The sequence below is a fragment of the Durio zibethinus genome, chromosome 12 (assembly GCF_047325235.1).
Source record: "Durio zibethinus cultivar Kanyao isolate XHJ-2024 chromosome 12, ASM4732523v1, whole genome shotgun sequence".
NCBI classification, from domain to species: domain Eukaryota; kingdom Viridiplantae; phylum Streptophyta; class Magnoliopsida; order Malvales; family Malvaceae; genus Durio; species Durio zibethinus.
Window position 1 is genome coordinate 3063594 of NC_143173.1, and position 51986 is coordinate 3115579.

Below are 51986 nucleotides of genomic sequence, written 5' to 3' on the forward strand. Positions count from 1 at the left end.
ATTTTGTTTATAGAATTAGGATTTCTACATAAATAAATACCTACTAATACAATTAAATTTGTTTGGAAGGCTAGTGTTTTACAATTTTCATAATATTGCTAAATCAAATGATAAAAGAGGAAAATCTTTTTTATTTACTTCAAGTAACCTTCATAGGAATTTCAATTGACTCCATTCCAACCACATCAATAAACTTTTGGATACCATTCCAACTCAAGTTTAAAGAAAGAGGTATGTGATAAGGTAACAAGCTCGATTTGTAATAACAAAATTAAAACTCAAACTATAATAAAACAATTTACTATCGACTAAAGAATATGCAAGATATGATGAGATATAACCACTTCATAAAGAAAAGGTTTTTTCCTCAACATGATGTTGTAAGAAATACTATTGACTTTTATGGCATTGTCTTTTATTGATGAGTTCCTATTTTAAATTGCATTTTCTTCTAAAAGCCCCAAACATATGGCGTAGGAAACTGTATTTTGTGCCCGTGGCATATGTTATTGGAAAGGAAACGATGGACATTTCCAAGTATTAGATATATGAGAATTGTGAACCACTACAATTTCACAATTATATTATGCAATTTCACAAAATTATCTAATGTTAGTTTCTCTAAAAAAATGTATTATAATAAAGAAATGTACTATAATAAAGATTATTATCCTTAGTCTCTTTATGCGACCTATAGTAAGAGTTACTAATTGGCAACTTATCTGTTACTAATTCAATATTCTTGGTCCTTGAAAAAAGAAATAATCTTGAAATATGAAAGTAACATAGATTACGAGTAGATTGTTATTAGTCTTATGAGAGAAGATCAAGATAATGACATTGGTAAGAAATAAGTTCACACTAAGTGAATCACGTCACATGATCTTAAACTGAACTTTGTTTTATTCATATTTTAACCTTTTTCATAGTCTCCAAAGAATTCAATGTTGGACATTTGATATATTACACCAAAAACGTCACAAAAATGATTTCTAAATGTGGATTTGGTGAGGTATTTAAGGCTTCTATTGTTGGATCCTATGGTGATATAATTCATATGCTGGCCATTAAAAAGTCTTATAACTTATCACAAGAAAGCATGAAACAGTGGTAGGTAAAACACTTCCAAACTAAATAAAAAATGCTAGTTATACTAGTACTTCTCTTATAGCTTTGTAAAAACTTGGGATCAATCTAAACCACTAGTGAAAGTTGTTATCTTTTTTTTTTTTTTTTCATTTTTGATTGGAAAAAAATAAATAAAATAAAATAAAATAAGCCCTTGAATCTTAACTTGACATATCAATTATATTTAATTAATTGAAAAGAAAGTAGATTGATTTTTGAAAATAATTAAAGAGTTTAGATTTTTTATACTTGCTTGGATTTTAATATTAGAGTTTCAATATCTATATTTTTTAGATGCATTTGGACAAATTTATTTAGATTTAAAAAGAGAGAAGATATTTTTGAGAACTTTTAAATGTATTTCATATTTTTCTCTTTACACTTAAATTTTTTATTATAAAAATATCCCAAATAACATTACAGCTTTTGGCAATTTATCTTTTAACCCTTTTTATTTTTAGCTTTAGGAAATGCATATTTGGAAAGTTTATAGACGGTCTACAAATGCATATCCAAAAAGTTTTATTGTCTTCCAAATATGTATTTTCAAAAAGTAAAAAAAGCTTCGAAAATTAATATCCAAAAAGTACTTTCCATATATAAATTTTTTAGAAATGCAAATTTGGAAGATTTGTAAACTTCAATTTCTAAACCCTAAACATTATAACTAAACCTTAAACCATTTTGTTAAATGCAAAATTGTTAAATTGTTGAATTATTTTGAATGAATTAATTGAATACTTAATATTTTATCACAAACAAGAGATACATGGATGAATTACATGTATCCATTGTATGAAGAAAACATATATGCTTAACATGTACAAATATAATACCTTGTACAAATATAAAAAAAAAATGTTTAATATTTCAGCCACACATAAACTATGTACAAATATATATGCCATACATACAAAAACTTAAATCTACTAGTCCTCTTCCCTCTTGTTTCTTAAATAAACATGTTAAGGTGGAGATTGAGCTAGAGTGGAGGTTGAGCTGCCGGAATTGGTGTTGCTGTGGGTGAAAAGTGAATAAGCACTAGCAGTACTACTGCTGAAAGTGGTGTTGAAGATGGTGGTTGTATAAATGCTAGGGATGGGGAGTGAGGCAATGTTGGAGGTCAATGTTAAGGTGATATAGTTGGTCTAGATTAACTACTACTAGTTCCAGTTGATGACTTAGATGATATGGCATATGCTTTAATAACTATTTCCCTTAATACATTGACTTTTTAATCTAATCTATCAGACAAAGCATCATGGGTAACAGACAATGCTGTCAAGCTCGAGTAGAAAATATTAACAAGATAATTAATATCAAAAACAAATTTTAACTAATATTACATTAACAATAAATAATAAAATTAATACTTTCAGTATCACTTATAATTGACTAGTTGAGATTGAAATCTAAATCTACATTCTTGATTTTAAATATGTCAATATAAAATTAATATATACCAAGTATTATAATTTGATGAACACTTGTTCGTTGTCTAATATCGTCACTCTCTACGCTCAACAAATAGGACATACATTTCCTATCTCTTCTAACACTGATTCCAAAAGTTGTAGGCACCATCATACGTGTGTAGGATGAATCTCGATCGACACGAGATTGTTTGTAAGGGGTTGAAAGAATGGTTTGTAAAAAATCAAACTGTCATTGAATTTTCTTCGAATGCGATGGCTTACTTGCACTTCATTTACACAGAAAAAAAGAAAAAGTAGTGAGTTACCGAGTTAGAGGAAATGCATTTTTTGTTGCGAAAGATCAGTTCTTTTTCCAAGTGTTTACAGATAAGAGCGAGTTAATGACACTTAAAAATTCTGTCTAAAAATTCTTTAATTATTTTTATTTAAAAAATAAGATATTTAATTATTAAAATTAAAAAGTTACGACTTGATTTGAGGAAACTCTCAAATCACTTTCATAAAAAAAAATTCTGTTATTTCAAATATAAATAATTTAAATTAAAAAGTTGGAGATCAAATTCAGCATGTAAATATATAATTGATTTTCGTTCATTCATTTTTTCTCAGGGTCACGTTACCAACACCGAAAGCTACTACAGTCGTATAAGCGAGCCACCTATTTTTCGAAGTCACATTGAGAAAAGAGTTTCTTTTACTTTTCCTTGTCGTCTTCAATGGAATTAAAAAGCAAAAGCCAAGAACCTTTCTTAACCCAAAACCCTTAGAAAACCATGAATGACAACGACGATCGGATAGCAATGGAAGGGCAATGTCAGCCTTTAAAAAATCCCGAATCTCTTCAAACTTTAACTTCAGGTCATCTCTCTTCTTCGCTTTCCTCACTTTCTTCCTCTTCTCTAACCCTCCCGTCCAATCAAGACTTTCATTTCTTTAACAATTTCGACGATTTCAAGCTGCCCGTCGATCAAATCGCTAAAACATCGGATTCTTTGCTCGAATCCATCGGCTCATCGGCTAAAATCTGGGGCCACAACAAGGCGATCATTTTCCCTAACAACATTGAAAGTATAGCCCATGTTGAAGCTTATGATTGGCTTGCTAATACCAACGACGAAATCTTGGAAAGAGTCGACGTTTCTATGGACGAATATCAAAAGAGTCGAAAGAAAGAAGAGGAAACGATCGGGTCGGATCCTGACAATAGTGGGTTTCAGTTGGTTTACGGGAAGAAAAAGAAGAAAGTTAATGGTGGGTTAATGAGTGACTCGGTCGGTGACTCAGTGAGCGGGAAGGAAGGTGGGTCTTCCAGTTCTTCTACTGGAGTGAAGGTGAAGAAAGGGGCGTTGGCTGCGGGGACGACGGGTAAAGCTAAGGTGCCATTTCATATACCAACGATACGGAAGCCGCAGGAAGAGTATAGGATACTTGTGAATAATTCCAATCAGCCTTTTGAACATGTTTGGTTGCAGAGGAGTGAGGATGGGCAGCGTTTTGTTCATCCACTGGTTGGTTTTTTCTTGTTAATTCTATCTTTTCTAAAGTTTTTTTTTTTTGTTGGTATTAGTGAATTTTGTACGTCATAGTTGTTTTGTATATGCTTTCATAATATTTCTGTTTTTGTTTCGATAACTCATATAGGATATGTTTTAATAATATTTTTGTTTGTTTGGATAGCTTGACGTATATTTAGGAGTTTTGGTGCTTGTCAGCAGGATTAGAAAAGTTTGACACAAATGAAATGCTTTTATTGGCATTACTAGGGCATAGGTTTGATGCTTTTATTCGCTTTTGTGTGGTAATAGTTTTGTATGTTTGCTGGGGCATGAATTTCTGCACAAGAAGTAGCAAGAATGATTAAAATAGTTATTTGAACGTTTTCATAGCTCAGAAATGATACCGATGGAGACAAGAAAGATGAATAAGGAGAATATAATTGTCTTGTAAAGTTTTCCTGAGTTTAGGTACCTTGAATGGCTAAAAAAGAAAAAAGAATTTCAGTAAAAAGATCATTTACGTGTATTATTAATGATGTGCATTACTTTGTAGGAAGGCATTCTTTTAATCAAGGTCAGCTTTCTTAGTTCTTTATTGGTGCATACGTTGATGTTACTAATAGTAAGTAGAATATTGGAAGGTTACAATTGTTTTTGAGAATGTTATTATGTTCTTAAGATCTACCTTATTAACTATTTAGATATGGATGTGATAAAATTTTCAATTTTATTCTTTTTGTTATATCATAGTATCTCACACACATCAAACTGTTTTCAGGAATAGCTTCTAAATAGTTGGCTGTTTTATCACCTGTAAATTTGTGGTGCTTTCCAAAATAAGAGAAAAAAACACTCTTGTTACTCTTTTTTACAGGAGAGGCTCTCTGTTATGGATTTTGTGGATAAAGATGTAGCACATATTGAGCCTGTAAAACCCCCCTCAATTGAGTCTACCTCATTCAAGCTGGTGGAGGAAGTAAAAGATTTGAAGGAGTTAGCATCTAAATTACGCAGTGTGAACGAATTTGCGGTAAAAATCTGAGAAATTTTAATATGAATTTATATGATAATGCTTGTTCTGCTGTAAATGCATGGTCCATAAGATATAGAACGAAGTGTGTGCCTGGTCTGAAGAAAGGTGTATGTATCTCTAGGATCAGGGCTACCAGTTTGACTGGACTTTGTATGCCAAAAAAGGATTATTTTTCTTTATTCTCGTAAAAGTTGACACCTTTGCATTTATTTTAATTTCTGTTTAATTATTCTCAGGTTGATTTGGAGCATAACCAATATCGATCTTTTCAAGGTTTGACTTGCTTGATGCAAATTTCTACCAGAACTGAGGATTTTATTGTAGATACTTTGAAGCTTCGAATTCATGTTGGCCCATATCTTAGGGAAGCATTCAAGGATCCCACCAAGAAAAAGGTTGGTCTCTCTGAAAGCTGCAATTTTTTTTGGGCCTAATGCCTTGCTTGATATCTCTAATTCAAATAGGTTATGCATGGAGCAGACCGGGATATTGTGTGGCTTCAACGGGACTTTGGCATATATTTGTGCAGTCTCTTTGACACCGGACAGGTTTTACACTGTTAACCCACTACTTGTATGAACATGAGGTTTTAATTTGAGAATTCTTGGTTTTGTTGGAGTATTTAAGAATTTAAGTATTATGTGGCACCATGTTAACTTTTTTGTATGAAATTATTTGCTAGGGTTAATTAGCATGCGATATTAAATGAGGGGAAATTCGTATCTAAGACTATGCATGACAACTCTGTGCTTGTGGTTTAGATTATTGAACTAACTTGACCAGTTTTATGGATGATTATGAGGAGGCTAATCTCATTGGAACTCATTGAAGAAGTTGAAATATGTTATAGCTTTGGAAGTGTTTCCATGTACTGAAGATTTGTAGAGCCTAATTACCATATGCTAAGTGCTATTGTCTTGATTGGAAATGCTTCGACTTAGTTTTGAGTGCAATTAGAATATATATGAATTGATTGTTTTGAATTTGAATTTAAAATTTGTGTTGGATTTCTAGCAATATTTTGACTTATGCTTTTGCGTGGTTCTCAGGCCTCAAAGGTCTTGAAATTGGAAAGAAAAAGTTTGGAGTATCTTCTGCATCATTTTTGTGGAGTTACTGCCAACAAGGAGTAGGTCTTTAATTAAATTCATTTGATCTTCTTCGTCTTCTTCTTTATGCTTGCCACTTCTCTCCTCTTACTTCATCATCTGTTCTACCTTCCTTAAGGTTGATTAGTCTACTTTTTGCAGATACCAGAATGCAGATTGGAGATTGCGTCCTCTTCCTGATGAAATGCTCAGGTAACATTGCTTTTGGGACCTGTATCTTTTGTCTTCTCTGTTTAACCCTCATTTACCCTCTCTCTCTCTCTCTCTCTCTCTAATTAAACAATGTCTAATTGCTGCACTTTGCGTTGTTAATGATTGATTGCTATTGACCATTTTGTTGAGAAAGAGAGAAATTAAAGTAACTGCTTCACCTTTAAATTTGAAAGTCTAGTTTTAGGTAACAAACTTTTGTTCATTTTTAGGTTTGCCTATAAAGTTTTCTCTCTTGAACAATTTTATGCAAAGCGTGACATCTTTATTCTTTCTTGTGCTCAAAGTAGTGCTTGTAGTCAAGACTTAACCGATCAAACTTATTCTTTCTTTATTCTTTTGTGTGCTCAAACATATCAGAGAAACAATCAATCAGGAAGTTGTAAATAGTAGTTAGTTTCAACTTTTTCATCAATATTAATTTAAAACACTTGGCTTTTTATTTATGATTGTAGTTTTGATACTAAGATATTATTTTCTCTCTAAGCTTGTAGAAAATTTCAAGGATCTGTGATTGGAAATATTGAAGAGGAAACTATCGTTGTTTTATTTCAACTAATTGTTTCTTTCTATTATTTTTTATGACAGATATGCTAGAGAAGACACACACTATTTGCTGTACATTTATGATCTAATGAGAATTAAATTGTTATCAATGCCTAAGGAATCTGAACATTGTGATGCTCCTTTGATAGAGGTATGATGCTATAAATCATAATTCACAGCATTTTCTAGGTTGGCTCTGGCATATTTTATAATAGTACTGACCCTTCTAGAGAAAAAGAGGCTAAGAGATTTCAATAGTCTTATTTCCTAGTTTCATGTTACATTCATGTAAGACTTGTGTTCCTTTCCATATTCCTCTGGCTTCTGACATTCTATTTTGTTCAAGCATCAATACATAATCTACAGCTGAGTCTATGTATTGAAAATTTGTGTTGATCAAATGTGCCATATGAATGTAATCCGATTCTTTAGGATACCATGCTTTGATTTTCTTAAGAAAAATGATGAGTATATATGTTATTTATTGAATTTTTTTCAAAATTGGCCTTTCTCACTCTTTCGGTCTTCTCCTTTTAAAATAAATTTACATGGATGTATTAATTTGTGAACTTTGTTGCTTTCTGCTATTTATCGTTGACTGCTATCTTACTAGCAAAGGTTTTCTTGCTAGCAGGTCTACAAGCGAAGTTCTGATGTATGCATGCAACTGTATGAGAAAGAACTGCTGACGGAGAATTCATATCTCCATATATACGGGTTTGTTACTTGCTCAGGCTACATAGTGCATCTTTGCATGGATGTTTAAATGTCTTATGTAAACTTGATCTAACTAATGACCTTTATTCTGCTATGTGATATAGGTTGCAGGGGATTGGTTTCAATGCTGAGCAGCTAGCAATTGTTGCTGTAAGTTTTAGTTGTTTTCATTCATATCTACATGGCCCTTAGTTTTAAAATAACATATTGATTGGTTGGTAAACCACAAGAAATGTCCAATTTCAATTCAAATACATGTATTTAATGTGCAAAAGCCTTAGTAGCAAAAATAGATGAATGGTACCATTTCCTTGGCTTATATGTCTCACTTAAATGGTTTATAGGGGCTTTGTGAATGGCGAGACATTATTGGCCGTGCAGAGGATGAAAGTACTGGTTACGTGTTGCCAAACAAAACGCTTCTTGAAATCGGTAGGAATGTTTCAAGTTTTTATCAATTTCTGGCATATTTCTTGCTTTTTTTTCTACTACTTTTGGTATATTTACTCAAGTTCTTAGTTTTCTTACTGGTAAAAGCCAAGCAGATGCCTGTAACTGCTAGCAAACTGCGTCGATTGTTGAAATCTAAACACCCATATGTGGAGCAAAATCTTGGTGCAGTTGTTAGCATCATCAGGCATTCTATGCCAAATGCTGTTGCATTTGAAGCTGCTGCTCAACAACTGAGAATGGGTAATGTGCAAAATGTAAGACTCATTATACTGATTTGATAATCCTGAATCCTGTTGCATTGTTGATGTATTTTGATAATATGTTGTATTTTTGTTATTATCTCATTTGTCTTTCAGTCCTCAAATGGGTTGTCATCATTGTCTAGAAATAAAAGATAGCATTGTGAGTTGTAGTAGGCTGTTTTGTGTGACATAAATAACAAAGGCAGCCAAGTCAACTCATAATGGCCATCGTGCAATTATCTTTTAAAACTATTAAAGTGAAGAATCTGCCGATTAATGGGTTAATTTATATGAAATCTTTTATCAGATTGAATAGGCATTAGAAACTCTATGTTAGTTGCAAGAAAGGGTTGAAAGAATGATGATTTTATACCTTTCTATGTGCTGCTTCCTCATTAGTGTTTGTTTCGATGAACTTACAATCGGTTGAAAAAATGTTAAATTTTATAATTACTGTTTGTTGAGATGACTAAGATTTCTAGTTTCTACTCTGCAGGCATCAGAAGAACATGTAGCAGTTGCTGAGGGAGCTAAAGTCTTATCTTGCGAGACTCCTACAGACTTGAAAATTGCAAATGATAGAACAGAAATCATAGACGATGGCATGGGGGGACCTGATAGGATAACTGCCCAACCTGCTTCTCCACGACATAAACAGGAATCGATAAAGATTGGAAGCAATATTGCTGGACTTGACACAGACAAACAACAAAAAAGATTCCCTTTCAAGCCAGATGTGAATGGCATCTCAATGTCTGGGAGCGAAAGTCTTGCCATCTCAGAGCAGAGTGGAGAAGTGAATGCTTGCACAGTTTCACCTTCAGCAAAGATTGTAAGTTGTTAATGCTTTCATGGATTCATGGTAGTCTATTTTTTGATGACTAGCAGCTGGCTAAAATATCTGTTCCCATAGGCTACTGGAGCAACTGTTCAGGTTCTAAAGAAACCAAGCTGTGGCTTTGGGGCACTTCTAGGGAATGCTGCCACAAAGAAGAAATTTGATATTGATAAAAAGGTGAGCCAAGTTATTCAATATTCAGTTAAAATTTTTGTCCATTGCATATTTTTGAAAGGTTGATCTCTTTTGCTCTCTCTCTCTCTCTATATATATGCTGGCTTTTGATTTTTGTGACTGTGAAACTTGTGAAAAAGCTCAGTTGCAGTCCATGCACATAGTTTTCACAGTCACATAAGTAGGGATGGCAATGGGACGGGTTTATGCTCACCTCTACTTGACATTGGGTTATTATTTTGATACTCTATCAGATGTGATTCAACCCGACTCATATATGTAGAATTTGCATCCAACTCGATCTGGAATTAATTCAATGATTTTCATTTAGTTTAATGTTAAAAAATTTGCCCATTCGCACTGATCCCGATTTAAAAAAAAAAATCACTCTTATCAGATTGGTATGTGTCGGAATCTGTCGGATACAAGATGTTTTGTCATCTCTATTTACATTCTTGTATCATTGCAATTATTTATAGTTTTCATTCCTTTGTCAGTTTCTATGGGAATTAATTCCTTGCTAACTTGTTCGTTGTGATCCAGGGGAAGGAAGAGAGTAAGTTGGAGCAGAACAGATCTTCAGTGAATCTTCCATTTCACTCATTTTTGGGTACAGAGCTGGAATCAAAACCTGAAATGACAGAGCCAACTAGAGTGCTAGAAGAAGTTTCACAGCCTGAAGAACCTCCTGCTGTGGTAGCTACTGAGTCGACCTTCGAAAATATTATAATGTTGGAAGACAATTCAAACAAATATGAATCATTTGATGCGAGGGGTAGCTCAGAAATAACTGATATACCCAGCGAGGAGAGTTCCATGGCACCTTTCTCTGAAACAAATGAAGAAGATGAGACCATGTCCCTATCCGATTTATCCACAAGTTTCCAACAGTGCTTCCAGGCTATCAATCAAAACAGAAAAGCGGTTAAAGTCAAGAAATCAAAAGAACCGAGTGGTCTTATGGGAACAAAGCCATTTGATTATGAAGCAGCCAGGAAAGAGGTTGGATTTGGAGATGTTGTAGAGGAAGAATCAGGAAGCTTAGCGAAGTCTTCAGGTAAGAATAAAAGTTCAGCCAGTGGCCGACTGCAAATATACGATGGGGGTAACCAATTTCCTCGCGGTAGACGACGACAAACTTTTCCGTCGTCTGGGAATAGAACTGCAACCTTCTCCAATGATAAATCATAATCCTGTAAGACAAATCGCATTTAGCTGTTGAAAGAAAGAAGGAATCATAGAGATTATATATTTGCACCAAATATATACATAGAGAGAGAGAGAGAGAGAGAGAGAGATCATATATTATATTTAAAAATATATTTTAAAAGTTGGTTAATTAGACAGATTATTAATTTTAAAAATTAAAAATTAATAGAATTAATTGATTAAATCGATATATTTAATTGATTAATATCAAATTTGAATGAATTGAATAGATTATTTGATCCAATTTAATCAATCGAAATCGATTTATGCCAGTATTGTATCATTATTAGTTTTATGTTCAGTATAATATTTTTGCTCTTTTTATGTTTTTATTTTTATTTTCATGAATAAAAAAATTTTGACGAAAACTTTTAAAAGAACAGGAAAGAGCAAATGGGGGAATTGAAATTTCCTTGTATGCATTGCCAGCTTCACAACTTCTGTTCCAAGCAACTAGGCCCATAGAAGGTGGGTGCAGTCTTTAATGACGTGGCAGTACATGATAGGCTGAATGACGTGTTCTTGATCTCACAGCTGTTGCCTGTCAAAACAAATTCAAAACCGCAATTTAGTTTAAAAAAAAAATCATCTTCCATCTTTCTCGTTGTGGCTCTGGCACTCTGCGTTCATTTCTAGAAGAAACACAAGGAAACGCTTTGTTTGGAATTAAGCATGGCAGCGATTGAAGGAGGAGGGACATTATCGGAAGTCTATCAAAGCGCAAGAAAGGTACTTCTTCGAGCAAGGGATGGGATCGAACGCTTAGAGAGGCTCGAGAGCTCCGTCTCCGGCGGTGGAGGACTCGACTCTCCTGAACTCTCTTTCGCCGTCAAAAAAGATATCTCTCAGATCCGCTCCCTTTGCGCCGATATGGATCGCCTCTGGCGTTCCGTCGCCGCCAAATCGCAACGCGATCTCTGGAAAAGGTATCATCATCAAAACGCCTTCTCAAACTCAATGACATTTTTCACTAGTTTCAGAAAAATTAGGGTTCATAATAAGTTGCCAAGGTTGCAAAATTCTTGTAGTTAATTTATGCAAATCCTTCATTAGGTATTAAATATCAATAATTATCTTTAGTTAGTCAATTTGATTCAATGTTGTTACTTTTGATTATATTCATCTTCAATCTTCGAAAGATAAAGGGATTTCGGTTGAGGCCTTTGATAAAGGATAATGTTTGATCATTTATTTTCTTGAAATCTTTCTTATGGAAATGACTTATTGTGCCTGATTGTTTCAATGAATTAATCATTAATAAAATCCTGAAATTTACGTTTTTGAGTGCCTTAGCTTAAGTTTTATAGGGATTATGATGTTTGTACAACGTATATTTATCACCATTTATCCTTGAGAAATTATGCAGAGGAGGTGGGAGGGGGCACGTTTAGAATGTCAAATTCTCAATTATCCATACTAAAAGATTGATGTTTGTGAGAAGCCTGGTAATTAAGTGTGGTTTTCTTAGGGATGGTTCAGTCAATGGTTTGGATTCTGGGTGACTTTGAGCAAATTTCAATAAGACCGAATGGTATGCAATTAATACTAAGCTTGATAAATTGCAATAGTGTAGAGGGCAGCTTTGCAGTTTCACTAGAAGTTAAATTTCATACTTCATAGACTCAAATATCAAATAGTAGGTTGTGAGCAAAATAAAGCGTCTGAAAGAGAGCAACTCATGGAAAACTTTGCGTTGTAAAATCAAAGCAACACGTAAATTTTTAGAAGGAAAACTATTTTAAGCTCAAGACTTGATTGACACAAGCTTCTTTATGGGCAGTCAACTGCTCTATGTCAGATTGTCAATTATTTGAGTTACAATCAAAGCAGCACATAAATTTTTAGAAGGAAAACTATTTTAAGCTCAAGACTTGATTGACACAAGCTTCTTTATGGGCAGTCAACTGCTCTATGTCAGATTGTCAATTATTTGAGTTTAACAAAAAACTTTTGCTTAGTTGTATGCCTACTGGATTAGATTGTTTCTTTAAGGGTTATGAAGTGTGCGAGTGCTCTTTTTTTGCTTTGGTGAAACTTTGAACAAGTTAGAGCTGTTTTGATGATTTTCAGTTACCATGCCTCTTGGTGTTATTATAACTCAATATCCACATTAGTTTGATGGTGTTACATCTTGAGACTATTTATATTTTGCAAACAGAAAAGTGGAACAAGTGGCTGAAGAGGCTGACTCTTTGAAAGATAGTCTGGACAAGTATTCTATGAGGAATCAGAGACGAATGTTGGAAGCAAAAGAGAGAGCTGAATTGCTTGGAAGAGCTGTGTGTAAATCTTTTCTTTTGTTGTTTCTCTGTTTTTTGACAATTTTGTTAGTGTGCTATATCATTCTTTTAAGGGAATGGAGCTTATTTTAGTTTGCGATGAATTCATTTTATTATTTTTTTTTAGAATGGTGAGTCAGCACATGTCTTGAGAATTTTCGATGAGGAAGCACAAGCAATGCAATCAGTTCGAAACTCGTCAAGGATGTTACAAGAATCTTTTGCAACAGGAACAGCCATCCTTTCCAAATATGCAGAACAAAGAGAACGCCTCAAGGTATAAACACTGAGGTCCTTTGCTGGCACATTTGTAGTTAAATGGTTAAATGAAAATTTAACAAATGGAGTTAGTTAATTTCACAGCAGATTTACCAGTTTTATTATAGGTTAATTTACTCACAATTGATCTTATATTGGTAGTGGTTCTTGGTAACTTGGGTTTCTTTTCTCTGCCACCCTTAATTACAAACTGTCATAACTCGTAAGGAAGTACTACTTCTATTAGTGTTATTGTGGTCTGGATTAGTTATTGGCTGCTGTATTAGCTTTTTATATATAGCTGAGCGCACAAGTTTATATTCAGAAGTATCTGTTGTTTATCGAGTAACATAAAGAGAATTCCTCTACTGGTGATATAACTAAAGTGATTGCTCATAAAATGTTGTTAGCTAAAACTATATGCTTGAAATGTGAAAATGGTGGTTGCTGATGCGTTGATGTTATTGTGACCACTGTTAGCTGTACATTAAGTTTTTTAACCAACTTCTTGTTGTTGTTCAGAGAGCACAACGAAAGGCTTTGGATGTACTTAACACAGTGGGGCTCTCCAACTCTGTCTTGAGGCTTATCGAGAGGAGGAACCGTGTTGATACATGGATCAAATATGTGGGGATGGTTTTGACAGTCATCATTTTATATTTCTTCTGGAAGTGGACCCGCTGACTCGCATTCGCTTCTTCCCTACATAGTACAAACACATTTGTTTTCTGGATCTCTTATCATGTTAAGAAGGCAAAATAATACAAGTTTGGACGTGAAGAGCTTTGATAAGAACAGATGACAAAAAGGACTTTGCCATTTCAAACTTGCATCGAACAGGGAGTTGTTGGTTCTTACAATTTGTACACGCCTAAAAGACGAGTTATGAATATGTGAAAAGAGTTCGTAGAATAGATGACCAAAGTTATTACAGCTTGCTTGGTCACTTTGTATGGATGCTTGATATGACTCAGGATTGTATATTGTTAACTTTTAGCAAAAAGTTCATATGAATTTGACAAAATTAGAAAAAAAAAACGTGTTTAATGTTATATGATAATTTTTGTGTTTTTAAAGTGTATGATACAATATGAAATTTTTTGATGCCGAGTGTGGATAAGTTTAATCTGGTGATGCATAGGCGGCCAAATAAAATTGGTAGAAATTGAGGTAAGTTGGTAAACCGATTCCTAATCGGATTGTTAACGTTGTTGGAGACTGAATTCATTTCATTGCAAGCAGGCAGGAAGGTAGGCAGGCACAACCTCAAGTTAGAGATCGCAACTAGCCACATTCAAAGGAAAATGACCCAATCAGACCTTTTATTTAATAAAAGCCATTCACAAATTTAACATTCTCATTTGTTTTAAGCTGTCAACAATCTTAGAAAGACGAGTTTCTCCTTTTCATCCAATGTCTACTTTTGCTTAGGACTCCTCTCCTTGTTTTGAAGATGATGAACCGACAAACTTTTTCTTTTCTTATATGATTTGGCTAAAATATAATGTGATGGTACGATATAAAAATGATACAAAAAACGATATAATAATAATAAATTTTAAAATTTTAATAAAAAATATATATTTGATAAAATAAAAAATATATATTTAATTTTTTATATCGATACAAATTATAATATGTAATTTTTATATAAAATATAATATAAATAAATGAATTATCCATATTTTATATAAAATAAATATATAAATTATCAGCGTTTACATATGAATCTCTAAAGAAAACATTTATCTCCGATATGAATGTTAAGAGTAAATTTCAAGTTGGCATGGAAAGAGACAATTGCTTACTCCTAAAGAGATCTTCAAGGAACGAGAATAATTAAGCCATGATCTTCTATTGAAATAGGACTGATTGCTGCTGCAAACATGGGAAAAGTGACAAGAATTATCATAAAGGAATCAAATGCCGAGACTATCCTTGCCATATACAATTTTATATGCAAAAACCTAGGGTACCCTTGACATTTTGACCTCTAGGAGGGTCAGGATTTGGGGTCCAAATCCGTGGCAATGATGAAGTCTCTTTTGGATTACTAAAGAAAATTCAATCTCCCATCAAAATCTTCAACCAATAAACTTTCAATCATAATGGATTCGAAGTTTTGAAAATTTTCTAGAAAAATAATTCAGCAATGAAAGTGGAAGGCAAAAAAAGGAAGGAAAAGGACATTGTTTAGAGGAATCCCCACAAACCTTTTGCGTATCTCAAATCTATGGTGAGCTTTTGTTACTTGATTTTATATATTTTATAACTTTAATAAGTGGGTCTTGATTTCTTTTAGAAAGTTCCCCTATTGAAATTTGCTTTTCCCTGTTGGGTACCACTGCTTTTGCTGGTAAGTGTCTGCTTTTCCTGCAGCACGAACTAATGCCAGCAAAACAATTATGCAAAGAAATTTATGAAACCATCAGATTTCTAAATTTATAGAAAACTATCTGCATTGAGAAATATCATGAGAGAAACAATTTGGGTTTAAAGGCACAAAGTACAGTACAAAGAATAGGGAGATGAGATGAAAGTATCGAGAGACAGTCTGGCTGGCATGACAAGGGAACATGCATGTTTGAGTTTCAAGACAATATGTCGACAATTTGACGTCACCAAATTGGCAAAAAAATAAATTACCCTTTTGTTTTTGGTCATAAATAAAATTATGTTCTTCATTATTCGTTATCATTACTCTAGGCTTCAGTTTGCAATCAAATTTATGACAAGTGAGGTTCAAGCCAGATTTATGTTGAAACCTGTTTTTTTCTTGGATGCTTTTTGCGTATGTATGAAGACTGGAGACTGTGGGGATGTTGAAACTTCATACTTCATTAATAAGTTGACTACCAACTTGTTGAGCTTTCCCTAAAATTTACTTCAGGTAACAATTAATCCACAACTACTTTCATCTTGAAGCCAAACATGTTTTTCCTACATTACATATTGAGACCATTTTTCCTGGTCTTATGAGTCATCAATTTCAGTAAAGACAAGAGTTGGTACTAAATCATAAATCATTAATAAAGACCATTTTCTTTTTTATATAGTTTTTCATGTATATACCAACAAAAGAAAATCAAGAATAATAAATGGGTTAGTATAGTTGTCAAATTTCACCTCTTGGTGTCTTCCAAGAAGAAATAATACTACTAGTGTCACGGGTCGAGACTCAAGCTCCGAACCCGCGCGGCTCCGGGACCCGGGCATTCACCCTTCCGGCGTCCCAGATCAGCCTTCCGCCACGGTTCACACCCTTGTGAGGTATTGTCCGCTCTGGCCCCCTTGGCCTCACGGTTTTGTCCTACAAAAGGCGCCTCACAAGACGGAGATGGTGTGAACCTTTTTATACCCCAGTGACCTTCCTATTATGTTCGATGTGGGATTCAGGACTCCCCCTTGGATCCGTGACACTAGTACTAAGCTAAAACTGGTGACAGTGTCACCACACCAGTCATAAAATAATGAAACAACCTGAATTTCAAATGAGAAGCTTACTATTGAACTATTGAAGTTAAATGCAAGTGGTACAAGGCCTAGAAGCAAAGCAAAGAGAAAGAATAAAAGAATAAAAAGAAAAGGCGCCGAAGGTAACAGACAAACATGGAAGCGGAGTCACAGCTCAAAGTAGACAGGACCATAGAGCGAAAGCTTACATTACAGTCTGTACTAATGTGCCTTCACATGTTTTTGTTTATAACATAAACTTGTCAATCCATTATTTATCCAAATCTGACAACTAAAAAGCTGTGAGCATGGCAACCTGAATTATGGGGAATAAAGGGTTCTTCTGTCTTCTATAGGAATTCTTTTTTTTTCTTTTGCTTTTTCAACTCCAGCTATAGCTTCTCTTTAAGACCTTCTTAAGGGAAAAAGAAAAGAAAGAACAGTGACAAAGTTATAGAAAGAGAAAGAAACTTGTTTGTGAGTTCCTTTTTTTTTTTTTCTTGAGAAGGAAAATCTGAAATGTCGCTTTGTGGGATTTACATGTCAGCTTTGGTGTTAAATATTTGGCTGTTAAAAGCTTCTTTGAACCCGTGTCACTTGTTTGTCTTGGCTTGCATCACCAACAAACTGACACTGGTTTTGGAAAAAGGTTTTCTCCTGCTATCAGTAGGATGTAAAGTTCCCTGAGTGATGATAAGTTGTTAGGGTTTTGTTGTTGTTGTAGTGTGTGGTCAAAAAGAGTTTGAGGACAGTTCTGAAAAGCAAAAAGAAACAAACTGAAGTGGGTTTTTGGTTGGGGTGTTTGTGTGGTGAACAGTTGAAGTGTGAAATGCAAGGGAAATTTCATAATCTTTGGTTTAAGTTACTTTGAGAAGTTATCTTCTATATTGGGGAGAACTTTCTTTTAGAGATTTTGCCAGGAAGTTTCTTCATTTTGAAGTGACAAATATTGATTCTTAAGTTTGTCTTTGTGACTAGTTAGAAGTCTCAAGTGCTCTCCAGCAAGAAATTCCTGCTCCAAATTTATCTGCATCTACCTTTTGAGGAACGTTAAGAAGAACCAAATGCTGTTTCACAGGGCACACCAGTTGAGCTGGGGTCTGTTCAATCTGTTCTCTCAAGAGGTAAGCTTTATATAATCTTTGAAACAAGTTATGGTACTGAGAACACTCTGTTAAAAATTTGTTATACAAAAATAAATGCAGTCAAAACTTCATGTAAGCGTTAGGCCAATAGAAATAAACTCTCTTTAATTTTGTTTGAGTGCCTCTTTGGTGCTGAATATCTCTACTTAACGGATAATTTTGTGCTAAATTTTAAAATCTCAGTTTTCTACCTATTTGAGCTTTTTCTTATCCCAATGTTATTATTATGGTAATCTTTGCAGAGCTTCCTTAATGTGATCTTGGAAATGTGAGCTTCAGTGATTGATAGTACAAACTACAACACCCTTTTTGCTGTTTCTGCAAATGTGGACAGAATATTGCAAGATTGGTAACCATTTTTAGTTGGTTGTGTCACTGCAACTTATGTTCATTTTCTAGTCCTTCAAAACTGCTAAGTTGCTTTTCCCCTAATGCTGGTTCTGTATATGCTTCCAATGGCGAAAAAATTAAAGCACCAGGCATTGCTAGTTCTTGCCATAATATTGCTTTTAATCAATCACTCAGAGCAACTACAATCCTCCCAGACTCGTAAACTTTTAAGGCTTCGACTGCTTTTGAATTATCCAGATATTTTAAGTAGCTGGAATAGCACCACAGATTTCTGCAACACTGAACCTACATCCCAAGTAACCGTTGTATGCTATGAAGAAAGCATAACTCAGCTGCTTATAATTGGAAAAAAAGGAACTCCTGTGCTACCTAGAAACTTTTCCATGCATTCCTTTGTCAAAACACTTGTTAAGATTCCAGACTTGAAAGTCCTTACATTGGTTTCTCTTGGTTTATGGGGACCATTGCCTGGTAAAATTGCAGGTTTATCCTCATTGGAAATACTTAACATGAGTTCAAATTTACTATATGGAACCATCCCTCATGAGCTTTCATCTGTTACTAGCCTTCAAACACTCATTCTTGATGATAACATGTTCTCTGGTCGGCTACCTGAATGGCTAGGTTCATTTCCAATTCTGACTGTTCTGAGTTTGAGGAAGAATTTGTTCAATGGCTCTTTGCCTGGTTCTTTTAGCAGTTTGGAGAATCTTAGAGTTCTTGCACTTTCACATAACCACTTCTATGGAGAAGTGCCTGATTTTAGCAGTTTGACAAATCTTCAAGAGCTTGATCTGGAAGATAATGCTTTTGGACCTCAGTTTCCTCAGCTTGGCAACAAGTTGGTTCGCCTTGTGTTGGGAAAGAACAGTTTTAGGTCTGGCATTCCTTCTGAATTGAGCTCCTATTACCAAATTCAATGGCTGGACTTGTCATCCAACAGATTTCTTGGGCCATTTCCTCCATCATTGTTATCCCTACCTTCCATAACTTGTTTGAATATTGCAGACAACGAACTCACTGGGATGCTTTTTGAAAATACCTCTTGCAATGTAGAACTTAAATTTGCAGATTTATCCTCAAATCGTTTGACTGGACACTTGCCAAGCTGTTTTTCAGATTCTAACGATAGAGTTTTCGTGTATGGTCAAAATTGCCTGGAAACTGGAAAGGAAAACCAACATCCTCTTTCCTTCTGTCAAAATGAAGCCTTAGCTGTGGGAATCTTACCTCATCATAAGAAGACCGAACCTTCTAAAGTAGCTCTTGCCTTCGGCATAACAGGAGGAATTCTTGGTGGAATAGTACTTCTTGGTCTCATTTTCTTATTTGTTAGGAGGTTGAATGCAAATAAGACAAGCAATAAACCTACAACAAGATTGATTGCAGAGAAAGCATCAACTCGGTACGCGTCAAAGTTACTATCTGATTCAAGTAAGACTCCTCTCTGTCTCTCTTTCTCTAGTTACAAACAATGACTCCAAATAGACTTGATTGACAATGAAATTTTTATCCAGGCAACCCAAATAGTTTGGTCATAAGAACTAAGAAGACTTACCCAGGTTCAAGTTCAACTATCAAAGTTTAATGAACAACTCTCCTGTTGAATATGTAATTGTCAGATTCCACAACCCTACGATCATGTCATTTGTTGGTTAGGACAAATGCACAAAGAACAAAGAAAAAAAAATCAATAAATATAAAATCAATGTGTCCTACCATAGCTTTCATTACTTGCATATATGATCATATGATTTTTGGCTACTTGAAGGGTATATATCTCAAACAATCAACCTGGCAGCACCGGGACTTCCAGCTTATCGAACCTTTTCATTAGAAGAACTTGAGAATGCAACAAACAACTTTGACACAAATGCTTTCATGGGTGAAGGTTCTCAAGGGCAGGTACGTGATGTGGTTAACATATAACTTATATTTTTGCCTTGCAGCAGTAGATTTTACTCCCATTATTTTCTCCAAATATGAGCTTCTTGAAGTTCTATTTCACAGCCATTATAGGTTTTCTTACTATGCTTCCTCTCATAACAGACTTTTTCTGTCTGGTTGACTCCATTTAACTCATTTTCAAGCTTCTGTTTTCTGAACTAAAATTCGTTTAAATGGCCTTTTTCTTTTATTTCTTGCTTTTTTGATCAACCCTTTTGCTTTTGTTTTGGAACTTTGTTAGAATACAAAACCAATTGCTGGGTTATTGACCACTAGTTTAATGAACTCAATTAAAAGTTGAATGATTCTCTGATTCTTTAACACAATTTGTCTAAACTGGTGGTCTGATTTTCAAATCCTAGAAGCCTTGTCATTGGTAAAACTAATTCCAACAATTTGCAACAGCATAATGTGCTTTCATGGATATTGTTCAAAGCATTTAATAGTTTTACTGACCATTTTTTTCTATTATCTACATCCAAAATGAGGGAAAATTTTCCTTTGTAAAATCTTTTAACACATTGCTTTTATGATTTCAGATGTATAGAGGTCGGCTGAAAGATGGCACCTTTGTGGCCATTAGATGCCTAAAAATGAAGAAAAGCCACAGCACTCAAAGCTTTCTGCACCATGTAGGCCTGATTTCTAAATTGAGATACGGCCATTTAGTCAGTGCTCTTGGGCACTGCTTTGAGTGCTACTTGGATGATTCAAGTGTCAGAAGAATATTTCTCATATTTGAATACATACCAAATGGCACTCTAAGAAGCTGGATATCTGGTAATTCTGAAGATAATCTATTTAAAATTTTTCTGGACAGATGATTGTGAGGCCATGCTATTTGCACCCTTCATTTCTGCATCTTAGGGTGACCAGACACATGAATTATCCATTTTGTTTATTCTTTGACTGGAAGAATTATTTTGTTCACCGTTTGATAATTCGAGTGGATCATTTAAAAGTATGGAATGAAAAAAAAAAATGTTTAGCTTACGTATGAAAACGAGTGACTGCTTTGTTCAGTTTGTTTTGCTGTTGTTCATCAACAAGACAACAGCATCCAATCTGTTTCATGTTATATATAGAGACATAAACCTGTCCTCCATCCTGACAGACCTGATTGTTTATTTTATTATCTATAGTTTGGATGGTTTGGTATCTTTGACATTCTGGTTGGCAGAAGGACATGCCAGACGATCACTTTCATGGGCACGACGCATATCAGCCGCAATAGGGATAGCTAAGGGCATCCAATTTTTGCACACAGGGATCGTGCCTGGTTTGTACACAAATAATCTGAAAATAACAGATATTTTGATGGACCAGAACCTTGTTGCAAAAATTAGCAGTTACAACCTGCCCTTATTTGCAGAAAGTGCAGGAAAGGTATGAACACTGAAGAACAATTTTTTTTCTTTTAATTGCAACAAATATTTTCATTCTGTAGGGACTTTTTTCTTCCTGGAAGGTGTAAGATAATATTTAGCACTCCTCATTCTTGCAGGTAGGTCATGCGACTTCTGCTCTACCTAAGGATCCAAACAATAGTACAAGGTTTGTAATGACTTATGGATGATACTGAAGTTATACAGTTATAGTTGGAACCGATATTGTTAATCTAAGATGTCTGTGATGCTTTTATCTGTATATGGCTTGTTTGAAGGTAAAATTCATGTAAACAAGATCCATGATGTTTAGTTGTATGAGAAGTAAGGAGTTCCATTGATCTGAACTTCTTATTTTTCATGCAGTCATTCATCTTGTGAAATGGCTATTATATTCCCTCCCTCAAAGTTCATCCCTACTGAGTTCAATAATGAGAGAATCTAAAATATGATGTTTCATTAAACTATTACCTTTGGTTTTTGTTCCTTGACAGGGTGAGTTATGGTGATAAGGTTGATGTCTATGATTTTGGAGTGATTTTACTAGAAATGATTCTGGGGACGCCATTAAAATCCAGGAGTGAAGTGCAAAGTCTTAAAAGTCAGGTAAATCGTAGCCTTACTCTGTTATGATTGTGAGTTCCAAGTCTCATTCCCATTTTCTTTCATTTCTCATAAAAAAAAAAGAAAAGAAATTATTCTGATAGCTGCTTCCTATAAAAAGAAAGTTGTGTTACCTTTCCAGACTGTACAAAGAAACTCACAAATCCTTAATTGATTATCCTTTAACCCTGTGAAGTTACAAGCAACCGTAGCAACAGATGAAGCAACTAGAAGAAGCATAGCCGATCCAGCAGTTCAGGCATCTTGCTCGGATCAGTCACTAAAGACAATGATGGAAATTTGCAACAGATGTCTGCTAGAGGACCCTTCTGAGAGACCTTCTGTTGAGGATGTTCTGTGGAACTTGCAATTTGCTGCTCAAGTTCAGGACGCATTGCGGGTAGATTCCCATAGCAGTGAAGGATCTCCAGGTTCTCCTTCCCAACCCCCACACTTTCGTGTTTCCTTCCATTAGCAACAACTTTCAGGTATTTCTACTTCTCATCAAAGTTGTTGTCAGGTTGTGGAACTTGTTAGTTGCATTGATTTAAAGCGTGAATGTGAACTCAGAGCTTAGCTCATATAGCCACTCTTAAAATGTAACATTCGACAGATTTGAGATTTGAATCTCAATACTTACAATCCCTTCCTCTATCTCTAAGCTGTAGCCACCATTTTACCAAAAAAAATTTTTAAAAAAAAGTCAATGTGAACAGTAATCTCTAATTATCAGAGTTAGCAATCCAGTTAATTTGAAAAGTTGGAAATTTCAGAACCAAATTGTCTGTACCAGTTTTCAGAGAATTTTTTTTTTCTTGATAATTCACAATTACACTTACTGTCTGAACAACAAAAAGGAATTGCTGCAAGGCCCTTATTATGTTGCGCTCTTTGTTCATAGTTTTTATGTGTTTATTTGGATCCAGGTTTCCTAAATTAATGTTTTTTTTTTTAATTGATTCAAGTCTATAACTTATGAATGATACTGCGAACAATTGCAGTAAGAAGCGACAACGACCTTTCTTTAACCTCAATTCTTTCATATTTATTTAAAAAAAAAAAAAAAAAAAACTAAAAGCAAGAAATGGACCGAAAGAGAAAAAGAATGATAGATCTGATTGTGGGTAGGAAAAAAAAAAAAAAAAGAAAGAAAGCAAAGAAGATGAAAAATGAAAAAAAATAAAAATCTACTCCTACTTAACCTTTGGCCTTTGTATTTTTTTCCTCAACCCAAAAGATTTGTTGTATAAAACTGAAAGGGTTCATGCGGAAGAGAAGTCATTAAAAGAAAGGCTCCAATCTCTACAACTTTCATTTTATAGATTTTTTATTCCCCCTTTTTTTTTAATTTTAAAAGTTTAATTGATTATAATTTAAAGATTAATTGATTTAATTTTATCATATGACTAAATTTTATTCAATTAAAAATTTAATTGAATCAAAATAAAAAATTAAAAGTTAATTGATTGCAATAAAATATTATAAAATTAAATAATTATTGAATTTGTGCTCGAAATTTTTTTTCCTTTGTTGACAGAAAAACCATTTTGTTGTGAGTTTCTTAGTACAGGGATCAATATATTATTTTTTATAATTTAGGAATCAAAACGATATTCAACTAAAATTTTAAAGAATCCACTCTTAATATTATATATTCATAAAATATTATTTTTAAATAAATTATATTTTAATTATATATAAATCTAATATTTTATTACATTAGCATTTTAAATGAAAATATTAAATAATAATATTATTAATATATAAATGTAAAATTAAATAAACAATAAAATATATACCTCAAGACAAATCAAAACAAAATATCCCAAAACCCATAACCATTTTTATCAGATCCGAATAAAAATTCATCGAGTTCGAATTGTTTTGCAATCAACCTTTGACTGAGATAGTTATTGTCAGAGTTTTGTATTAGATGCAGAGAGCGGTTTAGACTCTAAACACAGTGCTTGGTATTCACAAAGAGAAGCAAAATAACCAGCAAATCCGACTAGATTCAAGCAAAACAGGAGTTCCTAGCAGCCATTCCCATTCATATTGTTTGAATATCTTACTGATTCAATTACAATGAAAAGCCCCTCCAATTTGGTCTCTGAGAGCAAGCATTCTCCTGCCTTGGACATTAGCGCTAGAAAGATACTCATATACAGATGCTACAAAGAGAAATTGACTGTTACATTACAGAAAAGACGAGGAAAGAATAGGATTCAACATCAAGAAACCAGCAAAAACAGAGAATGTATAAGAGGCAGGAATCAAATCATTCAAAGAAATCATCACCGAACAAAGCACACGAAAACAGTCGATAGTATTCCACTCCCCAACAAGATCTTTGGGGAATGGTCTTCAAGTTTGCTAGCACCAGCACCAGCATCGCCACCAGAATTCGTTATTTTCAAACACTGCACTCAGTCAGCAGTCCAACTCTGCTCCACGATTTCACGCACTCTTCGGTTGTACTCCCGCTTATTCTCACTAAACATGCGAGCAGCTTCAGAGTTTGCTGGAGAGTTTGGGTTTGGATCACAAAGTAGAGACTGGCACAAGCACAACAATGTAATTAGCATGTTTAATATGCTTTAATTGAGAACCTTGGAATCACATTTCCTCAACTTTTGAGCAAAGCAAACTAAGTTAATCAAACTGCACAATAATAATTAACAAGAAAAACCATACATACACAACAAAGTCCTGATTAGAGACCACTTTTCAAAATGCTTGCTTTATGTTAATCAGAACAGTACCACTTAATCACAATTTTCAAAGCAATTCCTATCAAATGCAATGATTTAATAACTGCTCATAGGATGAAGTTGTGAGGATCAACAAGCATCTTACATCTCTTCACCCACCATAAAAAGGATTAAACTTGATCATAGTGCACATGACGCCAACAGTTATTCAGCCACATGTGCAAAGACTTATGCTGACTGCCTACTGACAAGAATGTCAAACCATGTTTAAAAGAAGTACAAGAATGAAATGTGCCTGCTCTAATGTACCAAAAAGATGAACAAGAACAAGACAAAAAGGCTTGCAATATTTAAGTTTCTTTTCTTCAAGTGGAAGCTTTTGCCTTGTTTAGAATGTAGGTCCAGATATGCAGTCTAAGCAAGATGAAGGGGATGGGGATGAACTGAATGTGCTAGAGAATCTGGAGGACTGTGAAATAAGCTAATAAAGTTTTCAAACTCATGGCTTTAACAAGACTAAAAACCTCATCTCACGACCAGGATGGATGATCCTTGACAACAGCTCAACAATCAGCACAAGTTCTCAGAAAGTAACAGCTTTGAGATACTTCATTCAGAGACATGGGCTAGCCTCCTTTACACAAATTCTAGCCAACTATTCCCATGTTTTTCTGTGCAATAAATAAATAAGATGCCAGAGATACGAGGGGTATTCATCAACTAAGGGAAGAGATGAAAAAGAGAAATATGAAATGCAAGAAGTCAGTAAATTCTGAAAAGGGGCCATGAAGGAAGGATATGTAGGTTTTTCCCATGTTTAGTCAAAGACTATGCAAATAACATAGGCTCCTGCAAAATGGATCTAATTCTTTAGTTCTTGTTTCTCTGATATTCAAGTTCCTTCTAGAAAACTCTCTTCTACAGATATACTTTACGTTTTAAAAGAATTGGACTTGTTTGATGTTTTATGTCTCATTGTTAACTGTTTTTGGTGCTTTCTTGTATACTTCCCTTCAATGTGAATGTGTAACAGAGAGGCACCCTTTTACAACATTATGAATTATTACTTTCATTTATAAGAAAATGATGGAGAGTTGACAGAACAAAAGCTCGGGCCATAGTTCCTGCAACCTCTTCCTCAATTATCTAGTAAAAAGGTGGTGAACAAGTGCATCCACTGGCATCATCAAAATTTTTTAAATATATAAAAGGCTACAACAAAAATCTGCCACTAAGGCCAGGTAGATCAGTCACTCTTTTGTTTTATTGAGCTTGTTAAGTGATACTCCAGGTCAAACAGAATTGTCAGTGATTACACGATCTAGTACTACTAGCATCTTACCACCTTTACTCCATGTAATAAAGACAGGAAATTTTCACATATAAAGGGAGAAACCCTCCATCCCTCAATTTTGTTCCACCATGCATGACATGCATAAGCACTTCGTTAAAGAACCAAGACATTCTTACCTATGAAAAGAAATTTTACAGACATTATTACCTATGAAAAGAAATTTGACAATAACAACTTATTGACTTTTCTTCATGGACAAAAAGGAGAAATAGACAAAAGTTAAAGGTAGAGGAATATGACAGCCTGTCCATTCCCAAAATTGGCCTACAATTCAATTATGGTACATAGACCTACAGCCTGCATAGGCAGAATTATATCTCTACCACACATGCATCCTCCTGCACTGCAGTTTATATTGCATTATCCTCACAACCACTCTAGTTCTGTCAAAAGGCTTTAGTTTATTAAAGTTTGATATATCAAGCTTCCACAGTTCAATTATTTTCAGGGAGTCAAATCTTTGGCTTAATAAACATTTTACGTTTCTCATGTGCCTAGGTTGTGAATGAATCTCTTTGTATGTATTATATGTCACATCTTTCCTTATTATCTTTTTTCGTTTGTTATTAAATGCAAACACTGATTGGCCAAAAAGAAAAAAAACATAAACACTAAGACAGACACACAGCAATAGCCAAATGACTTACGCAGTAAATATTAATATTAATAACTGAAAATTTCTCGATTAAGGTTTCTCAGATTGATATACTTTAAGAAGCTAATTGCAATCACCAAAATATCAATGAAAAGTATGCTCATCGCATTGATAGTTGTGATAGACTCAACTTAAGCAAAGGCCTCATACTTTGTTGCAGGAAAACAGATAGCAAAGAGGAACAACCACTCATGCAAAAACATAGATAACTCAAAAAGTTTGAATTTGAAATCAACAAAGTGCAAGCACCATGGTTTAGGGGAAGCCATTGATGAGAAACAATTTCTTCAGAAAGAAAATAAAAACGCATAGAATGCTGCACCTGGATAGAGGTGAGTATAGCTGCAACATCATATATAGGACTCCACTGATTTTGCAAAATATCAAGACAAATACTCCCATCTGCATAGACTGATCAAGACATGACAGATTATTAGATGGCAAAAGACATAAACAGACCCATTTTGCACATAAGGCCACAAAAAAAAAAAAATCAATGAACAAAATCTTGTACATACTATTTGGATGAAACATTCGTGAGACGAACCGGACAGTTGGAGGCTTATTTGGATAATCCTCCGTAAACTGCAAAGTCAACTTGAACGTACCTGAAAAATCTCAAGAAATTTCTTGTGTCACATGAGAAATAAAAATTAATTTAGTATCCTTAAAACAAGAAGATTAAAATATCACTAAGGTGGTAACAGAAAGAATAACTAGGCAATAACAAACAAGAAACCAGTGACTAATGTGTCATGTAACTCATGAGTCATACTCTTCATTTTATTGATTCCAGCCAAAACTCGTCAAAGCTATGAAAAGTGCACCTAAAACATAATGTCCTTTTTCTTGCAAAAGAAACATGAAATGTCTAAACACCATAAAATTAACAATTTATTAAGTCTTAACCTTGCTACCCCTACCAAGCCCTCAATATCCTCTTTACAATCAAACCACCAAGTTATAACAACAAAAAATTTGCACAAAGTTTACCATTTGAAATGTCACAGTTCTAAATTCCAAAGATTTCATGTAAAAATTTCACAAGTCATAGTACCAAGGAAAAAATCACACCAAATTCCAACAAACAAGCGATATACCGAACATGACTTACTAATTCTTCATGCTAAACTGATCAAACAAAACATTCAACAGCAGATAGCGGCAAAGAAAAGTAAAGAAAATGCAATTTCTATTGCGGCCAAAACCAATGATCAATTGACAATAATCATCATAACCATCAACAGAAAACCCAAGAGGACTAAACCATAAAAAAAAAAGATAAACTCTGGAGCCAAACATCACAAAATAGTTCATCAATAATAAAACAGATTGCGCAAAAATTCAACTACACTCCCCCTTCATCAGCTCAGAAAATCATGTGTCCTTGAATCAAGTATCAATGCATATTGATTTAAGCATGCATGTTCAAAAATCCATAACAGTTCAAATTTCAAGGAAAAATGACTAAATCAGCGGGAATGGAAACAACAAAATGATACCAATTCGTTGATTTTCACCTAAAACCCAAAAAGGTAACATTATTAGCAGCTCAAATTTCACAACTCCACAAAAATCCAATAAGAAAACGTCAATAGCATAACATATAAAACAAAAAATTTATAAATTCAAGTGAAAGAAAACAAAAACAGAAAAAAAGAACAAATTTTTACCTCCATCCCATGGAGTATCATCAGGCCTGCAAAAAAATCAAAAACCCCAAAATTAAAAAATAAATCAAAAAGAGAAAGAAAGGAAGGAATTGAGAAATACCCAAAAATGACAGCGTTCCAAAGCATGATATTATTATCTTGAGGAGCCCCACTAATACCAGCAGGTGGATCCTGCTGTAGCCTCTTGAAGTCTCTCATCAGCCTCTTCCTCGCTGGGGTTGACATAGCCTTCTTCTTTTTCTAAAACCAATCCAATCCTAAATAAAAGGAAAAAAAAACCCAATTTTCTTTTACAGAGAGAGAGAGACCTGTGGGGAAATCTATGAAATATCCATCTCTGGAATTTTGGGTGTTTCACAAAAGAGAGGTCAAGCTAGGGTTTTTTTGTTTCCTTTTTCTTTTTTAGCGAAGGAGTGCGGGTTTGTTTTTTTATATGATAAGAAAAGAAAAAAATGGGTGGCGATTCCATTGCTTATGGTTAAATAAGTTTTGAAACGGACGAATAGTATGCTGCCACAGCATTGCCAGCTAATTTCTATTTCTATTTTTTTCTTTTTTTTTTCCCAAACTTTTGATGATCTTTTTACCCTTATTTTTTATTGTTCTATTTTCCCAAATTTTGTATTAATATTTTAGAGGAGGAAAAATTAAAAGATTGTGTAATATTATTTTATTTTTAATACATATAGGCATAAAGGTTTATAAATGTAAAGCTTTATTATATTTTATATTATACAATAATATATGTTTAAAGAAAAAAAATTAAACTCGATGTTAATTTTGAAGTTAAAATAAAATTTGTAGCTTGAATTACTTGCATCTATGATTGACTTTTACTCATTTTGAAGTTGTAAATAAATACGATGATTTTTGTATTTGTATCATATAAATATTAAAATTTATATATTTGTATTATATTTTATATAAAAATTATGTATGATAATTTATGTCAATATAAAAATATAAAATATATTTTTTTAATTTTACTAAATACATTTATAATTATTGTTATAATTTTAAATCGTATTACTTTTGTATCTTATTTTTGTATTGTATTTACGTCATATTACTATATTATATTTTAGATTATCATATCTAGCTGTAACAAAAAGTAAGTGGGAAAGAATAAAAAATAATTACACTTGCACATGGATGCTTGCATTTGGTGTCTTACATGTTGAGATGTGATTTTTGAGAATGTGATGGTTGAGAATTAAATTGTTGAGAGGATAAGATTATAATATTTAATATAGATGAAATTTTATTGATTAAAATTCTCATTTTTTCTAAAAAAATTCATGTTATTATTTTTGGTGAGAACATGATATCCATGAAAAAAAAATTGTATTTTCAGGAATGTAATATAACAAACATGAAAATTTACTTTCCACCAATAAAAATTAAAAGATATGAGTGCATCCCATTATACCAAACCTCAACAAGCAGGAAAAATATAAGATTATTCTCATAAATCTAATTGGCATATATCATATATGTTTATTTTATGGTTTGGGAATATATAGTATAAGATTATATAAATGGAAATATTTTTGCATAGAAGAAAAGAATCTGTATGACTCATATCTATATATTAATAAAGTCAGAATTTTATTGATTTTAAGGGAAAAAGAAAAAGAGAAGGAAAAAAAAATATATATATATATATTCTAAAGTTTATCTCCGATGATTAGCAAAAATGGCCGGAATCTGGCTATCTTGTTCATCATCTTCGTCATCATGGCATGGCCTGGAGAGCTGAAGACGGTCCATGCTTTGAGAAGAATTAGGTGCAGTAGTTTCGGCCACAAGGTCAAAATTGTGGGTGAAGTTGCTTATGTTTATGAGGTTATTGGAAGCTGAGGAATTGTTTGAGTATGATGGCTGTAGCAATGCAATATGTTGTTCATGATGTTGTTGTTGCTGCTGCTGTTGCTGTGAGCTTTGAAGGGCATTTGCCATGACAAATCGACTGTTAATCAGTTGGTTTTGCACCATTGCTAGCTCGGCTTGTAGAGATGCTACCTGCAAAAAACATTACAATAATTTTCTATCAACTTTAAGCATGAATTACCTCATTCCTATTCACTTCAACTATCAAGAACAACCCATAAATGGAATCAAATCTGACCAACAAAAGAAAGGAAGACATTAGATACGGTAGTGCTTGTGTGTTAATTAACCTGTTGTTGTAAGGAAAGTATGGTTGAGACACAACCATAAACAGGGTCCGATAGTCTGGCCTGAGCTTCATATGATATGGTGACCACAGCATCATGTCTCCGGTTCATCGGAATGTGCAGCAAGAGCTTTGAAACGTTACTAGCACCGAAAACCTTGTGCACGGCAGCAAACCTGGCTGCACCCTGGTCTGAGCCAAAGTGGGGTGCAAAAATGCACCCACTAATACACTTCCTTCTCAAGAACTTGCATGCCCCACATGGGGATGCTGGGACTGGGGCAAGTTCTGCCACCCCCGGCTCAGCCTCAACCGGCATGGTGGCCCGCTTGCCAGTGCCCTTCCTACGAGTTTCAGACACGCCATGGCATTGTGGCTCAGCCATTTCAGGGATATTATAGGTTCAAAGAAAGCAAATGAGAAAGGTGGTGATTTTGGTTGCTTATATGTGAATAAAATGGAATAGGAGGGCACGTTTGTCTCGTGAATGGGGTTGCCAAGAGAAATGTGGTAAGCTTCCTTTTCTGTCTTTCTTTTTTCTGTTGGGTTCAAAAAAAAACTTTATAATATAAAAATCAAATACAGAAAGAGAGCGGGGGCGTTATCGTTGTGGGGAAGGGAGGGAGTGAAATGAGAAGAGGCTGAGTGGTGTGAGGAGCACGTGCAAAGGGAGTGGCTTCGTTTGAGTCTTTGAGATAATGGGATTTGAGGATTCGTTAAAATTAGTAGTTTAACCAAGGTGTTAGATATGAGATAATATAAAATGGTAAAACAACATGAAAAAAAAAAAAAAATTTCATGTATACCTGTTAATTTTAAACATCATACAGTGATATGATATAAAAAAATATGATTTAAAATTTTAAAATTTTAATAAAAATTTATATAAATTTAATATAAAAAACTGTTTTACATTTAATATATCAATATGAATTATGATAAGATAATTTTCATATTTTACATTTGTTATATAAAAAATAGATAAACACGTATACATGAATTGCTATGTCCAATTTCACGTGTGGGAGTTGAGGAGGGGTTGTGTTTATGGGAAGGCACAAGATTTGTGCTACCCGTGGCGTGTGGGATTAGTAGCTAGCTACCAAACTTGCATGGTTGTCATGCCAAAATGCCATGAATGAAGTTTCAGCTTCTAGTCCGTTCTTGTTGTAATGATGTGTATAATACCATAACTTGCCATTACTGGATTTAGTATATATTTGACAGTTTTTCATTACAAAACAAAATAAAACTCTTTGTCCAAATGGAACCGAACATAGTTTTCCTAGCTAGTTAACTTGTACCATCAACCTAAGCTACAACAAAACTAACATCTTGAACAGACAAGACAAACCGTAGTTGCATTTGAGAAAAGGAGGAGAGAACTGGAGCATATTTTCTGAGACAAACGAATTTGTACAAGAATCAAGACCGTAAATCGTCAACAGATGGAGAACAAAAACACATATTGTTGCTCATCATGTCCAATTAGCAAGCTAGGTAATTTGTGCTTCCAGAAGGAATGAAACTTCAATTTTGACTAAGGGTCCATTTTTCATGAACGATAAAAACGACTCCAATGAGATTAAAAACAATGGTGTCGCTGAAATTAATTATTATAACAATGAGGTTGAATCTTGTAGTAATAACATTAATATCAGTGATGGGGATATGTATTTGGATATAAATAACAGTGAGATTAGATATCACACTTAACTGCCATAATTGAAAAATGTCTTATATTTGAATTTTACACCAAGACAGTCAAGTGTCTAAAGTTTAGACCCTTCCCCTTCCCACCTCTAACTGGGGAGGCAGTGAAGTTGAAAACCTTCAACTGCATAATTGGGGTGCTAATGCTATCCAAATGCACCCCACAATGCAGTTGGAGGTGAAAAGGGGCTTGGATTTGAACGCAACGAGGGGTTAGATGGAATCCTGGATTTCTAACATGTAGATATTGAAAAGTTCTACTTGCAGTGCTCTGTGTACCAAAAAGCAAAGGTTCTCTAGCATCGTTCTCTTGAAAAGAAACAACAGAAAATTAGCCTCAAATTGCGCTTGCTTGATTGCCTTAAATCTCATGGCTATACATTTGGTTGGGACAATTAATTTACAATTTTATGAGCATCACCAGTCAATCGTGGAGCAATGCTTTCGGTTAATGAGAGCTTAGGTATTTTTCAAGTATGTTCTGAAGGTAAAGTTCCAAAACAACAAGAGCTGCTACAGAAACATTTCAAGCCCTTAGGCCTGACTCTAATTTCGCCATAGCTAAAAGTGAGCTCCTTATCTTCTTTTATGTCTTTTGAAGCAAAGAAACATAGATGAGGCAACAAAGCTCCTGACCTTCTCCCAAGTACTGTTGATAAATTACCACCATCACAAGAATGGTTAATGAAGCGAGCAACATTTCCAGCTCTTGTGGCATCTATATTAATCCTCAAGCATGCCTTCCCAGATGGAAGATGTTCTCTCACAACTAGCAGAGCAGAAGAAAAGTGGCTGTCTGAAGCAAGTTCATCATAGATTTGTTGCCTCCTCCTAGCTTCTTTTGTTGTTAAAAGCTCACCTATCCAAGCAAATTGCAAACAGAACAGCATTTAAGGACTAATCTCCAGAGATAAGAATCATGAACCAGCTCTGCACAAATGAGGAATAACAGAAGCAATAATTTCCATCCAAAATATGTCCCCAAGCAATGTCTTCCAGACAGTGTGTTCTACTTTGGGGACACTGAATGATGTGCACAAAGTATGAAACCGAACAGGGATGATGGAGAGGAGGTGGGGGGAAATCATGATTAAAGCCTTAACATCTTGTGTCCAATGAGGTTTACAAAAGTTTTTTGAATGATGTAAAAGTTTAACACCAACATTAATTCAATAAGACCGACGTCGCTTTGTATTTATCATGGGAAAGACACATTAAGAACTTACAACAGTAAGAACCACAAAGCAAGGACAAGAAGATGGCAAGAACCTGAAAGCAGAAAGGGGATGATGCAAGAAAAACCATCAGTCTGATCAATAAAGAGTGACGCCCCCCATTTGGCAAAAGATGCCAAGTTGTTACACATTGGTGACATGAAGCAAAATAGCATGGAGGAAAACAGAGGAGAAACACAAAAAGCTACATGGATTGCTAGAGGAGAAGTATTATCTAGCTTGCATCATTAATTAGTGATGGTGATGTCACTATATTATGCGCATGCATATCTTCAAAGTTCAAAACTTATTTCCTTTTTCCTGTGCTTTCTCCAAGTCATCATATCTTCACAAGAGAAATATTATCTAGCCTAAGTCTAGATCTGGCAATTCATGTATATGTGTTTGTTTATTTCATTTCAAACACGCGTAAAATATAAAAATTCCTGAATCAAATTCATGTGACTTGTCCAACACAACACTTTTTTTTTTTTGCCAAACCCATACATGATTTTTGCTAAATTTTAAATAGTGATGCTTTCATTTTTTCGTAACGTTTTCATATCCTATCACATTTTCTTGTTTAAAATGGTCAGGCTGACCAGAGTCGTACTTCTCATTTCTTAAACCCAGTGCCATCTTTTAAGAATCATCAATTAGTTTAACCAAGAATAACCAACACAACAATTGGCAAATCTGCTGAGAATGCAACTAAATTCACCTAAGATACTATAAAAAGAAATCCTCGCAACATTTTCGTATTAAATGATTCATTTGGAGTAAAAGAAAAAATACATATAACTAAGGAACAAAGAAAGCTAAAATTTGAAAATAACTAGTAAGTACCTGCATACTCACAGACGAATTGCCCCCGCTGAATCCATTGAGCAGCATATAAGCCCCATCCTTTTCTTACATCTCTTACAATCTTCAACTTAACTTGTATGCCTCTCTGGCTCAGTCGATTCCCACACTGCAACCCGCAGCCGCAACTCGGTCCGCATTCACTCATTATCCCCATCCCCTCGTACCACTCCAACTCCATGCAAGGACATCCAATCACATTATCTTCACTCACCTTTTCACACCTCTCGCACTCACACCCCGACTCGTCCACTACACCCACCCAACTTGCTCCAAGTCGAGTCATCGAGTCATCAGCACAACCCATTTCAGCATCCGGCAAGCTCGACCCAGAAGGTACCTGACTCTGCGACGACTTGGGTCCCCAAGATTGGCGCTTTAAAGAAGGAAAAGAAGAAGAAGAAGAAGAGGGGATGATTTGAGAAGGGGTGTAGATGAAGTAGGCATAAGGGTATTGATCGACCGTGTTGTGAAATGGGATGGGAAGGTTTTCAAACGATCTGGAAGCGTCGAGGGAGCGGTGGAGAGTGATGGAAAGGGAAAGTTGGTGAAGGGTTTTGCAGGTGAGGGAGATTGTAGCAAGTTCTTGAGGGGTTAGCCATGGAAGGACCAGGACTGCGCATTGAAAGAAAGGGTGGTTGAAGCCTCGGCTTCCTGGGTCTAGCTCGTTTTGATGGGATTTTTTGGGTGGTGGTGGTGGCGACGGCGGCAACATGGAGAAGGATCTGGTTGGGTTTGGATTAGAAATTTAGAGCTGCTAGTTTCGAGACGAGCTTATCATAAGACATGGCTACAATTGGATATAATGTCTTTCGACCTCAATTTCATTTTCTTTTATTTGAGCCCAAAAACAATCAATCTCAAAAGTTTAAGGAGGAATTAAGAAAAATAGGTTAAAAGGTCTTTCTATTTTGATTTAATTCAATATTCATTTAAGTCTTTAAAATTTTACTTATAATAATAAAAACCCTTACTTTTTTATTTTAATTTACTTGGACTCTTAAATGAATTAAAATCTAATCATATGACAAAATTTAATCAATTAATCTTTTAATTACAATCAATTGAATTCTTAAAAGATCTTATTTCAAAAAAAAAATCTTAAAGAGAAAAGAACAAAAAAATTTATTTTATTTATTATTTATATATATCTATCTATTGCATAATGTGATAAACTTTTATTTTGTTATTGATATCACATAAATCAAGTTAAATCAATTTAAATTTTGCATCAAAGTTGTTATCTAATCTAAATTAATTTGCACTATAAAAATAAAGTAAAAAGGAAGTATCAAACAACATAGTAGAAATTAAGAAAAAATTGTAATAATTAAGTTGAAAATAATCAATATTAAGTGCAATCATGAATTACAACAAGAAAAGGGAGAATTAAAGAACTTATAATGCACAACCACATATTTTGGATACTTATTAAAAAATTACTTTGGTTCACATCTGTAATTTTGAATACTATACAAACATCAATCTAAAAATAAATCAAATAAATTTAAATAAATAATTAATTAATTAAAACAGTATGTACAAGCCACAACGAATGGAGAGGACCATTATGATACCTAGTGACAAATCTCTTTGGAGATTCTTGCCTTGTCATGATTTAAAATTCTTAAAATTACCAAAAAAGATAAAAGGGTAAACTATTAGAAAAAAAAAAAAAAAAAACCATACCTCGACACTCATAACTAAAAGTGTAAAATATATATTAGTACTCGTAAATTATTCGGGTTCGATTCGAAAAAAACTCGAATTCAGTTCGATTATTATCGAGTCGAGCTCGAATTTGAATAGCTCGACTTATTGATCGAGTCGAATTCGAGTATTCTTATATCTGACTCGAATAGTTCACGAGCCTAATCGAGCTTTTATATTTAAATATATTTTTATTATTTTAATTAATAAAATATTTCGAGTCCGAGTTCGAGTTCGCGCATGAATAATCGAACTCTTGTCGAGTATACGAATCGAGCTTATTTTTATATATTAATTAAACTTAATCGAGCGAACTCGAGTAACTCGAATTCGATCACGAATCAAGTTCGAGCTTGAAAAATAAAACTCGATCAAGTTCGAACCGAATATTGAGTCTCGAATTGTGAGTCAAGCTCGAACTCGAATTTCTCACTATTCAGCTCAGCTTGACTCGTTTACAACCCTACTCACAACCTAATAAAAACCAATATAAGCAAAAAAAAATTATTTTATAACTAGATAGCATTCCATTGATCCCAAAAAGAAATACGTATTGGATAATAATAATTCCTCAAATTATCATATTAACATTAAAATACAACAACAAATGGGAATTATCCAGTAGGATCTTTGTAGCAAATTCATAAAAACAATCTGATAAAGACAAACATCAGAAGTTCTAATAGACCAGTGATTATAGTTTCATACATAGATACTTTTTATACATATATATATATATATATGTATGTAAGTACACATGTGCATGTGTATGTGTATGTATATATAAATACATGCATACATCAAAGTTGAATACTAAGGGCATATTTTTGATAAACTATGCTTAAACAAAAATTAATTACTACTCATAATAATCACATTTAGAAACAAAAATTAAAATGACAACCATAAAAATCAAGATTATACAAACAACAAAAGAAACACAACGTTTATCTTTACAAATAAAAATCATGTTGCTTTCTTATAAAAACATACACTATCTTTAAACTTTCATTGACACAACAATCTCATCAAGCTAACAGTTCCTAAAGCAATAAATCACAAACCATATTTTATTCATCTTGTCAAGAAGGAACAAGTGCACGTCATGACCCTTTTGTACTTACTGGGAAATTCAAAAGATTCAAGGGAGTTCAAGTCCTTACGATCTTCCTCAATTCTTTAACCTCACTCTTTCATATTTATTTAAAAAAAAAAAACTAAAAGCAAGAAATGGACCGAAAGAGAAAAAGAATGATAGATCTGATTGTGGGTAGGAAAAAAAAGAAAAGAAAGAAAGTAAAGAAGATGAAAAATGAAAAAAAAAAATAAAAATCCACTCCTACTTAACCTTTGGCCTTTGTATTTTTTTCCTCAACCCAAAAGATTTGTTGTATAAAACTGAAAGGGTTCATGCGGAAGAGAAGTCATTAAAAGATTGGCTAAAACTCAAAAACAAAAAAAACTAAACGGAGCTGAAAAGTTGGGAAATAGAAATGATTGATTAAATATTGAATAAAAAAAAAAGAATGAAAGTTTTTTCGCCTTTTTTTTTTTTTTTTTCATTCCTTTTACATATGATTTTTAAAATATTAAATATAAAAAGTATAATAAAAATATTTTAAAATAAGAAAAGCAAAATCAAAGGTGGCATGTGAAGAAGGTAAAAGATTTTTAGTACAGGTTTGATGTTTGTTAGGTGTTAGGTTTCTTTGTATAAAAATAAAAAAGTGTGATGTTTTATCTTTACGAATCAAAATAGAGTTGAAATCGGATCAGATTTGAGACAAATTTTATTCATTTTAAATTTAATTTAATTTTATATGTTATAAATTTGAATTTAATTTTATTTAAATTTTATTTTATTTTTTTATATTCGAATTCGATCTCGATCAAATATTATATAAATCGTGTGATTTTATTCCACTCGAAATTAATAAAATATTTATTTTTTAAAATATAAATATTATTTTTTAAATATAAATATTTTAAAATATCATTATATATAAATAAAAAATTAATTAATTAAAAAATAAATTTTTATATAATTTTGGGTTGAATTGAGTTTATTTAAAATTCGATCCTGACTTGATCTCATTTGTTTCATAATCTTACTCGACTCAAAATTCGAATTTCATAAAAAAAAAATGATTTCGTAAGATTGAATCAAATCAAAATCTGTTTGTGATAGATTAAATTATCAACCTTAAATCAAAAACTCAAAAAAATAACAAAAAATAAGAACATTTAAAAATTAACAAAAAAATATTTTTATCAGATTTCTTTATTTTTCATTCACCAACTTTTTTCAACTTTTCACCGATTTCCATCTCTTCACTGACTCTTTTTATGTAGACAAATCAATCTCTTATCAATTTCTATCATCAATCCACGAAAAATCAATTTATTACCAACTTTAATCATAAAAAAAATCATAAAAAATTAAAAAAAAATTTATTTTTTGCCATAGGCTCTAACCCTCTAAAAACAATCTTTATCCCAAAAAAAAGTGAAAAAAAAAAGGTAAGGTGGGAAAAAAAGCTGATGACGTGGACACTTCCAAAAGGCTCCAATCTCTACAACTTTCATTTTATAGATTTTTTATTCCCCTTTTTTCTTAATTTTAAAAGTTTAATTGATTATAATTTAAAGATTAATTGATTTAATTTTATCATATGGCTAAATTTTATTCACTTAAAAATTTAATTGAATCAAAATAAAAAATTAAAAGTTAATTGATTGCAATAAAATATTATAAAATTAAATAATTATTAAATTTGTGTTCGGAATTTTTTTTACTTTGTTGACAGAAAAACCATTTTGTTGTGAGTTTCTTAGTACAGGGATCAATATATTATTTTTTATAATTTAGGAATCAAAACGATATTCAACTAAAATTTTAAAGAATTCACTCTTAATATTATATATTCATAAAATATTATTTTTAAATAAATTATATTTTAATTATATATAAATCTAATATTTTATTAAATTTACATTTTAAATGAAAATATTAAATAATAATATTAATACATAAATATAAAATTAAATAAACAATAAAATATATACCTCAAGGCAAATCAAAACAAAATATCCCAAAACCCATAACCATTTTTATCAGATCCGAATAAAAATTCATCGAGTTCGAATTGTTTTGCAATCAACCTTTGACTGCAATGCTTATTGGCAGAGTATTGTATTAGATGCAGAGAGCGGTTTAGACTCTAAACACAGTGCTTGGTATTCACAAAGTGAAGCAAAATAACCAGCAAATCCGACTAGATTCAAGCAAAACAGGAGTTCCTAGCAGCCATTCCTATTCATATTGTTTGAATATCTTACTGATTCAATTACGATGAAATGCCCCTCCGATTTGGTCTCTGAGAGCAAGCATTCTGTTGCCTTGGACATCAGCGCTAGAAAGATACTCATATACAGATGCTACAAACAGAAATTGACTGTTACATTACAGAAAAGACGAGGAAAGAATAGGATTCAACATCAAGAAACCAGCGAAAACAGAGAATGTCTAAGAGGCACGAATCAAATCATTCAAAGAAATCATCACCGAACAAAGCACACGAAAACAGTCGATAGTATTCCACTCCCCAACAAGATGTTTGGGGAATGGTCTTCAAGTTTGCTAGCACCAGCACCAGCATCACCACCAGAATTTGTTATTTTCAAACACTGCACTCAGTCAGCAGTCCAACTCTGCTCCACGATTTCACGCACTCTTAGGTTGTACTCCCGCTTATTCTCACTAAACACGCGAGCAGCTTCAAAGTTTGCTGGACAGTTTAGGTTTGGCTTACAAAGTAGAGACTGGCACAAGCACAACAATGTAATTAGCATGTTTAATATGCTTTAATTGAGAACCTTGGAATCACATTTCCTCAACTTTTGAGCAAAGCAAACTAAGTTAATCAAACTGCACAATAATAATTAACAAGAAAAACCATACATACACAACAAAGTCCTGATTAGAGACCACTTTTCAAAATGCTTGCTTTATGTTAATCAGAACAGTACCACTTAATCACAACTTTCAAAGCAATTCCTATCAAATGCAATGATTTAATAACTGCTCATAGGATGAAGTTGTGAGGATCAACAAGCATCTTACATCTCTTCACCCACCATAAAAAGGATTAAACTCGATCATAGTGCATATGACGCCAACAGTTATTCAGCCACATGTGCAAAGACTTATGCTGACTGCCTACTGAAAAGAATATCGAACCATGTTTAAAACAAAGAACAAGAATGAAATGTGCCTGCTCTAATGTACCAAAAAGATGAACAAGAACAAGACAAAAAGGCTTGCAATATTTAAGTTTCTTTTCTTCAAGTGGAAGCTTTTGCCTTGTTTAGAATGTAGGTCCAGATATGTAGTCTAAGCAAGATGAAGGGGATGGGGATGAACTGAATGTGCTAGAGAAGCTGGAGGACTGTGAAATAAGCTAATAAAGTTTTCAAACTCATGGCTTTAACAAGACTAAAAACCTCTTCTCACGACCAGGATGTATGATCCTTGACAACAGCTCAACAATCAGCACAAGTTCTCAGAAAGTAACAGCTTTGAGATACTTCATTCAGAGACATGGACTAACCTCCTTTACACAAATTCTAGCCAACTATTCCCATGTTTTTCTGTGCAATAAATAAATAAGATGCCAAAGATACGAGGGGTATTCATCAACTAAGGGAAGAGATGAAAAAGAGAAATATGAAATATGAAATATGAAATGCAAGAAGTCAGTAAATTCTGAAAAGGGGCCATGAAGGAAGGATATGTAGGTTTTTCCCATGTTTAGTCAAAGAATATGCAAATAACATAGGCTCCTGCAAAATGGATCTAATTCTTTAGTTCTTGTTTCTCTGATATTCAAGTTCCTTCTAGAAAACTCTCTTCTACAGATATACTTTACGTTTTAAAAGAATTGGACTTGTTTGATGTTTTATGTCTCATTGTTAACTGTTTTTGGTGCTTTCTTGTATACTTCCCTTCAATGTGAATGTGTAACAGAGAGGCACCCTTTTACAACATTATGAATTATTACTTTCATTTATAAGAAAATGATGGAGAGTTAACAGAACAAAAGCTCGGGCCATACTTCCTGCAACCTCTTCCTCAATTATCTAGTAAAAAGGTGGTGAACAAGTGCATCCACTGGCATTATCAAAATTTTTTAAACATATAAAAGGCTACATCCAAAATCTGCCACTAAGGCCAGATAGATCAGTCACTCTTTTGTTTTATCGAGTTTGTTAAGTGATACTCCAGGTCAAACAGAATTGTCAGTTATTACACGATCTAGTACTACTAGCATCTTACCACCTTTACTCCATGTAATAAAGACAGGAAATTTTCACATATAGAGGGAGAAACCCTCCATCCCTCAATTTTGTTCCACCATGCATGACATGCATAAGCACTTCGTTAAAGAACCAAGACATTCTTACCTATGAAAAGAAATTTTACAGACATTATTACCTACGAAAAGAAATTTGACAATGACAACTTATTGACTTTTCTTCATGGACAAAAAGGAGAAATAGACAAAAGTTAAAGGTAGAGGAATATGACAGCCTGTCCATTCCCAAAATTGGCCTACAATTCAATTATGGTACATAGACCTACAGCCTGCATAGGCAGAATTATATCTCTACCACACATGCATCCTCCTGTACTGCAGTTTATATTGCGTTATCCTCACAACCACTCTAGTTCTGTCAAAAGGCTTTAGTTTATTAAAGTTTAATATATCAAGCTTCCACAGTTCAATTATTTTCAGGGAGTCAAATCTTTGGCTTAATAAACTTTTTACGTTTCTCATGTGCCTAGGTTGTGAATGAATCTCTTTGTATGTATTATATGTCACATCTTTCCTTATTATCTTTTTTCGTTTGTTATTAAATGCAAACACTGATTGGCCAAAAAGAAAAAAAACATAAACGCTAAGACAGACACACAGCAATAGCCAAATGACTTATGCAGTAAATATTAATATTAATAACTGAAAATTTCTCGATTAAGGTTTCTCAGATTGACATACTTTAAGAAGCTAATTGTAATCACCAAAATATCAATGAAAAGTATGCTCATCACATTGATAGTTGTGATAGACTCAACTTAAGCAAAGGCCTCATACTTTGTTGCAGGAAAACAGATAGCAAAGAGGAACAACCACTCATGCAAAAACATAGATAACTCAAAAAGTTTGAATTTGAAATCAACAAAGTGCAAACACCATGGTTTAGGGGAAGCCATTGATGAGAAACAATTTCTTCAGAAAGAAAATAAAAACGCATAGAATGCTGCACCTGGATAGATTTGAGTATAACTGCAACACTACACCGATTTTGCAAAATATAAAGACAAAACCTCCCATCTGCATAAACTGATCAAGACATGACAGATTATTAGATGGCAAAAGACAAAAACAGACCCATTTTGCACATAAGGCCACAAAAAAAAAAAAAAAAATCAATGAACAAAATCTTGTACATACTATTTGGATGGAACATTTGTGAGACGAACCGGACAGTTGGAGGCTTATTTGGATAATCCTCCGTAAAATGCAAAGTCAACTTGAACGTACCTGAAAAATCTCAAGAAATTTCTTGTGTCACATGAGAAATAAAAATTAATTTAGTATCCTTAAAACAAGAAGATTAAAATATCACTAAGGTGGTAACAGAAAGAATAACTAGGCAATAAAAAACAAGAAACCAGTGACTAATGTGTCATGTAACTCATGAGTCATACTATTCATTTTATTGATTCCAGCCAAAACTCGTCAAAGCTCATGAAAAGTGCACCTAAAACATAATGTCCTTTTTCTTGCAAAAGAAACATGAAATGTCTAAACACCATAAAATTAACAATTTATTAAGTCTTAACCTTGCTACCCCTACCAAGCCCTCAATATCCTCTTTACAATCAAAACACCAGGTTATATCAACAAAAAATTTGCACAAAGTTTACCATTTCAAATGTCACAGTGTTAAATTCCAAAGATTTCATGTAAAAATTTCACAAGTCATAGTAACAAGGAAAAAATCACACCAAATTCCAACAAACAAGCGATATACTGAACATGACTTACTAATTCTTCATGCTAAACTGATCAAACAAAACATTCAACAGCAGATAGCAGCAAAGAAAAGTAAAGAAAATGCAATATCTATTGCGGCCAAAACCAATGATCAATTGACAATAATCATCATAACCATCAACAGAAAACACAAGAGGACTAAACCATAAAAAAAAGGATAAACTCTGGAGCCAAACATCACAAAATAGTTCATCAATAATAAAACAGATTGCGCAAAAATTCAACCACACTCCCCCTTCATCAGCTCAGAAAATCATGTGTCCTTGAATCATGTATCAATGCATATTGATTTAAGCATGCATGTTCAAAAATCCATAACAGTTCAAATTTCAAGGAAAAATGACTAAATCAGCGGGAACTGAAACAACAAAATGATACCAATTCGTTGATTTTCACCTAAAACACAAAAAGGTAACATAATTAGCAGCTCAAATTTCACAACTCCACAAAAATCCAATAAGAAAACGTCAATAGCATAACATATAAAACAAAAAATTTATAAAATTCGAGTGAAAGAAAACAAAAACAGAAAAAAAGAACAAATTTTTACCTCCTTCCCATGGAGTACCATCAGGCCTGCAAAAAAATCAAAAACCCCAAAATTAAAAAATAAATCAAAAAGAGAAAGAAAGGAAGGAATTGAGAAATACCCAAAAATGACAGCGTTCCAAAGCATGATATTAGTTTCTTGAGGAGATACACTAAAACCAGCAGGTGGATCCTGCTGTAGGCTCTTGAAGTCTTCCATCAGCCTCTTCCTCGCTGGGGTTGACATAGCCTTCCTTCTTTTTCTAAAACCAATCCAATCCTAAATAAAAGAAAAAAAAAACCCAATTTTCTTTTACAGAGAGAGAGAGACCTGTGGGAAAATCTATGAAATATCCATCTCTGGAATTTTGGGTGTTTCACAAAAGAGAGGTCAAGCTACGTTTTTTTGTTTTCCTTTCTCTTTTTTAGCAAAGGAGTGTGGGTTTGTTTTTATATGATAAGTTTTGAAACGGACGAATAGTATGCTGCCACATCATTGCCAGCTAATTTCTATTTCTATTTTTTTCTTTTTTTTTTTCCCAAACTTTTGATGATCTTTTTACCCATTTTTTTTATTGTTCTATTTTCCCAAATTTTGTATTAGTATTTTAGAGGAGGAAAAATTAAAAGATTGTGTAACATTATTTTATTTTTAATACATATAGCATAAAGGTTTATAAAATGTAAAGCTTTATTATATTTTATATTATACAATAATATATGTTTAAAGAAAAAAAATTAAACTTGATGTTAATTTTGAAGGTAAAATAAAATTTGTAGCATGAATTAGTTGGGTCTATGATTGACTTTTACTCATTTTGAAGTTGTAGATAAATATAATAATTCGTGTATTTGTATTATATAAAATATTAAAATTTATATATTTATATCATATTTTATATAAAAATTATGTATGATCATTTGTGTCAATATAAAAATATAAAATATATATTTTTTATTTTATTAAATACATTTATAATTATTGTTATAAAAATATACTTTTGTATACATTTATAAAAATATACTTTTGTATCTTAATTTTATATTATATTTACGTCATATTACTATAATATATTTTAGATTATCATATCTAGCTATAACAAAAAGTAAGTGAAAAAGAATAAAAAATAATTACACTTGCACACGGATGCTTGCATTTGGTGTCTTACATGTTGAGATGTGAATTTTGAGAATGTGATGGTTGAGAATTAAATTGTTGAGAGGATAAGATTACAATATTTAATATAGATGAAATTTTGTTGATTAAAATTCTCATTACTTCTAAAAAAATTCACGTTATTATTTTTGGTGAGAACATGATATCCATGAAAAAAAAAAATGTATTTTCAGGAATGTAATATAACAAACATGAAAATTTACTTTCCACCAATAAAAATTAAAAGATATGAGTGCATCCCATCATACCAAACCTCAACAAGCGGGAAAAATATAAGATTATTCTCATAAATCTAATTGGCATATATCATATATGTTTATTTTATGGTTTGGGAATATAGAGTATAAGATTATATAAATAGAAATATTTTTGCATAGAAGAAAAGAATCTGTATGACTCATATCTATATTTAATAAAGTCAGAATTTTATTGATTTTAAGGGAAAAAGAAAAAGAGAAGGAAAAAAAAAAAATATATATATATATATATATATTCTAAAGTTTATCTCCGATGATTAGCAAAAATGGCCGGAATCTGGCTATATTGTTCATCATCTTCGTCATCATGGCATGGCCTGGAGAGCTGAAGACGGTCCATGCTTTGAGAAGAATTAGGTGCAGTAGTTTCAGCCACAAGGTCAAAATTGGAGGTGAAGTTGCTTATGTTTATGAGGTTATTGGAAGCTGAGGAATTGTTTGAGTATGATGGCTGTAGCAATGCAATATGTTGTTCATGATGTTGTTGTTGCTGCTGCTGTTGCTGTGAGCTTTGAAGGGCATTTGCCATGACAAATCGACTGTTAATCAGTTGGTTTTGCACCATTGCTAGCTCGGCTTGTAGAGATGCTACCTGCAAAAAACATTACAATAATTTTCTATCAACTTTAAGCATGAATTACCTCATTCCTATTCACTTCAACTATCAAGAACAACCCATAAATGGATTCAAATCTGACCAACAAAAGAAAGGAAGACATTAGATACGGTAGTGCTTGTGTGTTAATTAACCTGTTGTTGTAAGGAAAGTATGGTTGAGACAACCATAAACAGGGTCCGATAGTCTGGCCTGAGCTTCATATGATATGGTGACCACAGCGTCATGTCTCCGGTTCATCGGAATGTGCAGCAAGAGCTTTGAAACGTTACTAGCACCGAAAACCTTGTGCACGGCAGCAAACCTGGCTGCACCCTGGTCTGAGCCAAAGTGGGGTGCAAAAATGCACCCACTAATACACTTCCTTCTCAAGAACTTGCATGCCCCACATGGGGATGCTGGGACTGGGGCAAGTTCTGCCACCTCTGGCTCAGCCTCAACCGGCATGGTGGCCCGCTTGCCAGTGCCCTTCCTACGAGTTTCAGAAACGCCATGGCATTGTGGCTCAGCCATTTCAGGGATATTATAGGTTCAAAGAAAGCAAATGAGAAAGGTGGTGATTTTGGTTGCTTATATGTGAATAAAATGGAATAGGAGGGCACGTTTGTCTCGTGAATGGGGTTGCCAAGAGAAATGTGGTAAGCTTCCTTTTCTGTCTTTCTTTTTTCTGTTGGGTTCAAAAAAAAAACTTTATAATATCAAAATCAAATACAGAAAGAGAGCAGGGGCGTTATCGTTGTGGGGAAGGGAGGGAGTGAAATGAGAAGAGGCTGAGTGGTGTGAGGAGCACGTGCAAAGGGAGTGGCTTCGTTTGAGTCTTTGAGATAATGGGATTTGAGGATTCGTTTAAATTAGTAGTTTAACCAAGGTGTTAGATATGAGATAATATAAAATGATAGAACAACATAAAAAAAAAGAAAGAAGAAGTTTCATTTTTATGTGCTAATTTTAAACGTTATACGGTGATATGATACAAAAAAAAATATGATTTAAAATTTTAAAAATTTAAAAAAAATCGATATAAATTTGATATAAAATATTATTTTGTATTTAATATATCGATATGAATTATGATAAAATGATTTTCATATTTTACACTTGTTATATAAAAAATAGATAGACACATTTACATGAATTGCTAGGTCCAATTTCACGTGTGGGAGTTGAGGAGGGGTTGTCTTTATGGGAAGGCACAAGATTTGTGCTGCCCGTGGCGTGTGGGATTAGTAGCTAGCTACCAAACTTGCATGGTTGTCATGCCAAAATGCCATGAATGAAGTTTCAGCTTCTAGTCCGTTCTTGTTGTAATGATGTGTATAATACCATAACTTGCCATTACTGGATTTAGTATATATTTGACAGTTTTTCATTACAAAACAAAATAAAACTCTTATGTCCAAATGGAACCGAACATAGTTGTCCTAGCTAGTTAACTTGTACCATCAACCTAAGCTACAACAAAACTGACATCTTGAACAGACAAGACAAACTGTAGTTGCATTTGAGAAAAGGAGGGTAGAGTCAGAGAACTGGAGCATATTTTCTGAGACAAACGAATTTGGACAAGAATCAAGACCGTAAATCGTCAACAGATGGAGAACAAAAACACATACTGTTGCTCTCCTTGTCCAATTAGCAAGCTAGGTAATTTATGCTTCCAGAAGGAATGAAACTTCAATTTTGACTAAGGGTCCATTTTTCATGAACGATAAAAACGACTCCAATGAGATTAAAAACAATAGTGTCGATGAAATTAATTATTATAACAATGAGGTTGAATATTGTAGTAATAACATTAATATCAGTGATGGGGATATGTATTTTTGGATATAAATAACAGTGAGATTAGATATCACACTTAACTGCCATAATTGAAAAATGTCTTATATTTGAATTTACACCAAGACAGTCAAGTGTCTAAGGTTTAGACCCTTCCCCTTCCCACCTCTAACTGAGGAGGCAGTGAAGTTGAAAACCTTCAACTGCATAATTGGGGTGCTAATGCTATCCAAATGTACCCCACAGTGCAGTTGGAGGCGAAAAGGGGCTTGGATTTGAACGCAACGAGGGGTTAGATGGAATCCTGGATTTCTAACATGTAGATATTGAAAAGTTCTACTTGCAGTGCTCTGTGTACCAAAAAACAAAGGTTCTCTAGCATGGTTCTCTTGAAAAGAAACAACAGAAAATTAGCCTCAAATTGGGCTTGCTTGATTGCCTTAAATCTCATGGCTATACATTTGGTTGGGACAATTAATTTACAATTTTATGAGCATCACCAGTCAATTGTGGAGCAATGCTTTCGGTTAATGAGAGCTTAGGTATTTTTCAAGTATGTTCTGAAGGCAAAGTTCCAAAACAACAAGAGCTGCTACAGAAACATTTCAAGCCCTTCGGCCTGACTCTAATTTCGCCATAGCTAAAAGTGAGCTCCTTATCTTCTTTTATGTCTTTTGAAGCAAAGAAACATAGATGAGGCAACAAAGCTCCTGACCTTCTCACAAGTACTGTTGATAAATTACCACCATCACAAGAATGGTTAATGAAGCGAGCAACATTTCCAGCTCTTGTGGCATCTATATTAATCCTCAAGCATGCCTTCCCAGATGGAAGATGTTCTCTCACAACTAGCAGAGCAGAAGAAAAGTGGCTGTCTGAAGCAAGTTCATCATAGATTTGTTGCCTCCTCCTAGCTTCTTTTGTTGTTAAAAGCTCACCTATCCAAGCAAATTGCAAACAGAACAGCATTTAAGGACTAATCTCCAGAGATAAGAATCATGAACCAGCTCTGCACAAATGAGGAATAACAGAAGCAATAACTTCCATCCAAAATATGTCCCCAAGCAATGTCTTCCAGACAGTGTGTTCTACTTTGGGGACACTGAATGATGTGCACAAAGTATGAAACCGAACAGGGATGATGGAGAGGAGGTGGGGGTAAATCATGATTAAAGCCTTAGCATCTTGTGTCCAATGAGGTTTACAAAAGCTTTTTGAATGACGTAAAAGTTTAACACCAACATTAATTCAATAAGACCGCCGTCACTTTGTATGGGAAAGACACATTAAGGACTTACAACAGTAAGAACCACAAAGCAAGGACAAGAAGATGGCAACAACCTGAAAGCAGAAATGGGATGATGCAAGAAAAACCATCAGTCTGATCAATAAAGTGTGACGCCCCCCATTTTGCAAAAGATGCCAAGTTGTTACACATTGGTGACATGAAGCAAAATAGCATGGAGGAAAACAGGGGAGAAACACAAAAAGCTACATGGATTGCTCAAGGAGAAGTATTATCTAGCTTGCATCATTAATTAGTGATGGTGATGTCACTATATTATGCGCATGCATATCTTCAAAGTTCAAAGCTTATTTCCTTTTTCCTGTGCTTTCTCCAAGTCATCATATCTTCACAAGAGAAATATTATCTAGCCTAAGTCTAGATCTGGCAATTCATGTATATGTGTTTGTTTATTTCATTTCAAACACGCGTAAAATATAAAAATTCCTGTATCAAATTCATGTGACTTGTCCAACACAACACTTTTTTTTTTGCCAAACCCATACATGATTTTTGCTAAAATTTTAAATAGTGATGCTTTCATTTTTTCGTAACGTTTTCATATCCTATCACATTTTCTTGTTTAAAATGGTCAGGCTGACCAGAGTCGTGCTTCTCATTTCTTAAACCCAGTGCTATCTTTTAAGAATCATCAATTAGTTTAACCAAAAATAACCAACACAACAATTGGCAAATCTTCTGAGAATGCAACTGAATTCACCTAAGATACTATAAAAAGAAATCCTCGCAACATTTTCGTATTAAATGATTCATTTTGGAGTAAAAGAAAAAATACATATAACTAAGGAACAAAGAAAGCTAAAATTTGAAAATAACTAATAAGTACCTGCATACTCACAGACGAATTGCCCCCGCTGAATCCATTGAGCAGCATATAAGCCCCATCCTTTTCTTACATCTCTTACAATCTTCAACTTAACTTGTATGCCTCTCTGGCTCAGTCGATTCCCACACTGCAACCCGCAGCCGCAACTCGGTCCGCATTCACTCATTATCCCCATCCCCTCGGACCACTCCAACTCCATGCACGGACATCCAATCACATTATCTTCACTCACCTTTTCACACCTCTCGCACTCACACCCCGACGCGTCCACCACACCCACCCAACTTGCTCCAAGTCGAGTCATCGAGTCATCAGCACAACCCATTTCAGCATCCGGCAAGCTCAACCCAGAAGGTACCTGACTCTGCGACGACTTGGGTCCCCAAGATTGGCGCTTTAAAGAAGGAAAAGAAGAAGAAGAGGAGGGGCTGATTTGAGAAAGGGTGTAGATGAAGTGGGCATAAGGGTATTGATCGACCGTGTTATGAAATGGGATGGGAAGGTTTTCAAACGATCTGGAAGCGTCGAGGGAGCGGTGGAGAGTTATGGAAAGGGAAAGTTGGTGAAGGGTTTTGCAGGTGAGGGAGATTGTAGCGAGTTCTTGAGGGGTTAGCCATGGAAGGACCAGGACTGCGCATTGAAAGAAAGGGTGGTTGAAGCCTCGGCTTCCTGGGTCTAGCTCGTTTTGATGGGATTTTTTGGGTGGTGGTGGCGACGGCGGCAACATGGAGAAGGATCTGGTTGGGTTTGGATTAGAAATTTAGAGCTGCTAGTTTCGAGACGAGCTTCTCATAAGACATGGCTACAATTGGATATAATGTCTTTTGACCTCAATTTCTTTTTCTTTTATTTGAACCCAAAAACAATCAATCTCAAAAATTTAAGGAGGAATTAAGAAAAGCAGGTTAAAAGGTCTTTCTATTTTGATTTAATTCAATATTCATTTAAGTCTTTAAAATTTTACTTATAAGAATAAAAACCCTTACTTTTTTATTTTAATTTACTTGGACTCTTAAATGAATTAAAATCTAAGCATATGATAAAATTTAATCAATCAATCTTTTAATTCTTAAAAGATCTTATTTCAAAAAAAAAATCTTAAAAGAGAAAAGAACAAAAAAATTTATTTTATTTATTATTTATATATATATATATATATATATCTATCTATTGCATAATGTGACAAACTTTTATTTTGTTATTGATATCACATAAAAATTTATTTTAGTTAATAAAAATTAATGTATATAAATTTTTTTATTCAAATAAAATATAATTAGATGTAAATAAATATTAGAAGGATTGATTACTTATAATAAAAAGTTAAAACTTAAATGATTTTTAATTATATTTTAAGAGTTTTTATACTTTTTATAAAAAAAAATAATTCATTAAAAATATTTATTATTTGGTATCATAATAAAAAAATTTATATAAAAATTTATATATAAAATTTTAAAAAATAAAATTGTTTTTATGATATCATTATATCTATTATACCTCTATATATTTTTGTCTATAAACTATTTACCTTTATGACACATGTTCTTTTTGGATAAAAAAGATATTATATAATTTGTTATAGATGTTTGTGGCATTTTACAAACAAAGGCTAAAATTTAAACATATAACTATATAATTTTATCTATAGCTTTTAATCAGTGTAACACTTGTCTATTTTAGAATATAATTTTTTTTTTTTACTTTATCAATAATACTTTTGTATTTCCACGCACTAAAGATAAAGGTCATGAGTACTTTTATTTGCACCCCAACTTCTTTTTGATACACCTTAAAAATTATATTACAACTTTAACATTTAATTAAATTACTTAAATATTTATTAATTAATTACCTTTTTTATCTTTCACACTCCCTTCAAAAAATGAATTTTCGAAAACTTTTAAAAGTTTTCGAAAATGGATATTCTAAAACAAATGAAAGTTTTTATAGGTTTTCAAACATCTACTTTTAAAAATTTTGGATTTTTGAAAGTTCTTAAAAGCTTTTGGACATCTATTTTTTAAAACATTTAAAAATTTTTAAAAATTTATTTTCAGAAGTTTCGAATGATACTCAAACATTTCAAAATAAAATCTTATAAAATTAAACAAAAAAAAAATAGAAATAACAAACTATTTACTTTTGATTTTATACTTTTTAACTTAAAATAGGTGAATTTTCTTTTGAATTTGGCTTGTTTCAACTTAAAATCTTTAAGATTTTTATCTGAAAAGAGAGAGAGAAGAGATGGGGTGTGAGAGAAAGAGAGATGGACTGTGTGGATTTTTTGGTAA

General features: G+C 33.4%; 8 protein-coding genes, 1 long non-coding RNA gene and 1 pseudogene across 14 annotated transcripts; 3 read left to right on the forward strand and 7 right to left on the reverse strand.

Moving 5' to 3' along the window:
- The first annotated feature begins 3172 nt into the window (after positions 1–3172).
- LOC111296576 (protein RRP6-like 2) lies at positions 3173–11262 on the forward strand. Of its 5 annotated transcripts, none has more exons than XM_089769068.1 (15): positions 3173–4072; positions 4935–5090; positions 5330–5488; positions 5558–5641; positions 6143–6222; positions 6344–6394; positions 7001–7109; positions 7593–7675; positions 7780–7825; positions 8020–8107; positions 8213–8382; positions 8867–9202; positions 9284–9385; positions 9926–10577; positions 11126–11262. In XM_089769068.1, the coding sequence occupies exons 1-14, from the start codon at positions 3338–3340 to the stop codon at positions 10571–10573; spliced, it is 2847 nt and encodes a 948-aa protein (XP_089625194.1). In that variant the 5' UTR covers positions 3173–3337; the 3' UTR covers positions 10574–10577; positions 11126–11262. The 5 variants fall into 5 exon arrangements, with proteins under 5 accessions (XP_089625194.1, XP_089625193.1, XP_089625192.1 ...); XM_089769067.1 differs by having other exon boundaries at positions 11021–11137; XM_089769066.1 differs by lacking the exon at positions 11126–11262 and adding an exon at positions 10975–11092.
- A 1-nt stretch (position 11263) lies between these two features.
- LOC111297012 (membrin-11-like) lies at positions 11264–14180 on the forward strand. Its single transcript, XM_022891538.2, has 4 exons — positions 11264–11517; positions 12750–12870; positions 12998–13147; positions 13651–14180. Exons 1-4 carry the CDS (start codon positions 11264–11266, stop codon positions 13810–13812), a joined length of 687 nt encoding a protein of 228 aa, XP_022747273.2. The 3' UTR covers positions 13813–14180.
- A 2450-nt stretch (positions 14181–16630) lies between these two features.
- LOC111297975 (putative inactive leucine-rich repeat receptor-like protein kinase At3g03770) lies at positions 16631–22666 on the forward strand. Its single transcript, XM_022892612.2, has 8 exons — positions 16631–17705; positions 17969–19511; positions 19849–19982; positions 20564–20804; positions 21205–21410; positions 21529–21578; positions 21904–22015; positions 22209–22666. Exons 2-8 carry the CDS (start codon positions 18158–18160, stop codon positions 22485–22487), a joined length of 2376 nt encoding a protein of 791 aa, XP_022748347.2. The 5' UTR covers positions 16631–17705; positions 17969–18157; the 3' UTR covers positions 22488–22666.
- LOC149515584 (uncharacterized) lies at positions 19365–22209 on the reverse strand. Its single transcript, XR_016346823.1, has 3 exons — positions 22147–22209; positions 19636–19710; positions 19365–19445 (listed from the first exon to the last, which is right to left on the reverse strand). It is a non-coding gene; the product is annotated as an uncharacterized LOC149515584 (long non-coding RNA).
- Positions 22667–24025: 1359 nt separating the features above from the next.
- On the reverse strand, positions 24026–28858 carry LOC111296052 (ubiquitin-conjugating enzyme E2 2). Its single transcript, XM_022890070.2, has 5 exons — positions 28506–28858; positions 28406–28431; positions 27251–27340; positions 27055–27143; positions 24026–24567 (listed from the first exon to the last, which is right to left on the reverse strand). The coding sequence occupies exons 1-5, from the start codon at positions 28628–28630 to the stop codon at positions 24439–24441; spliced, it is 459 nt and encodes a 152-aa protein (XP_022745805.1). The 5' UTR covers positions 28631–28858; the 3' UTR covers positions 24026–24438.
- A 995-nt stretch (positions 28859–29853) lies between these two features.
- Positions 29854–31369, reverse strand: LOC111297069 (LOB domain-containing protein 20-like). Its single transcript, XM_022891659.2, has 2 exons — positions 30586–31369; positions 29854–30427 (listed from the first exon to the last, which is right to left on the reverse strand). The coding sequence occupies exons 1-2, from the start codon at positions 30964–30966 to the stop codon at positions 30080–30082; spliced, it is 729 nt and encodes a 242-aa protein (XP_022747394.1). The 5' UTR covers positions 30967–31369; the 3' UTR covers positions 29854–30079.
- Positions 31370–32625: 1256 nt separating this feature from the next.
- On the reverse strand, positions 32626–35245 carry LOC111296406 (histone-lysine N-methyltransferase SUVR3-like). Its single transcript, XM_089769069.1, has 2 exons — positions 34355–35245; positions 32626–33153 (listed from the first exon to the last, which is right to left on the reverse strand). Exons 1-2 carry the CDS (start codon positions 35085–35087, stop codon positions 32765–32767), a joined length of 1122 nt encoding a protein of 373 aa, XP_089625195.1. The 5' UTR covers positions 35088–35245; the 3' UTR covers positions 32626–32764.
- Positions 35246–39331: 4086 nt separating this feature from the next.
- Positions 39332–44152, reverse strand: LOC111295875 (ubiquitin-conjugating enzyme E2 2-like). Its single transcript, XM_022889652.2, has 5 exons — positions 43851–44152; positions 43751–43776; positions 42595–42684; positions 42407–42483; positions 39332–39904 (listed from the first exon to the last, which is right to left on the reverse strand). Exons 1-5 carry the CDS (start codon positions 43973–43975, stop codon positions 39776–39778), a joined length of 447 nt encoding a protein of 148 aa, XP_022745387.1. The 5' UTR covers positions 43976–44152; the 3' UTR covers positions 39332–39775.
- A 1020-nt stretch (positions 44153–45172) lies between these two features.
- On the reverse strand, positions 45173–46647 carry LOC111295876 (LOB domain-containing protein 20-like; annotated as a pseudogene). The gene is made up of 2 exons (XR_016346824.1): positions 45913–46647; positions 45173–45754 (listed from the first exon to the last, which is right to left on the reverse strand). The product of XR_016346824.1 is annotated as an LOB domain-containing protein 20-like (transcript).
- A 1294-nt stretch (positions 46648–47941) lies between these two features.
- Positions 47942–50687, reverse strand: LOC111295874 (histone-lysine N-methyltransferase SUVR3-like). The gene is made up of 2 exons (XM_022889649.2): positions 49690–50687; positions 47942–48495 (listed from the first exon to the last, which is right to left on the reverse strand). The coding sequence occupies exons 1-2, from the start codon at positions 50414–50416 to the stop codon at positions 48107–48109; spliced, it is 1116 nt and encodes a 371-aa protein (XP_022745384.1). The 5' UTR covers positions 50417–50687; the 3' UTR covers positions 47942–48106.
- Positions 50688–51986: the final 1299 nt, after the last annotated feature.

What these genes read in the sequence shown, in the direction of transcription:
- LOC111297012 (XM_022891538.2), top strand. Translation starts at nt 11,264, where the DNA reads ATGGCAGCGATTGAAGGAGGAGGGACATTATCGGAAGTCTATCAAAGC. An exon ending in CTGAATTGCTTGGAAGAGCT is followed by an intron (nt 12,871 to 12,997) that starts GTGTGTAAATCT and finishes ATTTTTTTTTAG; the next exon opens with AATGGTGAGTCAGCACATGT. An exon ending in AACAAAGAGAACGCCTCAAG is followed by an intron (nt 13,148 to 13,650) that starts GTATAAACACTG and finishes GTTGTTGTTCAG; the next exon opens with AGAGCACAACGAAAGGCTTT.
- LOC111297069 (XM_022891659.2), bottom strand. Translation starts at nt 30,966, where the DNA reads ATGGCTGAGCCACAATGCCATGGCGTGTCTGAAACTCGTAGGAAGGGC. An exon ending in TACTTTCCTTACAACAACAG is followed by an intron (nt 30,428 to 30,585) that starts GTTAATTAACAC and finishes TGTTTTTTGCAG; the next exon opens with GTAGCATCTCTACAAGCCGA.
- LOC111297975 (XM_022892612.2), top strand. Translation starts at nt 18,158, where the DNA reads ATGCTGGTTCTGTATATGCTTCCAATGGCGAAAAAATTAAAGCACCAG. An exon ending in TCTAAGAAGCTGGATATCTG is followed by an intron (nt 20,805 to 21,204) that starts GTAATTCTGAAG and finishes TCTGGTTGGCAG; the next exon opens with AAGGACATGCCAGACGATCA. An exon ending in GATCCAAACAATAGTACAAG is followed by an intron (nt 21,579 to 21,903) that starts GTTTGTAATGAC and finishes GTTCCTTGACAG; the next exon opens with GGTGAGTTATGGTGATAAGG.
- LOC111295874 (XM_022889649.2), bottom strand. Translation starts at nt 50,416, where the DNA reads ATGTTGCCGCCGTCGCCACCACCACCCAAAAAATCCCATCAAAACGAG. An exon ending in ATTCGTCTGTGAGTATGCAG is followed by an intron (nt 48,496 to 49,689) that starts GTACTTATTAGT and finishes TTGCTTGGATAG; the next exon opens with GTGAGCTTTTAACAACAAAA.
- LOC111296406 (XM_089769069.1), bottom strand. Translation starts at nt 35,087, where the DNA reads ATGTTGCCGCCGTCGCCACCACCACCACCCAAAAAATCCCATCAAAAC. An exon ending in ATTCGTCTGTGAGTATGCAG is followed by an intron (nt 33,154 to 34,354) that starts GTACTTACTAGT and finishes TTGCTTGGATAG; the next exon opens with GTGAGCTTTTAACAACAAAA.
- LOC111295875 (XM_022889652.2), bottom strand. Translation starts at nt 43,975, where the DNA reads ATGTCAACCCCAGCGAGGAAGAGGCTGATGGAAGACTTCAAGAGCCTA. An exon ending in TGGTACTCCATGGGAAGGAG is followed by an intron (nt 42,685 to 43,750) that starts GTAAAAATTTGT and finishes GAGATTTTTCAG; the next exon opens with GTACGTTCAAGTTGACTTTG. An exon ending in TTATACTCAAATCTATCCAG is followed by an intron (nt 39,905 to 42,406) that starts GTGCAGCATTCT and finishes TGCTTGTGCCAG; the next exon opens with TCTCTACTTTGTAAGCCAAA.
- LOC111296052 (XM_022890070.2), bottom strand. Translation starts at nt 28,630, where the DNA reads ATGTCAACCCCAGCGAGGAAGAGGCTGATGAGAGACTTCAAGAGGCTA. An exon ending in TGGAACGCTGTCATTTTTGG is followed by an intron (nt 28,432 to 28,505) that starts GTATTTCTCAAT and finishes ATTTTTTTGCAG; the next exon opens with GCCTGATGATACTCCATGGG. An exon ending in CTATACTCACCTCTATCCAG is followed by an intron (nt 24,568 to 27,054) that starts GTGCAGCATTCT and finishes TGCTTGTGCCAG; the next exon opens with TCTCTACTTTGTGATCCAAA.
- LOC111296576 (XM_089769068.1), top strand. Translation starts at nt 3,338, where the DNA reads ATGAATGACAACGACGATCGGATAGCAATGGAAGGGCAATGTCAGCCT. An exon ending in GCAGTGTGAACGAATTTGCG is followed by an intron (nt 5,091 to 5,329) that starts GTAAAAATCTGA and finishes AATTATTCTCAG; the next exon opens with GTTGATTTGGAGCATAACCA. An exon ending in CTTCCTGATGAAATGCTCAG is followed by an intron (nt 6,395 to 7,000) that starts GTAACATTGCTT and finishes TTTTTATGACAG; the next exon opens with ATATGCTAGAGAAGACACAC.